The 72,089-nt window shown below is 38.1% G+C and overlaps 1 long non-coding RNA gene across 1 annotated transcript; it reads left to right on the top strand.

The window, feature by feature from the left end:
• The first annotated feature begins 52,148 nt into the window (after positions 1-52,148).
• On the top strand, positions 52,149-54,493 carry LOC132360342 (uncharacterized). The gene is made up of 2 exons (XR_009501079.1): positions 52,149-52,209; positions 54,182-54,493. It is a non-coding gene; the product is annotated as an uncharacterized LOC132360342 (long non-coding RNA).
• The last annotated feature ends 17,596 nt before the right edge of the window (positions 54,494-72,089 follow it).

Raw genomic sequence — 72,089 nt, 5'->3', positions numbered from 1 at the left:
CTCTTCCATGGGACCAACTCTGACCATTTATCTGCTTGATGTACCATCTCAATACTTTTTTCTCTTATTTCTGTTGCTGTCTGTTGATTCCCATTTTAAAACTGATCCCTTGGGAATGTGTCTTATTTAATTTTTTCTTTGTTCAGCTCCAACCTAGATTTCCCCTACTACAGAAAAAAAACCTAAACAAACAAAAACCAAACAACAACAAAAACACTAAAAGGTCTGCTATATTTTCTTACATAACATGCAAAACAATTAAAAAATTGTATATGTTTCAATCTTTCCATTTTAAGACCATAGCTTTGCCATGAGTGGAACCTCAAATTCTTGTCTTTATTTAGGTATTTAAGGTACAATTGGGACAGACTATTGCACTTCTTTTGAGGAGAATCCTGAAGGCAGGCCACAGGCCAGATGAGAATATGCTCTTTTGAAGAATAAGTAAAGCATTAGCTTGGCAAAAACTTTTCTTACATTGGAGGGCCTTATAATACAAACCTGGTTATTTAGGAATCCATAAGAGAATTTATAACATTAGATGATTTTATTCTATAAGCTTTAAGGTATAAGGAATGATGTTAATCAAAAAGTTAATTTATTGGTAGACAGATGTTAGGAGGCTTAGGGAAAGGATGAAATTGACTTTGTACGTTGTCAAGCTGATTATACAAACAAACTAGGAAGAAATGCTTGAGCTACTTCTTCTATTGGACATCCATTGCAGTGGTGTCCAAAGCACTTTTTAAAAATCAAAATATCCCTTTCCAATTGTCTCTGACTGAAGTCATCATATCATCACCATCAGTATTGTAAATGGTTGATAGCTGCTGCAATGTCATAAAAACTGCCATTTCCCTTCATGATTTTTCACATGAGATTCACGTATTGGAACCACTTCAGCTGTCATATGCCTCACTGGACGTGACATGTTATCAAACATAACCTGGTGATCAGGAGAAACTGGATGGGAAAGTTTACCGAAATTTAGATGGATCTAAAAACAACAATAACAAAAACAAACAAAAACAAAAGAGGTTATTCCTAAGGATTTCTAATACAAATTTTTGTTACTTCTGGGTTTTTACTGTCTGTGTAGAATATATGGCACACCTAGTCTCAGGTAGATGATTTTACTTCCCTCAACCTTACAGGGAAAAAATAAAAAACTGTGGTCTGGAATTTAAATGTTAGAATGTATTTCAGTCTAACAAAATGTGACAGGCTTAAGTAACTTCAATCTTTCTATTGTAGAGAATTATTTTCCTAATGTGTTATTGTGATTCTTTCCATTTATGAATCAGGTTGCATTTGAAAGACCTGAAACCTACAGAGGTTGATTTTCATGCTAATACTCTGTTTGTAATTTTGAGAATGGCCACTAGGTGGGAGCAGTGCTAACGAGGGTCGTTGAGGTATCAGATGAAACTAAGGGGAGTCTAGAGATTTTGTGACTTCCATGTACGAATATGGCTTCCATGTACAAAATAGAACTGTGTATGAAAGAACAATACAAATATACCATTAACCACTAATTACTAGTGTTTGTACATGAAATTAAAGAGAAATACAATTTGAGAAGGACAAAATGAAATAAAGCCATCTTGGTATGTAAATAGTGCCCAGTCAAACCACTTAAGGTGTCTTAGTTTCTAATCATTTAGCCCTGCCAAGCTTACAGTACCATTAGGGGTAACACTATAAAGATACTCAAGCACAAATGTTTTTACCCTGCTAATAAAAATACTCCCTTTTTAGGCATCTGTTGAGAAATTAAGAGGGATAAAAGAATCACATTCTAAGCCATAAAAAAGGTCCACCCTCCCCACCAAATTCCAAAAACTTTACATGGGTGGAAAAAATTTAAATCAATCTATCTAGAAAATTAAATCAGGAAACAATTATAAATATCATCTTTTAAAAAGCCAAAATTCAATACTGTTTATAAAAGTATTGGATGCTTCCAAAACTGTAGTAAAAAGCAAATTCATAGCATTATTAATAAGATAAAATGAAAGGAAATTAGGCAATCATTCAAATCAAGAAAGTAGATAAAACTATAATGATAAAGAAACAATATTAGTAAAGAGTAGAATCCATAAATAAATGTGTGACTAAATCTAAGAGGCTATTTTCATGAGGAAAGCAATTCCTGACATACCTCTAGAATTCTCCACAAGATAATAAAATAGATAGTACAAATAAACAAAATTAGAATTGATAAATGGTCTAACAACAAATATGAAGATAAAAATTATAAGGTCTTTCTCTAAAAATCTAAGTTAAACAAATTGAAGCACTCAGCACAATAAAAAATTTTCTTTTTCAGAAAATATAGAATACTGTTATTAATTTTAGATGAATAAATAACCTGGGTGTGCTAATATAAAAAAGCAGAAGCAAATACTTACACATTAAGAAAAAAAAGCTAGAAGACAGACAAATGGAATCAAACAATATTTATAGAATACAATATAGGGCTTACTCCAGGAATGCAAAAGGGATACATACAATCAATTTCAACTGCAATTATACTATAAAACTGGGACTACACATTTTAAATGACTGATAAGCCTATTCTTATAGACACCACATTTCATGTAGTTGCATGAGAATCAAAAATAAGACAAGGATATTAATGATGTTTTATGTATTATACAAAATGTGTTAAAATGAAGCAACTCAGAAATGAGAAATGCAGTTTTAATTTTTGCAGATAATAACTTTTAACCTACAAAACCGGAAGTAATTATTTAGAAATAATATTAAGATTGTTCATTAAGGTAGTGAATACCAAGGAAATAGATGTGAAACCCCTATATGTTTCCTACATATAAGCAATATACATTTGGAAATATAATGGAAACGTCTAATTCAGAGGAGAGAATTAATTGAAGGGCACACAAAGCCCTGAGTAAATGAGGAGCCATTTCCAAAAGAGAGATATGCTATTGCAGTTCCATGCTAATTTATTTACAGTTTTAGCAAAGTCATCAAATTCCCAGTGGTATTGTTTTCGCACATCTTTGTGTAACTATAAAGTTCACTGAATGAATGAAGAGCTTAAGTAACCCAACACACTGAGAAAAGAATAGCTAAGAAGGACTTGCCCTAGTAAATATTAATTTTTTAGAGTTGGCAGTGATTTGAAAAGGGGCATTGGTGTGAGAATCGATAGAGTAGATCAATGGAAAAGATGAAAATATCTCAACATAGGTCCTAATGCAGATGTATTCATTTAGCAAATGTTTAAGGTAGCATCACAAATTAGGGCAGGAAAAATATTTTTCAAATGATGGGATTGAAACAATTAGTGTTGTAAAAGATCACATCAGCATATCATAGCAACAACTCCGGAGGAGGGAGAGGGCCCCATGAAGTGGCATCAAGGTAAGAACACAGGACTGCCACACTTGAATTCATGGCTGAACAGTTCACACCAGTAATTGCCTCAGATGTTGCCAGGAGTCCTGGCTCCTGGTCACTGATGCATTCTGCATTCCCATCACCCCCACACTGTTTTGTGTATCACCTATACGGGCCTAGTCCACCACTCCACTTTTCCTCCCTCCAAAATTTTTCTCATCTTGTCCTCTTGATTTCCAGATCTGTGATCAGCAAGAACTCCCCTACACCTTCACATTCTCTAGGGTGTGGATCTACTAGAAGCCTGGCTATTACCAGAAGACACCTCTACACCTCTAACACTGCGGGTCTTCAATGAAAGCCATTTTTTGCTCGCAGTCTCATATTTCAGGGTCTGGAGATGGAGTATTTTCATTGCCCATTCCACAGAATTCCCCCTGTTCTTGGTTAAAAACCACAGCCTTTAAAAGCTGTACCATTCTGCAGGGTATCAGCTCTCATCCCCATGTGCTAGGCATTCATCCACTGCAGAATCTAGCTCTTAGTTTTACTTTTCATCTTTGATTCTGTTACCGTTTTTGGTGACGTACCATCTTCATGGATGACTCATCCAACATATGGTCACTTGTTTTCTTGACCTCCTCTTAGCAGGTGAATTTTACTTTTCCTCTGCTTCAACCTCACACTCCTGGGTTCCCACCCTGGACCTTTTCTGCTTCTGAAATCTTAATCTTCTTTGTACAGTACTCTGACCACACCTCATCTTCTCAGCTCACTTACTTGGAATCCAGTCACTGTAATTCCTGATCATACTGAGAAGTATTTTCTCTCTATCCTTCAGCCCCTTTCATGACTTCTATTCTTTCATTTTGCCATCCTGTTACCTACAGCCAACAGTTGAAAGTCACCAGAGAAAGTAGCACAGCTGAGCTGACAGATTTCACTTTAACTTAGTCACCTCCAAAGAGCAGCCAGATCTTTCTGGAAGTCCTGTTGGTGCGTTCCCTGGTAAGTTCATTTATCCTCTATTGGGGAAAATTTTTTTCATACCATTTCTTTCCTCCTCAAACCTCTGTCTTTGTCCCATCTTATCTACAATTCTAGCTATATTCTCTTCCCTCCTCTTCCCCATTTATTTTATTGGAAAGAAGAAAAACCAACCACTTGTGCTTTGGATTCCACCTCCCCTTGCCTTCTCAAGGTCTTTATTTTTTCATTTACATCCTTTCCTTTATCATCGATTTCCTCCTGGTTACTGAACCATATCTATTGGCATGTGAACATGTTGTGGTTTCTATCATTAAGAAAAAGTAAAACTTAAGCTTCTCTAGTGTCAGACACCCCTCTTTCCTCTGCACCCATTTACAGTGCAAATTCTCTACAGAAGGCTCTCCACTCACCAGCTCTGCTCCTCTCCTTCATCCACACTTCCACACACAAAAGAGGGTGGAATTTGTCCTCACTGCCTCATTGAAGTGGTTTTCAGAAACCCAAGTGAGCCCCATGCTGCCAAATTCAGTGGATTTCTCCATCTTTACTTTAGAGCATCATTTAAAATGTTCTACTCTCTTTTATTCCTGATTTTTCTTCTGTCTCACTGGCCATTCCTAATTTCTTTGCCCCTGAAACTTCTCTCCTAACTCAGGGCTCAGTCTTTGACTTTCTTTTCTCCTCCATTTTCACTTTCTTCTTGTTCCCTCACATCCAGTCCTATGACTTTAACTGCTGATGGGGTTCAAGACATGATGTTCCAAAATATGGCACCTTGCATATTGAATGTTTTAAGCTGACAGAATTTGAGAAATGGCAGGTTCAGGAAGGACTTTTTGACTTTCCCCTGAAGCAGGTCTTTAGACCCTCATGTGAGAGGTGCCTTCCCTATACTCAGAGGAAAGTAACATCCTTAACTCTGAAGAAGGGAAGTTTGGAGAGGAATCTGAAGGATCAGGCTTTGCTAAGTTCCCCCCAGTTTACTACACTTAGCTCATACTCTGTCCTATCACAGTTCCCATGAGTTTCCACTCTTCATCAAACTGAGCATAAGGACACTTAGGTTTAACTGCTTTTTCTGGTCTTCTTTTCCTTATGAAGGCTCCTGTGTCACATAAAACTTCTGTCAAATGTATTCATATGCTTTTCTCTTGTTAATCTGTCTTTTGTTATAGAGACCCAACCAAGAACCTAGAAGCATAAAAGGAAAAAGATACTTTTTCCTCCCCTACAGTACTTTATGCTAATGACTCCCAAGTTCACACCTCCAGCTCTGACTACCCCTCTGAACACCCATCTAAGGTATTAAACTACTTATTGACAGGATTCTGATAAGACTCTCTGCCACAACATGACCAAATGGGACTTACAATCCTCCCTATACTCAATGCAGTCCTTCTCCTAAGTTTTTTTCTACCTAGTCCATCCTATCTCAGTAAGAAGCAAGCATGTTCCCTTTTACTTGCATAGAAAACTTAACAGTTGTCCTACAGTTTTTCCTTTTTTTCAACTGTCCACTTCTGTCCATCACTGTCTCCTTGATGAATTAACCTAACCCATCTCCCCTCATCCTTCTACAAATCATGTCCACCCCAGAGTGAGAAGTTCAAAATTGTATACCATACCAGTCCATTATCCCTGTCAGAAACTTCTCAAGAGTTTGCCATAACCCTTGCAGTAAAATCAAAGCCCTTTATTATGACCTTCAAGGCCCATGATGTAGCACTCTTCTTCCTCTCCCAAACTCTGAAAACCTTGGAAACTTTTGTATGCATCAGGGCCCCTGCACATGCTATGCCTTCTGTTCTCTCAGCCTTCTGCATGCCCCACTCATTCTTATCAAGCACCCCTTTTCCAGAGAAGGCTTCCTTCCAGGATCTTCCTATCCTAGTATACTGTCAAACCCCACTCTCACCCCACCTCTGTGCTCTATTATATTTCTCCGGTATCGATTTGTTCTGATCACAATGTGAAATACTCTTCATTTCCTCTTCTGGGAATAAATACTATAGGAATAATCAGAGTTGTGGGAAAAGATTTATGTGCAGGGTTGCTTATGTCAGTGTTATTTTATTGTGACAAAAAATTAGAATCAACTTAAACATTTGGAGATAAGCATAAGGCTCAGTAAATTATAATACATCTTGAGGACAAAGCATTTGTACAAAGACATTAACATTGTGCTGTTCAAGAATGGTTGACTTACTGTTTTCAGTTTTTTGCAACCACAAAAAAAGGTACTCTGAACATCTATCTGTCATCTATCTATCTATCTATCATCTATCTATCTATCTATCTATCATTCATCTATCTACTTGCCTACCTACCTGTCCACCTATTGATATAAGATATAATGACTGGTGTTTTTATTTTGTAGGTTGGATTCACAAGAATGGAATTATTGTACCAAATAGTAGAGTTTTCAAAATTTGAATGGACCTTGGCAGAACACCTTCTTAAAGTATTTTAACCATTCATACTGTCTGTTTCACCCTAGTGTTGTCAGCTGATTGTTTTTGATCTCTTTATTTTTTGCTAGTCATTTATTGTAGAAATGGAATCTTATTGTTTAATGTACAGTTCTGTGACTAAGAGTGAACTTCAAAAAAACATCTCCTAATATCTCTTATTAACTTTTTTTCTGCATTCAGTGGCAGGGTCAGGAGGAGGGGGAGAGAGACTTCCAAACTGGCCCAATGACAACCTCACTAACTGAGGTTATTTACTCATCATTATTTTCATAATAGCTAAAATCTGCATAACAATTTTCTGTTTATAAAATACTTTCATATACATCATCAAATTTAATACAAGGTACAAACCATGTGGAAAATAGTCTGTAAAGCACAGAAGTAGCTCATTATGCATAAATATAAAATGCCTTTTACTGCACTGAAGATTGTCAAAAGAGTATGTGCTTTTACTCCCCACTGCTGTTTTTAATTCTGATTTGGGGGGAGCCTGGGAGTTGTATACATCAATACCTGTGTTTGTGGTCCTGTTCTATCTATCTTCCAACTTTCAGCACAGACTACCTTAAATGTATCATTCTTGATACCAAGTGCTATTTGGGGATGCATTTAAATTCTCTATTTGTGCCTCAAAGCTTGCAAAAAGTGGCAATTTCATGCCTACTTTAAGGCTCTGCTTTAAGATGTTGCCACTCTGGGGCTGTGTGGAGAAAGAAAGGGCAGCAGCCCAAACACACGGGACAGGCGAGCTTTATGCAACCAAGCTCTTGCTCACTATGGCACGGCCAACAACATCTCATGAAAAAAAAGACAGTGTGCCTGTCATTCCCACCAAATTACCAGGGCACAGTTTGGCATGCCAAGAGCCATCCATGAGGTCAAATTAAGAGAGGATCGCCTCTCTGGGTCTAGTGTGAAGAGAAAACGGCCTTCTGCAGACAAAACCTGCTTCTGAAAAGGCTCAGCGGGACACAACATCTGAAGGTATTTGCCACTCTCTTGATATTGAAAGTCAAATAACTCTTATTCAGGAGCAAAGCCCATCTTCTCTTTTTATGTCTTCAGTGCTTATTGACAAAAGCAAAGTTAGAATGGTAAAGAAGAATTGTTCTGCTGGGGCTTTTATGCAGAGAAGGCACAGGCTGTGCAGACAGGGCTCAGTGATCCACGCCTCTGGGGAGGGACGGTTGACACAGCAATAAAAAACAGACATTCAGAGAGGAAAGCGCATTGTACGTCTCACTTCCTCATCCTCTTTCTTGTGGGCACTCATAGGATGAGTGGAAATGTGGAAATGTCGCCATGATTTGGGGCCAAGACAATGTATGGTGGCTTCTCTTCCCCTTCCTACCCCACCATCTCAGATCTTAAAATAGGGGACACTATATAAAGTATAGGAAAGGCAAGTGATCTCTAGGGCCACCATGTTTACCAAGTCCAGGAGGGGCTATTTACACAGGCTACAATGCCAACGACATCCTCTGGAATTGTGCAAATTACTGAGTGACCTTTTTTTTTTTTTTTAGCATCATTTAATGTCAGTCAGAATTTTATTGATCATCCTCTTCTACTCCATAAGCATCCATCTTCTTTGGTAAGGATATGGAGAATTCCCCCAATCTCCCAGATAAGCCAACCCACAGTGAAGGAGAGACGCTTCATTTCAAACCATTATACATTCAATTCAGGATTCATCAGCCATGAGAACTTAATTTAGGGAAATCAGATCTCCACAATCCTATCTTGGAATATAGAAAAGTGTGAAGGTATGTGTAACACTTTGGAGAATTTTGGAACACACAATGTTGGACTATGGTGTGCCACATAGAAATAGCTTACACTTTCATGCCTGCACATCTTATCCAGTGAAATTTATCTTCTCTGCTAAGTAAGTTGTTCACTGGCTTTAAATAACTACTGAATTAAAAACAAAAATCTATAGGTCACCCTGGGTTGAGGCAGTCATTTGCATTGAGACTACAGAGAGGGGCCATGCTAAGATGAACTAGTTATGAACTAAACTCACAGGATCTCCATTGGTAAAAAGGATGAGTCAACCCTATACTACCTCTTCCTTGCAAAGGGAAGGTGACTGGCTGGTTTGATTTTTTTTTGTTTGTTTGTTTTGCACCATTAACTTTAATGCCTATTGATAATCTTGTGTCCCTGATTTCTTTTTTTTTATTTTTATTTTTTTGGCCTGATCTTTTAAAGGATGGTTTTAAGTTCCAATCACCAAAATGGATTACAAAATTACAGGCATTTTAACCAAGTGTGTCTTTGCCATTGATTATTCCATGTTTCCAGATTCATTTCTGATGCCTAAGGTTAATGCAATCTCAGTCAGATTATGTTGTGGGTTCTGCCCATCTGACTTGGGATCCTAGGTCTCACATGGGGACTGTAGACAACTTAAAATCTTTGAGCCACATAATGGGACTTCACTCAAGGCGTTGCTTTTTGAGATTTTCTCATTCCACACAGGAACACCTACATAGTCCCTGGTTCACTGTAGGTGTTTAGTGGAGAGCAGTTAAACCTAAACCTGCCTAACAACTAAGGAAGCAGGAGGAAACCAATATCTGGTGAGTGCAAAGAGCCTGGGGTCATGTACAATTAATTATTTCATAATCTTCTGTTTTTCTCAGTGCCCTTCAAACAATGCACCCACCCTCACTCTTCTAGTTGAAGTGATATCAAACCATTTTAGCTATTCCTTTTTTTTTTCCTCAAGGCTGCCTTTCCATAAGTACTTATTAAATACCTACTATGTTCTAGGTGTTTAAGGCAGTTGAAGGTGAAAGAGAAGTTTTAGAGCTGGGTTAGACTATGCCCTGAAGAATTCATATTAAATGGGTTAGCTCTGAATAAAAATATCACACATGTTGATGGAGCCCATGCTGCTGATGGGATGGCAGAGAGTCTCATATTCCTTGGGCCACATCCTTCTAGGAGGAAGCCAATGTTATCTTATTTATCTTGACATTGCCAGCACCTAGTATGGAGGTCTGAAAATCCAAGGGGAGTAACTGATGGACTGAATAAGTTCCCCGCAGCCACTGCCAGGCTTTCCCACAGTGCTGCACTCACACATACTCAAAAATGTCTCATTTCAATCAGTGTGAAGAGCTGTTTGTTTCCATTCTGTTCTTTAAAGAGGTTCTTTTATAAATGAAAAGCACTACAAAGCAAAAATTACAATGCAACACATACTAAAATGTGACTGAGATGGCAAAGATCTCAAACCCAACAACCGTAATTGAAAAGCAAGAGAGGTGGTTAAGAAAAATAATCAGGAGTCACAGAAGGGCCATCAGAGGGAGTTCTTAGAAAGCTTTCTGTGCCAGAGACCCTTCTAAGAAGCAATAGTCAGACCTACTTACCTACTCAGAAGGAAGCATGCTGATCTACACCCAACTCAAAACATGAGATGGATGTTTTCACAATGTAGTGAGAAATTCTTTTCTCTGGTCCAGTCTTTGATGGCATAGAAGGAACTTGCTGGCTGTTTGCTCTTATCCAGAGATGCTGCCAAGAAACACAATTGAACTTGAATTCCTATCCTGTGAGCATCAGCACCCCTGTGTCTTGTCTGTTGAGCAATGCCTGAGAGGGAAACCCTTGGAAATCATCAGGGCTGCCACTGTTGAGTGTTGAACTCATTACCCCTGAGTACCATTTGCCTTTCTCAGACAGGAGGAAGAAGAAATTTCTGTCCTGTAACTTTAAGTTCACTCAATATACCTCAAACACTGTGTTCTCCATCTCCTAATCAGCAAGTATTTGTTAACTTACTATCTGACCCCCATTGCATCAGACCCCAGAATCATATCATTATTTGAGCTGTCTTAATTTTGGAATGCCCCATATTTTTGTCATCTGAAACTTTATAAAAAACAATTATTGAATAATATTAGCCCAAGTACCAAGTACCCTTGGAAAGTGTTTTGCTGTTTATAGTGTGCATTCATATACATGGTCTTACTTGAGTTTCAACACATTTTGAGGCAGGTGGGGAGGGAATATTATGCTTATTTTATTGCTAAAGAAACAGTGGCTCAGAGAAGTTATTTGATTCACTCAACCAGAATTCCATGTCTAATAGGAATGGAGTTGGGACATATCTGACAATAATTTCCATTCAAACAAACTCCATTACATGCCAAATCAGTCCTTGTCCTGTAGGGATTCCGAGCTGAAAGAATTAACCAAAGTGGGAAATATGAATCTTGAATAGAATGTTTTTCAATCATCAACACGTACCGTTAAATTTTAATTTGTTTCCTAACATCTCCCTATAAAAGTTACCCAGATATTTCCTGATCCTTATTTCCAAAAATACCCTACAGCAAACAGATGAGCCAACCAACACGATGCTCCATACTGTTAATTATGTTCTCCTGGGGAATATTAAGAACTAAGCTTGGATGAAGCATTGAAAAGTGGGGGCTGACCCCCTGTTCCTCCTTGGGGCTGGGGGCAGGTTAACACTCGCCTCTGGCAGATGAAACAGGGCTCCCTGGCCCCCACAGAGCCTCCTAGCTACATTGGCCTTTGCTCTGTGAACCCTGCCCTCTTATTTACAATAGGACATTTCTAAAACAAAACCAACATTTGTGAAAGGTCAGCCGCCAAGAAGAGCAGAGAATATCAGTGAAAGTGACAGGAAGAAGATAAACAAACTGGAAAACATCTGTCTCAAATGTTTACCCAGGCAGGCCATTTTGGAAGAATGGCCTATGGGGCTAATTGCTAAGACGCTAGAAGGTGGTGTTCCTGCCCTCTCCTCCCTACCCCAGACGTTACGGGGACTTGTAGAGGCTGGATTACTTAGTGGCTGTTCCTATTTATGCTTCCGATTATTTGTATGTGCTGCTGTCTGGTGTTAACACATAGACTAGACTATGCTTGGAAAACATATTTAGCAGATGGTGAATTATAGTACTAATTCAAGGTGGTGAACTGGGGGTGGGGAAGGTGGGAGGAGAGGGCAGAAAAGGCATTGCTTTTTCTAACAACTCCTGGTGTGCTGCACAGCTATGTTTTTTAAAGGGCTGGGCATTACTGCACAATCACACAAGAACAGTGTATCTGGAAAGAACAGCGCCCAGACAGATGAGCTATCAAAGCCCAAAGCATGCTAGTTCCATGATCCTACCTCGGTCTCTTCCAATCTCTTTCTAACTGGTTTGAAGTACTCATTTTGTCCCATTGCAAGTGTCCTTGCCTTGGGGAGGGACACATCTGAAACCCCATCAACGTGGTACTGACAATACAAATCTCACAAACCTGAGCTAGGTTATCACTCAATTCATCAGTGACAGTTACAGAGAGCACAGGAACCAGCAATGCTTTAGGTGGCCGCTTATAGGAAGTATGTCAAGGGTGCCTGAGGGCCCAGAGACCCCTGAAGAGGATGTATGTGATTACTGATCCCATCTTGAGCTCCAGGGGAGATTATGATTTACTTGGATATTATTAGGTGAATCTTATGGCACCATCTATCATAAGAGACAAACTTCCTCTAGATTTACCATAAGGTTCTGGACTTTGTCTTTGAAATCAATATCATGAGATATTAATGTTTCTATATAGGTCAGTGCCAAAGAGTTGTGGTGCGGCACTACTAAAATTTATTAATTTATAATAGCAGTAAGGATAATTCCTGGAAATTTTTGCTCTTGCAAGAATAGCTGAAGGCCTTCCCCTCCTTAAAAATATGTGGCTTATTATAATAGTGATCTGCATATCCTGGGGGCTAAATCATTTTCCTCGAAATGAAGCAACTCCAACAATTAAATCTTGATAAAAAGTTGCCTATAACACTGGTAGGAATCCTTTCTCCTGTACCAAACTTATAAAAAAATTCTACTTAAAAACTGTTTGAATTGTGTAGATTTTGTGAAAGATCTTAATAATATTTTGTGCTGTTCCTCTTGGTTTTATTTAAAAAAATTTTTTTTTAATTTTCATGTATTTACATATACGTACATCTATAAATGAAAGTATAGTTATAAACATGCATGTATCATTTATAGATGTGATTTATATATATATATATATATGTATATATACACCTCTCTCTTTCACACCCACACCCACACCTACCCCTTCCACACACACCTATCCTCCCCACCCCCTCACACACACAGCCTTTCCTCTTATAAACTTTTCTTTTTTCTGTCAATTTTTTCTCCTATACTAACAACCTTGAGGATGTCTTAGGATTGATTTCTTTTTGTGTCCCTATTGCCAATACACCACTATTTTGTCAAGCATGTGTGTTATCATGAAGGAAGTACAGCAAAGAGTTAAAGAACATTTCGTTTGGGGTCCAGCTAACCTGGTTCAAATCCTGGTTCTGCTTTTATAGGCTCCATGAATTTAGATAAATCATCTGACTTTCCTGAGTCTCTCTTGGCTCAGACTCTGAATTGGTATGACAATACCTACTGTATAGATTTTTGCATCTGTGTTTATGTGCAAGATGCTGCAGAGAAGAGCACCTGAAGCTCAATAATAATAGCTATTGTAATTACCACTATAATTATAACTATAATTGATAAATCACATTAACTTTTTCTATTTATATTATCAATAATAATTATTGCTATCAGGAAGACAGAGTACATGGATCTATGGTTTGGAAACCTAGATTTTTTTCACTTATGGAAATGTTCTTATTTCTAAATGAGGAAATGGGTATAATAGCGCTCGAAAATCTCAAGTTCTTGTTCTTGCCCTGCATCTTCACAGTGTTGGGGTGAAGATAACTTTAGTTAAGGAAATAATATAGGTAAAGGTTCTTTATGAATTGTAACATGATCTCCAAATATTGGTTATCATTCTTGCTGCATCTCATTATCCTTGACATATAAGATAGGGTGGGTTTACTTTGGATCCCACCCAATAAGTTTTCAAATTTTATACACGCATTTAGATGTAGTACTCAAAGATCCTTCCAATATGGTCCAAGATAATTTTATGGTCATGGTCCCTCAGAGCAATGTTAGGATAAAATTTCAGTCTATAAAATAGTGTTAGAGTCCATAGCAATTAATACTTTCTGTTGACAGGATGAGTTTAAAAAAAAAAGCCACGTACATCAACATATGCCAGAGGTAACATCTTTACCAGGTTTTTTTTTTTTTTTTTTTTGCGGAGGGTGGGGGGAGGGGCTTCGTTTTTGTGCAGTTTTCAAGGGACTCATGCAATTCAGGCTCTACCTCTCACCAACTGATGATCCAAAGCAAACTGCATTAGCTTCAAAGCCCTCATTTCTTCCACTTAAGATAGTAGGGCTGGTGAGGGCTGTATTAAGTGATCATTTTTCTAAGATCTCTTATAGCTCTAAAACTGAATCATCTCCTGGAGAAAGAGATGAGTACTTATGTATATGGGATTGTATGTATGTGACATTTTTACATATTAAGTAGCTAGAAGGAAGCCTCTCATTTTGAGAGAGGAATTGAAAAAATATGATATACATTTGAAAAATTAAAATTAAGGTTAGATAATGCCAATTTTCCGAGCTTAAAAAAAAAACTCTTTGGCTAACACTATCATAACCAGATCCGATTCTTAAAATGCACAGACTCTGCTTTAAATCATGGTTCTCTTAATTAGGGTCATCGCTACAATGAAGGCTGATTTGGGTGTTCGTCTAATAAGAAAATGCCAGTTACGGTATATTATCAACCCCGATTTGCCAGGCATTGAATTTCCTGATATGGTCTGCTGGGAACCTTAAATGAACAAGAGCAATTATAAACCTAAAGTCTGCAGCCATTTGTTGGCATTATCTCAGGATAATTTCCCTGAAACAGTCATGATGAAATGCAAAGGTAGATAATTTAAAAATCCATTTAAAATAGTTGTGGTATAATTTAAGCTAAGGTCTTTCTCTATAGTGGACATTACAGCAAGACAGTGCATTTTGAAATGGATCCCTTACAAATGATCTTTTCTTAGCCGTCATTGCCATCAGAAGCACTTTAAACATGTTTAAATAATTTTCTTCACTGGGGCATGAGTAAAACAAAAAACATTGGTATTATTTGGTTTTTGTTTAAATGAAGAAAGGCATAAAAGCTCATCTTAACAGAAATCTGCCAATGGCTCATAATCACCCAAAAGAAAGAAAAAACTATGAAAAATTCAACAATTAAGAACACAACTACATTTTTCTCTCTTGGCTTTTGCACACTGTAAAACCCCACGTTCTTTAGGTAACTTGAGTAGCAAATTAAAATGTGAAGACATGGTTATTTTGTGGACATATAGGTATGATAACTGTGCAGAGGTAAAACTGATTTTACTTTTCATTTAATTTCCTTTCTATCAAATAACTTCTCCTCTGTCATATATGTCCCATGACAAATGGAAACATAATGAAAAAAAGTGTGCCTTACAATTAACTACTAAGTTAAACACATATCGGAATTATGACACCACATTCATGGGTGTTTCTTTCCATCTCTCTATCTCTATCCTTCTCTCTTTAATTTCTCCTCTTAACGTTCTCAAGCAGAGACTGAATATCAAGATTAAGGTTCAGTACTAGCCCAATTTTATCGTTGATCTCTCAAACCAGAAAATATGGGTTTATAGTGGAAGTCCTGACACAGGCTGGGCGCCAATAAACTACAAGATTGACCAATAAAGTACAGAAAGAGCCTATTACGAAGAACCATTACTACTCAGAGAACAGAGCAAAATTTATTTTGTTCTGAATCTTGCTAGAGATCTCTAACATAACACAGGCGATTTTAACCTGGCTTCGTGTTGAAGGGAAGCTTATTGCAGAGGAAAGCCCTGGACTCCTAGAGAGGGGGAGCTCTTCCTGTAATATCTCATGTGTGTCACATCAAAGTGGGAATGGACTCATCTCTGAAGGAAACTCACATTAGGACAATACAGAAAAGGCCATGGGTCATATCTATGACTGGTTTTAAAGAGAACCACTTGAGAGTTGGTTAATATACACATTATATTATATAGCGTCAGTGGTCTCCTGGCCTTCATCCTGGAAGTGACATAGATGTATTACTTTACAAGGGGTGCAATGGTCACCCCTCAGAGGCTTAATTTTAGCCTCTTCTCATTTCTTTAAGTTCCACGTTACCATCTCTCTCACAATATTTTGATCGCTTAGTAATGACAACTTGTTGATGATGATCACTTCATGTTACTCACAGTAAAATGGTGAATGGTGGTTGAAACTGCTGCCTTCCAGGCCCATGTTCTGACCCTTGAACTCATTCTTCTTCTGTATATCAGGTACTGGCTGAGTATAGAGCCATTGTTATTCACAGCACAATGTTCATGGTTTCTGGTGCTGAGCTCAGAGGCTCACTTTTTTAAGATGGGCTTTCAGAAAGATGGATGCAAACAATTTCAGTTTTGAGGACATGATACCTGGGTGACTACTTCCATCACTGTGAATCTCCTGCCTTCTTCAGACTATAGTGACTTTGACCCTGATTCAACCTTGGGATTTTTGCCTCTTGTTTTTACCCCAATGAGGGTTTCATTTCTCATTTGTTCTCTCAGAATTGAACATTGATTTTTTTTTTCCCCCCAAATTGTTCCCTGCCTTACCATTCAGTCTTGGCATCTAAACTCCTACCTTCCCTGGGTTATCACATTTACATTTCCGAACTGCCCCACAACCCCTATCACACACAAATCACACCAGCTCCATCTTGGCCAATGGTGATTTTGGGGATAGAATGAATCTGCTTTTTACCATAGGCTGAACAAACTGTGTATCTATATTAAAAGCAAACTCACAGACCAAGTGTCTAACATCATCACAAAATCAAACAACTCAGGCGAGTGTTTTATGCAAACGTACAAATTATATGCTAGGAAAGAACAAAAAGTAATATCAAGGAGTAAGAAGGAAACAGTAGTGAGTCAATAAATCCTGTACAAGATCTTTCTTCACTACTCTGTCATCTTTCTCTCAGCTTGTTTGTTATCACAGTAAATAATTAGAGGGAGAGCAATTCTGAGCCATTTTATGTGAACACTGTTAAAGGAAATAAAGGTAAAGCAGACAAACATAAAAACTACTAAGAAACCTTGAACAGAAATGGCTAATTATAGAGCTGCTATTAAAATGCATTTTTTCCCCTTCTTGAAAAAGAATTTTTGTTTGATAATTTACAGACCTACAGGGCCCATTACAGTCTCAGACTCTGAAGGTATTGATCCCTCTGTCTCTTGCTGCCACATTTGTTCTTTCTGGGTCTTCTTCCCCTGAGAGTTTTGCTGATTTCATAATTGAGGGGTGTAGTGAAGACCGGGGAAGTCACCAAAGATGACATGCTGTGTGAGGGACAGGCATAGTATCTGCCCGGGCTGTGGGAGGGGGGCTCTCCGTCATCCATGCAATTTTCCTGCTTGATTTTATTTATGTTTTTGGCGATGATTTTCACAAGAGTAAGAATCCTCATCAGGGTGTGGTTTAAAAAACAAAAGCACTCATGCAAAGTCTGCATAGTTAATCTGAACACATTCTCTATCACTGGAGATGTATATATCCTTTAAAACAAATGGTTCCATTTAACCTAGATCTCTTTGTGTTTCGTCATTTAAAAGCAATGGAGGGCAAACGATTTTTACAACCATGAACCCAATGTATAGCCCAGATGCTCTTGGGTTGGAGTGAGTATGATAATAATGAGACACTCCCCCATTCCATAAGGAGGTTTTCCTTTGAGCTGAGGCTTCCCTAAAAAGAGCATCATCTTGCCTCTTATTTAGGACCAAGGGTAGAGCTGAGAGGACTCTGCGAATTTTTCTTCTAGGCTGTGAATGGTGGGAGGCAGGCTTAGTTTGGAAGGCATCTTAGAAGTAAGATATGTGTCAGTCCATCTCAATGGAAAATGAGGTCTTGTCTGAATGGCATTTTGACTGGCAGCAGACAGCTTATTTAGCTCCTGATGACATCCAGAATTGTTCACAAACAAATAGCTCCCATGAATACTCTGACCAGTATGTGAACACTCACTGACCATCTTGTCTCAGGTAAGGTACACTCATGCAAACCAAAAGTCAAGGAAAAGATGCAGTAGGAAAAACATAGAACTTCTTATCATTTTATTCTCCTAAAAAATTGAGATTTTTTTTAAAAAGATCGTATTTTAATAGTAGGAGACATTTTAGCACTGAAGGGCGGTTTCAGATTGAATATAGAGTGAAATGATTTTGCTTTCAACTTCTGAATTGTAGATATCTTTCCTATGGATCTTGCACATAGTAGTCTTCAATAAATTCTTGCTTGATGATAAAATATTTTTTTGAAATAATATACTCTGGGAGTCAATAAAATGCGAAAAAAAAAGAGAAAGGATTTTGTATTAAATTTCTCTGCTTCTTTCAACTGTCCCAAACCTGCTGGAGAGAGCTGACAGAATGTGCTGGGAAATCAATGATGAGGACAGACTCTCATTCCTTTATGCGGTGGGATGAACAAAACAGGTGGTTGAGGAAGGAGGAAACAAGTGTTGGTTGCAGGAGAGCAAGGTCTGATCTGTTCTGACAATGAAAAGCCTCTTAATCTAGACAGAGGCACAGAAACTCCACAGTCTAACCGAAGGTAGCCCTTGAATGACAAGAATTTACAAAAGGCATAAACTCCTTTGTGGGCTCAGCCTCTCAGGGTGTCCCTTGCCATGCTGGTCCATGGAGGTGAGTAGACTGCCCATGTGACGATTTCATATGTTGCCTGCCTGTGTCACAAATGTAACCTTACCACTAGGGCCAGAGATTTATTTCTGACATCTGGCACAAGTCATAAAAACAAAACTTGAAAGGCAGCAAGTTGTGCTAAGCTGTCACTCAGACCCTATCTGTGTGCTGGGGTTCCTGCATCCTTGACTAACCAGCCTCCTTAGAAGGTCACCTGAATGTCTTTTTCTCTTTGGCAATGCTCATGGCTTGTCTCTTTCTTTTTCTTTTTTTGAGGCCAAAAGCCTGAACAATAATTTGATTCTTTAGGTTAGGCAGTACTTTAAATGGTCATTTCTGAAGTTTAGGTGGTTCATAACCTCTGTAATCACAAGGCTCCGCATTTGCCTTCCTGAAGCATCTAAGTGAACAGGCAGGAATCTGTCCTCATCCTCGGCCCCAGTCACCCTCCTTTCATCCTCCTCTCTCCCACACATGCCCTCACTCCTGCGCTACTCACCCACCAAGGCAGGTCTGGCCGTGGCAGCGAGAGGTCGACATCAAAGCACTTTCTCAGCCAGCGGCTTGCCTCTAATGCTGGCATAACAGAGAGAAACAGAGAGAGTGTGTGAGCTAGAGAGGGGGGGGTGGTGGGGGGCGCGGGCAAGAGAGAGAGCGGGTGAGAGAGAAGTACCAATCGTTTGAATGGCCTCTCACACAGAAGGAGCTCAAAGAATAGAACAAAACCTTCCATTTTCTCCCTCTTTGTAATAAGCCGAGGCAAAATGGGCCTGTGTGGGGCATAGCCGAGTTTGAACTACATTAGCACTCTTTCAGTTTACAAACAAGAGGCCTAATTTAGAAGAAAAATCTCTTATCTGATTATTTCTTTGTGTTCATCCATGTGGAAAAAATATCTGTTCAGAGAAGGTGGGGTGGGTATTGAAGGTGGCTTATTAGCTCTCAGGCTGAATCATGATTGTGAAGGGCAATTGGGACAACATTATTCATCTTTAATTTTCAGACTGAAAAAAATAAATAAATGAAGGATTGCTGGTTTTGAGCACTCACTGTATGAAAATATTCAGTAGATCTCCTTGTCACTCTCTCTAACCAGCTTCTTCACAAACAATGCAGTAAATCCTTGTAGTATGTGATCAAATGTCTCCTTTTTCTTAATTATGTATTATGGCAATATGAGGGAATGCAATTAGGGTCACTGATGGATAGAACACTCCAGAGAGTTTCTTGAACTCTTCTGGGTTAGCAAAACCGTCACAGATGCCAAGTCCCTGGGTCCTGACTGGCTGCAGTGCAGGCCAGGGGTGCTGTCATCAGATTTTGTAAGTGATCAGCTCAAATGCGTCAGAAGGACAGGGATGGGCGTGAGGCAGGAGATGGATGGGCCCTAGGCTGAACAGTTTCTCCCCTGTTGACAGAAACTCTGTAACAGCAGAAACTCCATGAAAGCAGGATGATGGAGGAGGCTGGGCCCTGCCCAGATAGAAGATAAGAGACTACATATTCCTTATTCTCAAAGTCAAGGAGACTTCCCAGACTACAAATGCGCAGAAAGCCTCCTTGGAGGTCAAAAAGGAAGGGGGAGCCACCTCATAGTAAGTGATGTAAACTACCCATAGCCCTTTTCACTGGAATCCATCTTGGCTAAGAGATGCACACACATACAGGAGAAGACCCTGAGATAAACCAAAAACAGACTCAGAACCAGGCAAAGCAAGATGATTGGTCAAAGGAAACCTGTAAGAAATGCCCCAAAAATGTGATTCAAACTGCCAAGAGGGTACGATTCTCTCTCTCTGAGCCCACCCATGTGTCTATCCACACATACTGTACTCTTTTTCCTCCTAATAAACACTTTACTTGCTTCACTACTTTCTGTCTCTATGTGGAAATTCATTTCTTCATAGCTGAAGGGCCAGGGCCTTGTCACTGGCCACTGGTGGTCCCTGGTGGTGGTCTGGTGGTTAGGATTTGGTGCTCTCACCGCCGTGGCCCGGGTTTGATTCCCAGTCAGGGGACCAAAATCTTGCTTCAAGCTGCTGCAGGCTGAGGCCACCTGAGATCAGGAGCTTCATGGAAAGGATAAAGGATGGTTATGTTTTGTTGTTGAATAATTCCACAAATCTCCATTTGGAAGGTTTATTGATTTCTCAAAAATGAAGGAGGGGAAGAAATGTAAGACAGATAAGACTGCATGGTAGGGAGAGAGCTGTCTTAGGATTATGTCTGAGTCTTTCTTAAATTAGGTGAGGTAGAACTCTGTTATGAAAGAACATCTCTTTTGCATTTTGGAGATAAAATATATTTTAGGGAGAGATAAGATTAGCCCAGATGTTGGTCTTAGAGTATGTCTAGTCTCATTTTAGACAGTCCTTTTGATTACTCTCCTACTGGCATTTTTTCCTAAATTCTTAGAAGCATTTCTTAAGTTGAGTACTCTGGGATCTTAGGAATGTGCTTGAACACTACACAAAACTACAGCTTTAGGAAAACAACAGGGGGATTTAACCATGTAGACCTGTGGTAGCCTGTTGTGTACAGGTAAGAATGAGAACTGAATAAGGATGCCAAGCTTGGAGAACATCTTCACTGGAGATCTAAATCTAGGGACAGTCCTATATCATTGATCCTCAACAGTTCAGATGTCTTCTTTCTTGAAGGCAGGAGGAATGCAAAAATATTTCATCTGACATGTGACCGCTGATTGATTGGTAGTGCTACTCAGAGTACAAGGTTGGATGGACTTCTGAGGTCATGTCTGGTCTCCGTGACAAAAATGTTGTGATAGATTATTGATATCTACTCTGTGTGTGCATTTTTGTGTGCCTGTAATTGGGTGTCATCTGGGATAGAGGTGTGCATGCTAGATTTTGCTATTACTGCACTGAATTATCTAAAGAATCCTTTCATTCCTTGAGATCCTGGATACCAGAGGGCTATGTTTTACCTCTATTTTGTGTTGTAATTGATAATAAGTCATCTTTCTTTTGGAGCATTAGTGTAGCAGACACTGTAGTCTTGTCTTCCTTAATTTACCTGTTAAGGGGGAAATCAGTTTTTGTCCCAGTTTTTGCAGGGAAGAGAATTCCTCTTGCTTAATATATGTCAGTGATAGGGATCTATTCCCCTGACAATGTTTTGGGAATAGGCATATGAAACAATTCTGATCAGGGAAGTCTCTTTCCTAAGTAACAATTTGTTAAGTTTTATTTGCTTTAAACAATGATTCAAAAGAAGAAGGCAATCTCTGGTCTTTGTTTTGTAAGAAGATGATGATTAGAGCAGTTCTCTTACTCTTAAAGAAAGGCACACTGGGAGAAGCTACCCTTTTCTGCCTCTGGCCATTGTTGTATGAGAATATGATGCTTGGACCTTCTCTAGTTTCTCATAACCACAAAGGAAGAAGCCCCAGTACAAATGCCAACACTCTGAAGTGCTAGAATGCTGATTTTGTTGAATGATTAGATTTTCTCTAGAAATAAAGTGCCCTTATTTTTTGAAATTTTATGCTTCTTTAATTTTTATGGGGTAATAAAACACATAACGAGAATGGATTTCACACAGAAACAAATCATATGTTTATAACATGTGAAGGCTAAATGATATGATGAAATAGTATATAAAAGATGGTTTTATCATAACAGTTTTTAACAGTTTAATGAGGCCTATATGGCAGACAATAAGCTCAACATATGAAAAGTTTAATTAGTTGATCAATTTTGACATGTGTATACACATGTAAATGCTGTTTTCAGTGTAAGGTCTTTCACATATAATTGTAATGATATTGTTTGGTAAATTTAAGTTTGTGCTTATTCGTTGCTAATGTATTTATAGATACGAATTTTTTGTATTAATCTTGTACCTTGCAACCTTTACAAACTCACTCATTAGGTCTTGTATTTTTTTTTCTAGTTTACATTGGATTTCTACACAGACAATTACATGAACCATGAATAAATCAAGTTTTGTTTTCTCCTTTCCAAACTGGATGGCTTTTATTTCTTTTTCTTGTCTTATTCAATTGGCTAGATCCCTCATATAACATAGAATAAAGATTGTGAGAGTAGACATGCTTGTCTTACTCCTGCTCTTGGGGGAAAAACTTTTAGTCTTTCACCAATAAATACGATGTTAGCTATAAGTTTTTGTAAACGTCCATTATCAGGTTGAGGAAGTTCCCTTCTATTTCTAGTTTGCTGAAAATTTTGATCTGAAATAGACTTTTCTAAATGCATATTTTTACATGTATTTAAATAATCATAATATTAATACTTTATCACATTATAATCACATAGTGGATCACACTGATTGATCTTTGAATGTAAAACTAACCTTGCTTTCCTATAATTAATCCCAATTCATCATGATGTGTTGTCATTTGTATAAATTGTTAGGTTCAATTTGTGAAAACATTATCTAGAATTTTTGCTACTTTATTCAAGAAGTATATTTATTCTTTTCTTATAATTTATTTGTCAGAATTTGATCAGTAAGTAATGCTGGCCTCATAAAATACACTGGAAAGAATTATCTCCTCTTCAATTTTATGGAAAAGCTTGTGAAGTATTAGTATTTTATCTTTCTTAAATATTTGGTGATATTCATCCATGAAGCCATTTACTCCAGGAATTTTCTTTGCAGAAAAGTTTTCAACTATAAATTTAATTTCTTCAACTGATATAAGGCCATTCTGAATATCTATTTCTTCTTAAATAAGCTTTGATAGTTTGTGTCTTTCAAGGACTTGACCAATTAATCTAGATTGTTCAATTTATTGATGTAATCTTGTTCATAACTTTTCCATATTATCTCTATAATACCTGCAGAATCTGAAATGATGCCAACTCTCACATTCCTGATATTTACAATTTATGTGCTCTCTCTTTTTCTCTGATGGTAAGGCTAGCTAGAATTTTATCAATTTTATCGATCTCTATAAGACCCAGGTTTGGTTTATTGATTGTCTCTATTATTTTATGCTATCTATTTTATCAGTTTCCACTTTGATCTTTATTATTTATTTCTTCCTAATTTTTTGTTAATTTGTTATTTTTCTACTTCTTTTTAAGGTGAAATCTGAGATCATTATTTTGATACCTTTCTTCTTTTTCTAATATGAGCTGCTAATTGCTATAAATTTTCCTGTAATTATTGCTTTAGAAACATCCAACAGATTTTGATATGTTGTGTCTTTGTTTTAATCCAGTTCAAAATACCTCCTCTTTGGCTTTTGATGGGTTATTTTTATATATGTTATTTCATTTACAAATCTTTGGGGATTACCCAAATGTCTTCTTGCAAGCAATTTCTATTTATTTATTTTATCTATCTATCTATCTATCTATCTATCGTGGTCAGAGACTATACTTTGTTGATTTGATCCTTAAAATTTTATCTACACTTGTTTTATGGCCTAGAACATATGTAAATATTGGTAAATATTCTGTGTGTACTTGAAATGAATGTGTATTCTACTGTTGCTGGGCAGAGTTTTTATAAGTGTCAATTAGGTCAAGTGTTTTGACACTGTTGTATATCTTCTATATACTTACTGATTTTCTGTCTAATTATTTTATCACTTATTAAAGAATGTTAATTAAGTCTCTAACTATAATTGGGGTTTTGAATATTTCTCCTTGCAGTTCTATCAATTTTTGATTTTTGTATTTTGAAGTCCTGTGTTGGATACATAAATACTTAGGATTATTATGCTGATGCATTGACCTATTTATCATCAGAAATTGTGTCTCTCTGTAGTAATATTTTTGCTGTGAAATCTACTTTATCTAATATGAAAATAGTCACTCAAGCTTTCTTCTGATTATTGTTGTAGAGAATGTGTTTCCCCATACTTTTTATTTTAGCCTATTTGTGTCATTATATTTTAAATTTATTTCTTGTTGGATCTTGCTATTTTATCCAAAATGATAATTTAAAGCTTTTCATTGGCTTTTTAAATTATTTACATTGAACATTTATTGATATGATCAGACTTATGTATATTTCTACTTTTTAACATGTCACATCTATTTTTTGTTCTCTTCCCCTCTTTTTCTGTATTCTTTGGGATTAAAGTCTTTTTATGATTTCTTTTTATCTCCATCATCAGTTTTTGTTTGTGGTTGCTTTAGGGTTTATAACATGCATTTTAGACTTATCTACCTTCAAATAATATCAAACTGGTTAGTATGCATCACAGGAACTTTGCTATATTACAGTCCCATTTCCCCTTTGCCTTTCTAATATTGTTGTATATTTTACTTCTACACTTGTTACCCCCCCAAGAGCATTATTTTTAAACAGTTATTTTCTTCCTATATATAAAAGTGATAATACAATCAAGTTCTTATTTAAATAAAATAGAAAAAGTCTTTTATAGTTTCCCAAGTAGTTGCTATTTCCAGTGCTTTTCATTAGTTTGTGTGGGTCCAAATTTCTCTCTGGTATCATTTTTTCTTCTGCCTGAACAATTTCTTTTAATATTTATTTTAACACAAATCTGCTTTTGCTAAATTTTTCAGCTTTTATATGTCTGAAAAAATCCTTTATTTTGTCTTCATTTATGAAAGATATTTTTGCTGTGTATATAAATCTAGGTTGACTATTTTATCCCCTTCAAAACTTTAAAGATATTTCTTCACTGTTCTTTGGCTTGAATTTTTTCAGACAAACCATGTCATTTATATCTTTGTTTCTCTGTAAGTAATCTGTCTTTTACCCTCTGGCTGCTTTTAAGATTTTCTCTTTTTTATTTCTTAAAGAAATTTGTTCATGATGTATTTTGGTATGATTTTAGTCCTATTTCTTGAACCTGGATTTCTTTGAACTTGAATCTGTGGGGATATAGTTTCATCAAATTTGGAAAATTTTCAGCTATTGTTTCTACAAATAATTTCCTGTCCCACCTTTCTTCCACTCATTCAGGGATTGCAACTACATGTACACTAAATCCAAGCTGTTTATAGTTGTCCTATACCTCACTGAAGTTCTGGTTACTATATTCAGTTTTTTAATTTTTGTGTTTTACCTTAGTTCACTAATCTTTTCTCCTTCAGTATCTAGTTTGTGGTTAAAATAATTCATTGGTTTTATCACCTTCACACTATATTTTTCCTTTCTAGAACTTCAAAATGTTTTTTATATCTCCATCTCTCAGTGTGATAAAGTTTCCCTTTACCTTCTTGAATATACAGAGTATAGTTATAATAACTTGTAATGTGTCCTTGACTACTGATTCTATAATCTCTGTCATTCCTGGATCTTTTTCTATTGATTTATTTATCTCCTCATATGGGTCATATTTTCCTGCTTCTATGCATACTTGGTAATTTTTTTATTGAATGCTAGATTCTGTGAAGTTTTCTTCATTCAGTTCTAGATAATTTTTATTTCTATAAATACCCTTGATCTTTGTAGGACAAATGACTCATTCAATATACCTGGGATTGTCCTAGTTTTAAAATTAAACATTCTTCATCCCAGGGATCTTTTCATTCAGGGCAAACTGTGATTGCTGCTCATCTTAGTCACTTGGAAAAACTTTAATGCTTTTGTGACTTGCTTTTAAGATTTATTAGATGGGTCCAGAGCACCATTTAATTTAGGGCTATGTTGCTCCACTACTGATGCAATACTGTTTTGAGTTGTCTGCCTGATTCCATTTGGATTGTGAAGTTTTCAATACTGGCAATGAGAGTACGATTTGTGTAAGTTCCAGGGGTTTTTCCTTTGGCTGATTTCAGTTGGTTCTTTTCCTGATCTTTGTTTCTTTGTTCACACACATGTGCTCAGAATTACTTAGCTGAAGACTTTAAGGGTAACCATTTGCTGTTCTCTGGAGTTCTCTCTCTGTGTAGTTCTTTCTTTTCTGGAACTCTGACATGTGACCTCCATCTATCTTGGCCTCCCTGGAAATCTAGTGTTGTCTGCTCATCTCAGGGAGACCACTAGGCTCTAACTGGGTTCCATTTCTCTACATTGCCCCCTGGAAAGTGTCTCCAGGCTGTAAACTAGGGACATCATAGGGCTCATTCCATTCTTTTTTTCTCTTTTAGAGAGCACCACCTAGCATGGTATTAAGGAAAGGAAGCTGATTAGTGCCAGAACACCTGGTTTGAAAACTCACCTTCACTTCATATGACCCAAGTCCCTTAATTAAGTCATTAACAACCCTGAGACTCAGACTCCTCATCTGTAGAATGAGGATAATAAGAAGGCAAAATGTTATCAAGTCAGAGGAAAATTCTGTATTTTTAAACTCTTTGTAAAATGTAAAGCTTTATGCAAATATAAATTGGTTCAATGATCATTTAGAGTTTTTCAATAAAAATAAAAAAAAATTACAGAAGCCTTTAATTCCCATGTGAAAGGTTAGACAGTGCAATCAAACACATTGGTATACAGCTTCAGCTCTCTTGTTTAAAAAATATTTTATTGTCAAAGATTTCATTTGACCACCACATCCATGATGTAGTCCATGATATCAAAGTTTTATATCTAGCAGTTTAAATGATTTTTTTAAATGATTACACAGTTGGCATTTGGAAGCAACAGGATTTTCCACTGTGATGTATAACCTTATTTAATACTTTATAGTGATGACAGAACAAAATTTTAAAGAAGAAAATTTGAAAATTAAATGACTGTTCTCTTCCACATATACCCATAGAGAAGATTCTGTAAATACATAATGAATAAAGGAATCTAAATGGCCATGTTTATTTTACAGCAGCTTCTAAATCTGTAAATCATCACACTATGCAAGTAAGGTTTATTATACGCACATTTAGTGATTCTTTGAGCGATTGCATTTTTCAAGTGACTATTTTAGGTAGACGTTGTGTATTGCTTATTCAGTAGCCATTCCCATCCTTCCTCTGTGGCAGAGATGTGACTTTGTTTGGATGTATACTCATCTTCCCTCTCACAAACTCAGTGCTAGATCCTGATTATAGTAAATCAATAATGACAGCATATTTGTAAAATTAATCCCTGTTGAGGCTTATAGCTGTAAATCAATGTCTTCCACCATTGCTATAAAAGGATTTCGTTATGTATGTATATTACAATGCATCAATATATTTTCTTATAAATGGTTATAATGATGATTATTATTATTTTATTTTTATTATTATTTAATGGTTATATATTAATGATTATTATTATTATTTTTTTTGCTATTATGACATTAATGTCATGGACATTCTTATACATGTCCCTTGGAGTCATGAACTTTATTTTTTCTTTCTTCAAATAAACAACTTTTGGCTTGTTTATCCTCTCTGCAATGTTGTAGTTTCCTAATTTGTTATTTTTTTCTATCTCAATTTTTAAACAAGAGATTATCCTGTTTGTCTGAATTTTCATTTGCTTTAAACATTTATATTTAAACATATGGTTTCTTCTTAATGTGAAAAGGATTTCCATGATCATTTGACAGTTTCATCCCTTAACTGGCACTTAAAAATGTAGTTTCCTTTATACTTTCTTTTTTTTTATTGAGGTATAATTGACATATAACCCTGTTTTACTTGTACAACATAAAAATTCTGTATTTGTATAAATTGCAAAATGATCACAATAAGTCTTGTTAGCATCTGTCACCATACATAGATACACAAATTTCTTCTTGTGATAAGAGTTTTTAAGATCTACTCTTTTAGCAACTTTCAGATATGCAGTACACTATTATTAACTGTAGTCACCATCTGTACATTACATCCCCATGATTTATTTATTTTATAATTGGAAGTTTGTACCTATTGACTCCCTTCACCCATTTTGCCCCACCTCCCACCCTGCCTCTGTCAAGCACCGATCTGCTCTCTGAACCTATGAAATCACTTGTTTTGCTTTGGTGTATTAGATTCCACATGCAAGTGAGATCACCCCGCATTTGTCTTTTGCAGTCCGACTCATTTCACTTAGCATAATGCCCTCAAGTTCCATTCATGTTGTTGCAAATGGCAAGATTCCATTCCTTTTTATGGCAGAAGAGTATTCCATTATTTATATCATATTTTCTTTATCTATTCATCCATAGATGGATACATAGGTTGTTTCCATATCTTGGTTATTGTAAATAGTGTTGCAATGAATAAGGGGGTGCATATATCTTTTTCAGTTAGTGTTTTTTTTTGTCTATATCCATTTGTATTCAACAATGTAAAGAAGAGGTCTTCCAGTGCAGTAAAAAAATATTAAAAAAAAAAAGAAAAAATAGGCATTATCATTTATCATGTAGGTTACACTGATCATTTTAATTTCATTTATTTATTTAATTTAACATCTTTATTGGAGGATAATTGCTTTACAATGGTGTGTTAATTTCTGCTTTATAACAAAGTGAATCAGCTATACATATACATATATCCCCATATCTCCTCCCTCTTGCGTCTCCCTCTCACCCTCCCTATCCCACCACTCTAGGTGGTCACAAAGCACCGAGCTGAACTCCCTATTCAGTGTGGCTGCTTCCCACTAGCTATCTATTTTACATTTGGTAGTATATATAAGTCCATGCCACTCTCTCACTTCGTCCCAGCTTACCTTCCCCTCTCCCTGTGTCCTCAAGTCCATTCTCTGCATCTGCGTCTTTCTTACTGTCCTGCCCCTAGGTACTTCATAATCTTTTTTTTTTTTTTTCTTTTAGATTCCAAATATATGTGTTAGTATACGGTATTTGTTTTTGTCTTTCTGACTTACTTCACTCTGTATGACAGACTCTAGGTCCATGCACCTCACTACAAATAACTCATTTCATTTCTTTTTATGGATGAGTAATATTTCATTGTATATATGTGCCACATCTTCTTTATCCATTGATCTGTCGATGGACACTTAGGCTGCTTCCATGTCTTGGCTATTGTAAATAGAGCTGCAATGAACATTGTGGTACATGTCTCTTTTTGAACTATGGTTTTCTTAGGGTATATGCCCAGTAGTGGGATTGCTGGGTCATATTGTAGGTCTATTTTTGGTTTCTTTAAGAACCTCCATACTGTTCTCCATAGTGGCTGTATCAATTTACATTCTGACCAACAGTGCAAGAGGGTTCCCTTTTCTCCACACCCTCTCCAGCATTTATTATTTGTAGATTTTTTGATGATGGCCATTCTGACTGGTGTGAGGTGATACCTCACTGTAGTTTTGATTTGCATTTCTCTAATGATTAGTGATGCTGAGCATTCTTTCATGTGTTTGTAGGCTATCTGTATATCTTTTTGCAGAAATGTCTATTTAGGTCTTCTGCCCATTTTTGGATTGGGTTGTTTGTTTTTTAGATATTGAGCTGCATGAGCTGCTTGTAAATTTTGGAGATTAATCCTTTGTCAGTTGCTTCATTTGCAAATATTTTCTCCCATTCTGAGGGTTGTCTTTTCATCTTGTTTATGGTTTCCTTTGCTGTGAAAAAGCTTTTAGGATTCATTAGGTCCCATTTGTTTATTTTTGTTTTAATTTCCATTTCTCCAGGTGGTGGGTCAAAAAGGATCTTGCTGTGACTTATGTCATAGAGTGTTCTGCCTATGTTTTCCTCAAAGAGTTTTATAGTGTTTGGCCTTACATTTAGGTCTTCAATCCATTTTGAGTTTATTTTTGTGTATGATGTTAGGGAGTGTTCTAATTTCATTCTTTTACATGTAGCTGTCCAGTCTTCCCAGCAGCACTTATTGAAGAGGCTGTCTTTTCTCCATTGTATATTCTTGCCTCCTGTATCAAAAATTAGGTGACCATGTGTGTGTGGGTTTATCTCTGGACTTTCTATACTTTTCCATTGATCTATATTTCTGCTTTTGTGCCAGTACCATACTCTCTTGATTACTGTAGCTTTGTAGTATAGTCTGAAGGCCAGGAGCCTGATTCCTTCAGCTCCGTTTTTCTTTCTCAAGATTGCTTTGTCTATTCGGGATCTTTTGTGTTTCCATACAAATAGTGAAATTTTTGTTCTAGTTCTGTGAAAAATGCCATTGATAGTTTGATAGGGAATGCATTGAATCTGTAGATTGCTTTGGGTACTATAGTCATTTTGACAATGTTGATTCTTCCAACCCAGGAACATGGTATATCTCTCCATCTGTTGGTATCATCTTTAATTTCTTTCATCAGTATCTTACAGTTTTCTGCATACAAGTCTTTTGTCCCCTTAGGTAGGTTTATTCCTAGGTATTTATTCTTTTTGTTGCAATGATAAATTGGAGTGTTTCCTTAAATTCTCTTTCAGATATTTCATCATTAGTGTATAGGAATGCAAGAGATTTCTGGGCATTAATTTTGTATCCTGCTACTTTACCAAATTCATTGATTAGCTCTAATAGTTTTCTGGTAGCGTCCTTAGGATTCTCTATGTATAGTATCATGTCATCTGCCAACAGTGACAGCTTTACTTCTTCTTTTCTGATTTGGATTCCTTTTATTTCTTTTTCTTCTCTGATTGCTGTGGCTAACACTTCCAAAACTATGTTGAATAATAGTGGTGAGAGTGGGCAACCTTGTCTTGTTCCTGATCTTAGAGGAAATGGTTTCAGATTTTCACCATTGAGAACGATGTTGGCTGTGGGTTTGTCATATATGGCCTTTATTATGTTGAGGTAACTTCCCTCTCTGCCTACTTTCTGGAGGGTTTTTATCATAAATGTGTGTTGAATTTTGTCAAAAGCTTTCTCTGCATCTGTTGAGATGATCATATGGTTTTTCTCCTTCAATTTGTTAATATATTGTATCACATTGATTGATTTGCATATATTGAAGAATCCTTGCATTCCTGGGATAAACCCCACTTGATCATGGAGTATGATCCTTTTAATGTGCTTTTGGATTCTGTTTCCTAGTATTTTGTTGAGGATTTTTGCATCTATGTTCATCAATGATATTGGCCTGTAGTTTTCTTTCTTTGTGACACCTTTGTCTGGTTTTGATATCAGGGTGGTTGTGGTCTCATAGAATGAGTTTGGGAGTGTTCCTCCCTCTGCTATATTTTGGAAAAGTTTGAGAAGGATATGTGTTAGCTCTTCTCTAAATGTTTGATAGAATTCGCCTGTGAAGGCATCTGGTCCTGGGCTTTAGTTTGTTGGAAGATTTTTAATCACAGTTTCAATTTCAGTGCTTGTGATTGGTGTGTTTATATTTTCTATTTCTTCCTGGTTCAGTCTCGGCAGGTTGTGCTTTTCCAAGATTTTGTCCATTTCTTCCAGGTTCTCCATTTTATTGGCATATAGTTGCTTGTAGTAATCTGTCATGATCCTTTGTATTTTTACAGTGTCAGTTGTTACTTCTCCTTTTTCATATCTAATTCTGTTGATTTGAGTCTTCTCCCTTTTTTTCTTGATGAGTCTGGCTAATGGTTTATCAATTTTGTTTATCTTCTCAAAGAACCAGCTTTTAGTTTGATTGATTTTTGCTATCGTTTCCTTCATTTCTTTTCAATTTACTTCTCATCTGATCTTTATGATTTCTTTCCTTCTGCTAAGTTTGGGGGTTTTTTGTTCTTTCTCTAATTGCTTTAGGTGTAAGGTCGGTTGTTTATTTGAGATGTTTCTTGAGGTACGATTGTATTGCTAATACATCCCTTTTAGAACTGTTTTTGTTGCATCTCATAAGTTTTTTTTGTGTCGTCATGTTTTCATTGTCATTTGTTTCTAAGCATTTTTTGATTTACTCTTTGATTTCTTCAGTGATCTCTTCGTTATTAAGTAGTGTATTGTTTAGCCTCCATATATTTGTATTTTTTACAGTGTTTTCCTGTAATTGATATCTAGTCTCATAGCCTTGTGGTCAGAAAAGATACTTGATATGATTTCAATTTTCTTAAATTTACCAAGACTTGATTTATTACCCAAGACATGATCTATCCTGGAGAATGTTCCATGAGCACTTGAGAAGAAAGTGTATTCTGTTGTTTTTGGATGGAATGTCCTATAAATATCAATTAAGTTCATCTTGCTTAATGTATCATTTAAAGCTTGTGTTTCCTTATTTATTTTCATTTTGGATGATCTGTCCATTGGTGAAAGTGGGCTGTTAAAGTCCCCTACTATGATTGTGTTACTGTCGATTTCCCCTTTTATGGCTGTTAGTATTTTCTTTATGTATTGAGGTGCTCATGTGTTGGGTGCATAAATATTTACAATTGTTCTATCTTCTTCTTGGATTGATCCCTTGATCAATATGTAGTGTCCTTGTTTGTCTCTCTTAATAGTTTTTATTTTAAAGTCTATTTTGTCTGATATGTGAATTGCTACTCCAGCTTTCCTTTGATTACCATTTGCATGGAATATCTTTTCCATCCCCTTACTTTCAGTCTGTATTTTTCCCAGGTCTGAAGTGGGTATCTTGTAGATAGCCTATATAAGGGTCTTGTTTTTGTATCCATTCAGCCAGTCTATGTCTTTTGGTTGGAGCATTTAATCCATTTACAGTTAAGGTAATTATCTATATGTATCTTCCTATTATCATTTTCTTAATTGCTTTGGGTTTGTTATTGTAGGTCTTTTCCTTCTCTTTTGTTTCCTGCCTAGAGAAGGTCCTTCAACATTTGTTGTAAAGCTGGTTTGGTGGTCCTGAAGTCTCTTTGCTTTTGCTTGTCTGTAAAGTTTGTAATTTCTCCATCGAATCTGAATGATATCCTTGCTGGATAGAGTAATCTTGGTTGTAAGTTTTTCCCTTTCATCACTTTAAATTTGTCCTGCCACGCCCTTCTGGCTTGCAGAGTTACTGCTGAAAGATCAGCTGTTTACCTTCTGGGGATTCCCTTGTGTGTTATTTGCTGTTTTCCCCTTGCTGCTTTTAATATTTTTTCTTTCTTATTAATTTTTGACAGTTTGATTAATATGTGTCTTGGCATGTTTCTCTTTGGATATTTCCTGTATGGGACTCTCTGTGCTTCCTGGACTTAATTAACTATTTCCTTTCCCGTATTAGGGAAGTTTTCAACTATAATCTCTTCAAATATTTTCTCAGTCCCTTTCTTTTTCTCTTGTTCTTCTGGGACCCCTATCATTCAAATGTTGGTGCGTTTAATGTTGTCCCAGTGGTCTCTGAGACTGTCCTCAATTCTTTTCATTCTTTTTTCTTTATTCTGTTCTGCAGCAGTTATTTCCACTATTTTATCTTCCGGGTAACTTATCCGTTCTTCTGCCTCAGCTATTTTGCTATTGATTCATTCTAGAGAATTTTTAATTTCATTTATTGTGTTGTTCATGATTTTTTTTTGCTCTTTAGTTCTTCTAGGTCCTTGTTAAATGTTTCTTTGTATATTCTCCATTCTATTTCCAAGATTTTAGATGATCTTTACTATCATTACTCTGAATTGTTTTTCAGGTAGACTGCTTATTTCCTCTTCATGTTCTGGTGGGTTTTTACCTTGCTCTTTCATCTGCTGTTTGTTTCTCTGTCTTCTCATTTTGCTTAACTTACTGTGTTTGGGGTTTCCTTTTCACAGGCTGCATGTTCGGAGTTCCTGTTATTTTTGGTGTCTGCCCCCAGTGGCTAAGTTTGGTTCAGTGTGTTGTGTAGGCTTCCTGGTGGAGGGGACTTGTGCCTGTTTTCTGGTGCATGAGGCTGAATCTTGTCTTTCTGGTGAGCAGGACCATGTCCAGTGGTGTGTTTTGGAGTGTCTGTGACCTTATTATGATTTTAGGCAGCCTCTCCACTAATGGGTGGGGTTATGTTCCTGTTTTCCTAGTTGTTTGGCATAAGGTGTTCAGCACTGTAGCTTACTGGTTGTTGAGTGGAGCTAGGTCTTAGCATTGAGATGGAGATCTCTGGGAGAGCTTTCGCCATTTGATATTACATGGAACCGGGAGGTCTCTCGTGGACCAATGTCCTGAACTCGGCTGTCCCACCTCAGAGGAAGAGGCCTGATACCCTGCTGGAGCTCCAAGACCCTGTCAGTCACACAGCCATCTCTGCAGGGCCCAGCAGATGCTCTGTCTGGTTAAAGGTCACCAATGATGAGATGAGATTTTTGTCTTCTCTGAAATGAACCCGAGGGTTTGTTGGAAATGAAGACGTGGCGATGCTTTATCCAGTTTCTAGCTGTAAGAAATAGTTAGCAAGAGAAGTCCCAGTCCAAGTTCGGCATGGACTGGGCTCCTGCAGAGAACCACTCGGAGGCATGGAGACAAGCAGGAGACTCTGACATGTAGTGCTAGGCGTGAGGGAAGAGCTGATTTTCCTACTCTTTGCAGAGGGATGCAGGCTGCCCCAACTGCTCTTCCCCTTCTCCTAATTTTATTTTTATATAGACTTACCTTGGAGATGTTACAGGTTCATATCCAGAACACAACAATGAAGTGAATATTGCAATAAAGCAAGTCACACAGTATTTTTCTTTTGGTCTCTCAGTGCATATAAAAGTTATGTTACAGTCTATTAGCCCTAAAACAACAACAACAACAAAATGTACATACAATAATTAAAAAATATTGTTAAAAAATGTTAACCATCACCTGAGCCTTTGGTGATCTGTAATCTTTTTTGCTGGTGGAGTGTCTTGCCTCAGTGTTGATGGCTGCTGACTGATCAGGGTGGTGGTTGCTTAAGGTCGGGATGGCTGTGGAAATTTCTTAAAATAGAACAACAATGAAGGGCTTCCCTGGTGGCGTAGTGGTTGAGAATCTGCCTGCCAATGCAAGGGACACGGGTTCGAGCCCTGGTCTGGGAAGATCCCACATGCCACGGAGTGGCTGGGCCCGTGAGCCACAATTACTGAGCCTGCGCGTCTGGAGCCTGTGCTCTGCAACAAGAGAGGTCACGATAGTGAGAGGCCCGCACACCGCAATGAAGAGTGGCCCCCACTTGCCACAACTAGAGAAAGCCCTCACACAGAAACGAAGACCCAACACAGACAAAATAAATAAATTAATTAATATTAAAAAGAAAACAACAACAACAACAACAATGAAGTTTGCCACATTGATTGACTCTTCCTTTCATGAATGATTTCTCTGTAGCACGAAATGCTGTTTGATAGTATTTTAGCCACAGTTGAACTTCTTTCAAAATTGTAGTCAATCCTCTCATACTCTGCCTCTGCTTTATCTACTAAGTTTACTTAATATTCTAAATCCTTTGTTGTCATGTCAACAATCTTCATAGCATCTTCTCCAGGATTAAATTCTATCTGAAGAAAACACTGTCTTTGCTCGTCTTAAGAAGCAACCCCTTCTGTTATAGTATTATTATGAGGTTGCAGCAATTCAGTCACATGTTCAAGCTCCACTTCCAATTCTAGTTCTTTGCTATTTCCACCATATCTGCAGTTTCTTCCTCCACTGAAGTCTTGAACACTTCAAAGTCATCCATGAGGTTTGGAATCAATTTCTTCCAAACTCCTGTTAATGTTGATATTTTATTATTTTCCCATGAATCATGATGTTCTTAATGGCGTCTAGAATGGAGAATCCTTTCCAGAAGGTTTTCAATTTATTTTGCCCTGATTAATCAGAGGAATCACTATCTATGAAAGCCATAGCCTTCCAAAATGTATTTTTTAAATAAGACTTAAAAGTCAAAATTGCTCCATGATACATGGGCTCAGAATGGATTTTGTGTTAGCAGACATGAAAACAACATTAATCTTTTTGTACATCTCCATCATATCTCTTGTGTGACCAGGTGCATTGTCAGTGAGCAGTAATATTTTGAAAGGAATCTTTTTTGCTGAGCAGCAGGTCTCAACAGTGGGCTTAAAATATTAGGTAAACTATGTTGTCAACAGCTATGCTGTCATCCAGGCTTTGTTGTTGCATTTATAGAGCATGGGCAGAGTAGATTCAGCATAATTCTAAAGAACCCTAGGATTTTCAGAATGGTAAATGAGCACTGACTTCAACTTAAAGTTACCAGCTACATTAGCCCCTATCAAGAGAGTCAGCCCATCCTTTGAAGATTTGAAGCCAGGTATTGACTTCTCCTCTCTAGCTATCAAAGTCCTAGATGGCATTTTCTTCCAATATAAGGTTAATCATCTTCACAGAAAATTGACTGTTTAGTGGAGCCACGTTCATTAATTATCATAGCTAGATCTTCTGGATAACTTGCTGCAGCTTCTACATCAGCACTTGTTGCTTCACCTTGTTCTTTTATGTTATAGAGACAGCTTCTTTCCAAAACCTCATGAACCAACATCTGAGAGCTTCAAACTTTTCTTCTGCAGCTTCCTCACCTCTCTAACCTTTCATAGAATTGAGGAGCGTTAGGGCCTTACTCTGGATAAGGCTTTGGCTTAAGGGAATGTTGTTTGATCTTCTGGCTTGATCTTCTATCCAGACTATTAAAACTTTCTCTATATTGGCAATAAGGCTGTTTCACTTTCTTATCATTCTTGTGTTTCAATTTCCTTCAAGAACTTTTCCTTGGCCTTCACAACTTGACATGCCTAGCTTTCAGCCTATCTCAGCTTTCAACATGCTTTCCTCACTAAGTTTAATAATTTCTAACTTTTGCTTTAAAGTGAGAGATGTACAACTCTTCATTTCATTTGAACACTGACATGCCATTGTAGGGTTATTAATTGGCCTAATTTCAATATTGTTTTGTCTCAGGGAATAGGGAGGCTGGAGGAGAGGGAGAGAGAGAAGGGGGAATGGCCAGTTGGTGAAGCAGTCAGAACACACACCGTGTTTATCGATGAAGTTCACTGTCTTATATGGTATGATTCCTGGCTTCCCCAAACAATGACAAGAGTAATATCAAAGTCATGGATCACAGATCACCATAATAAATATAATAATCGTGAAAAAGTTTGAAATATTGCAGGCATTACCAAAATGTGGCACAGAGCCACAAAGTGAGCAAATGCTGTTGGGAAAAAGGTACTGATAAATGTGCTTGATGCAGGGTTGCCACAAGCCTTCATTTGTAAAAAATGCAATATCTGTGAAGCACAATAAAGTGAAGCATAATAAAACAGGGTATGCCTGTATATTTTAGTCATTTTACAAATAATTTACAAATTTAAGAAAAATGATAATGAAAAACAAGTGTATTAGAAATTTTGGTAAGAATTTAACATAGCAAAAAAAATTTCATTCCAGATTTTCCTGGTTTTAAAAATATATAAATATATGAAAGTATATTTATAAACATAAATATTGTACTCTAACCATGCAATATTTTCAAATGCAACTAACTGTTCATCACTGTAAATAATCATCCAGCTTGTAAATACTAATTCCAGATTTCAAAACATCTCTAAAAATTCTAGCTTATTATTATTTCAGCTCCTTCTTCTTGTGTTGTCAAAATCAATACTTTTGAAAAATTTGAAGGCTCATCATTTTCTTGAAGAGAATTAACTATATTTTCTGCTCCATAATTGCAAAACGTTTTTAGATTTATAAACACAAATTAGAATAATCAATTTAATAAGTTAAAAAAATCTGTATCATTTATTTACTTGTAGTCATCTCTACAACCTACCTCCAGCGTGTCTCCATGTGATAACTATATTTTGGCAGCAAAAGATAGAGGCATTTGCTGCAAGTATCACTGACCAAAATAGGAGTGCCAGGTAAAAAGGACATATTTGGAAAGGGAGAAGAGAGAGGGTGATAAGATGTAATAATAAAAAGGATAGCTCACAAATTTTCTCTCTAATTTATATTTTTAAATGTTTTATGACAAGTCTACTATTCAAAGAGGTAAACTTGTTCTAAATTTTAAGCTTATTTTCCTACCAAAATAGAGTTAATTAATCTTATGGAAATCAATATTTATCATTTTTTCATTGTGTATATTTAGATACTTATTTGGTTTTCTTAGTTATTATTCATGATTTGGTTTCTTGTAGGTCAATAATCTTTGTAAGGAAGAAATATTATCTCATCCTCTTTTAATTTAAGGTGATTTTGTTGGAAAGAAGATTCACTAAAGCCTGCTCAGGTGGAGAGGTTTATGACAAGGGAAGATGAGTGGAACCTTGTGAAAATCCAAGAACTAGAATTATAACTGTTACAGAACTGAGCTTCTACCTTTTTCAGTGATTCCTGCAATAGTGCTGTGTAACAGTCCCAGTTGCTGTGGTTTAAAACAACATTTATTCCTTGCACTTAAGTCTGTCGGTCAGATGTAACTCCACTGGGTCAGTCTGGACTCTAGGCTACCAGAGGACTAAGGTATGTTCCTCTCACAGATTCCACTCTGGGACCCAAGTCTCAAGGTGATCATTGCAGCATAAGAGGCCAAGGGGTCAACATAAGCGTGTTTATGCCTTCTGCTACCATTATGTCTGCTGATAGTCCACTGGCCAAAGTAATTCACAAAGCCCATTATCACTGGGGTAGAAAAGAAGATTCCACACAAAGAGGGAGGGTACTGAAAGTTACATGGCAAAGAGTGTGAATATATGTTTACTGTTCATCAAAGTATTGGGACTCATAATCCAGTCTACTACAGTTTTCATGGAGGGTGATGTGAGATTTAAGGCTATTCTGAGGCTCTTTGCAAGGATTTTGTAGCCTTAATTTGAGAGAATTACCTAAGTCATTTAACCTATGGTCCTTCCTTCTTTGTTATCCTCTTGACAGCAGGATCATTGACTTTAGCTAGTAATATGACCCATTCCTCACCTGTTGTACTGAAACTCCAGGGAGTCCAAAATGGCCATGTGGCAGTATCAGCTTTCAGTTTAGAGGAACTATTATTTGATACCATGATGGAGGCATCTCATTTTTAGATTTAAAACTTTTAGATATGCAGAGTTAGTGTCTTTATCATAAGAGGCAACATCTTGAGTGTAAGTCATGTCTTGTAGCTGTGCATGGTGACAACTTTGCTCTCGTGTTTTTTATTTTGACTACGGGAGAAACATTGCTACCTATTGGTTATTTATTTGGATCATATGCTAATCTTATAGGACAAGCTTGCAAGTCAACAGTTGGATCTAGAGGCATTCCAATATTTTATTAGGGCAATGGCTTATGGATGATAAATGCATGGTGTGACCAGGAAATACAATTTCAACTTTCCTAGGCAAGTTTAGTAAGAAAATATTTTCAACACATTTAAAAAACTGCTTAGTTTCCTTCAATAATGCCCTTAACATTTCATCAGAATTAGGTAATTCACTAGAATCTGTGTTTGAGGCCCTGACCATGTGTTGGTTGTGTGACTTTATGTCACTTAAGTTTTCAGAAGGATACTATTCTCTTATTCACAAAATGGAAACAAACCTATTTGGCCTTTGCAGATTAAACTCATGCATTTATGTGCCAAAACACAGCTAAAAGTCCAGTAAGAAACTTTCTAGAAAGTTGGAAAAAGAAAATGGGAGAAGAGGTCAACTTGGAGAGGTCAAGAATTTTTTTTGTTTTTAATTTTAAAAACATTTTTATAAAATTATGTAAATGTAAGGTATACTACATGATGTTTTGCTATACATAGTTTGTATACAGTTATTTGTATATAGTTAAATAATGACTACAGTCAAGCAGATTAACATATCTATATTCTCACAGAGTTACCTGTTTTATTTTGTCTGTTTTGTTTTTGTGGTGAGAGCACCTGCAATCTACTGTCTTTTAGAAAATTAAGATGGCAAGTGAATGAGTAGAAACTGCTTCATAAGATTGATGAAACATGAAAACCAAGTGGTTTCCCAACAAAAGCAAACGCTTTGAGCTGTAGAAGGCCAGAAAATCTCAGGAACTGGAAGTTTCTTAAAATGTGAGATGAAAGAATAGTTGAAAGTCTGTATGGGGGTAGTTGAATACCCCAGGTACCTCCCCTAATAGGAAATAGGAGTTTTTCTCTCTGAAGGAACTGAATTAGAGGCCTGGGACTCTACCCTTGGCATAGCTGAGAGTGCAGGCTAGGTGGTGTGCTCAATACAAAGGAATTAAGCAGATGTCTTCATTGTAATCATGAGACCATGTGATGGAGTTTTGATGTTTTAACTTGACTAAACTGAACTCCTTTTCTAGTGTTTCTTGTTAGGGTGGGCTACAGGGACAGCTGGAGGACAGTTATGATGTAGCATGTACACACATTCTCCCAGTTATAAAATCAAACTGTAACCTAGGTGCTGCAGTGAAGATATTTTGAAGATGTAAATAAAGTCCCTAATCCATTGACTTTAAGTTAATCAAAAAAGATTTTGGTAGCTCTACCTAATTAAGGTAAACCCTTTCAAAGAGGCTTAGGACTTTATGGATGCAGAGACTCCAAACATCTGCTGTCTTTTCAATTGCTATCTTTGCCCTTGGATCTTCTTTCTAGACTGAAACATATAGACAAAAAATTCAACCTGTCCCCATAGGGTCCAGCCTGATTGTGATCTTCTCTTCCTGATTGCCTCATTTACGAACTTTGAACTTGCTTAGCCAGTTCCAACAATTGTGTAAGCCAATCCCTTGTAATAAATCTCTTTATATATGCATATGTAGATAGATATAGACCTATATCTATATCTGTATCCATATCTATATACCTATCTTAATCTATACATTTATATCTCTTACTGGTTCTGCTTCTTTGGTTAAACCATGACTTACACAAACCATAAGTATCCTTCTAACTTAGCTTCCAGGATGCCAACAGGAATACTTGGTACTGCCACTTGGATGAAGAAGGGTGTCTCCAACATAATTTCTTGTCCTCAGCTGTTCCACAACTGAGTCTTATCAGTCAACAACTCTCTTTCCCCATATATGTCTTTGATCAAAGTTTATTTCACATTGAATAGAAATGGACAGCCAAGAATCAGAAGACAATTGAGGAAATGGAGTGTGGGCAAGGATGTAGGGAAGAGAGTGATGGAAATGTTCTATATCTTCATTGTGGGTGGTCAAATGGTCATATGGGCACATATATTCATCAAAACTCAACCAATTGTATAGCTAAAGTTTTGCATTTCACTCTATATATTTTACCTTAATTTTTAAAAAATGTGAAAAAAGAAAAGTAGAAAAGAATTGATAAAAAGAAATAGACATTAAATCTAGGATATTCAATTGAACTAATAGAATTTCTAAAGAAAAGCAACTGAATAAAATTATAAATTAGGTGGTTTTTTAAGAAATGAAAGATAAAAATTCCCAGATTGAAATGGCTCCACTAAGAACCCAGAATAATGAATAAGAAAAGACCAGCATCCAGGCCCCATATTGTGATATTTCAGAACTTTAAGTATAAAACTTTTTAAAGCTCTCATAAAAAAGAACAGATTGCCTACAGAAAATAAATAATTTGGATGTCTTTGGCTCTATCAACAGAAAGACTGAAGAGAAAAAAGTGGACAAAAGTCTTCATGATTCTGGGTGAAAGTTTTTCAATTTAAGGTAAGGATAAACCATTAATGAATTGTGAGAGGAAAAAAAAAATAAATTTTAGCTTTAAAACGTCTCAAGGTGTAATTGTTCATGCTTCTTTCTCAGGAAGTTATCAGAGGATTTGCTCCACCCAAATCAGGACATAAGTCAGGAGAAGAAAAACATTAAACAAGGATCCAGTATATGGAGATGGACAGCAATTACCCAGATGACGGCTGTACTGTGGCCTGGAAAACTGTCCAATTTGGGACAAGAGGCCTAAGGGTTCAGAAGAAATATATGTTTTTAAAAAATGATGATACACTTACCTGATAATATATATCATTATATTGAGAGAAGTTCAGAATAAAATTATTTGATAGGTACATAGGAAACTAAGAAAAAATATCACTTTTATTAACTTAAGGGGGAAAATAATTAAAAGCAAGGAGTTGAGGAAAACAGAGAAATAAAGGAAATTTAGTACTTTCTGCCATAGCTGTAAATAATACTTAAGTGGTCACGGTAATATAAGCACTAGATATTGATTTAACCAAAATTGTTTTATAACTCCTGTAAGTATTTCTGTGTGTTGGGGGAGGGGGTTCAGTACTTGATTCTTGTCTTCCATCCTAGGAGTCAATATGTAATGTCTACAGCTGAACAGTTGAGAAATAGCAATGCAAAAATACCATCTATAAATATGGGGATAAATACCAGAAGCAGTCAATGAGAGAGCTGAAAATGCTTTATTCTCAGGGAGTAGGTCTTGGGGGTGAAGGGTCAAGGAACAGCTATTTTTCATCTTACTGAACTTTACAAAACTTTTATGCAAATAAATATCAGGTGAAAAGTAAAATAAGATAAAGAAATACTCAAGGGATTGCTCTAAAGATCAAACGTGATAACGTGGTATAACCTTGTTAAACCGTAATTCACTACATAAGTATTTGTTGCTATTACTGTTGTCGTAATTAGAAGCACACAATGGATAGATCACCCTCGTAGGAATCAAGATAACGTAGTTGTTGTCTTAGTCCTGCCATGAGCCACCTGTGAGACACAGATCAAGTCACTCATGCACTTAAAACATCAACTTATTCAACTATGAAGTAAAATAACAATGTCTGCCTGTCCACTCCATAGAGTTCTGTAAAGCTCAAGTGTATGTATATAAAAGTATTTCACTCACTGTAATTGGCTGTTCTTCTAAAGGACAATTATTATCATCTCCTAAGATTTGTCTCACTAGGTTGGATATGTGGGGAATTTTAAACTAACTTAGACTCATATTTTCCAAAGAGATTTACTTCTGCTTCCTGGGACTGGTTTTCTGGGAGATTTCATTCATTCATTCATTCATTTCCAGAGAACTAATGTAAGAGAGCAGAAGGTGCTCAAGTTGGTGGACCAGCCACCATTTCTTGACCTAACCCCTCCTGTCACCCTGGCTCCTTGATTAATGGGGGTTTACTCTTATTGTCTGTATCAAGCAGGAAAATAGGAACATAAATATTTAACCTTCAAAAAAGAGACTCATTTACTGGAAGTCTGACTGTATGAACCAGGGTTATAAATCTTTCTGAGGTATTTCAATATGCATAAGAGAATGAAACCACATGAATGACGGAGCTACCTTTAACCTTTGATTGTTTAAAAGCATAGTCTTATTTTTTCCTCTCTTAAAAAAAAGGGGGCCTCTGAACATATACACTATTGTCAGACATACATGATGAAATTTATCTTTTAAAGTGGCCCCTGCTTTTTTTTCCCCTGTGCACTGAAATTTATATCAAGTCTGTCAAGAAGCTGAAAGGAAATTATATTTTACAGCTGCCTATAGGTTTTGTTATGCTGAAAGAGAATCATTTCACTTTGCTCACAATAGATTGAAAGGCAAATTCTCATTCTTTGGCTGCCTGTCAATGAGAAGAGGGCAGAAGGGGGATATTCAGGACAAAGATGGGTGACAGAATCCTGGAGACCAAGGTCCATTGTGCTACTTATGTGTTCTTCCTGAGGGTTTACGTTTAATTAAAGGAATCTGTTAATCAGCAAAGATGAATTGAATTCCTTCTCTATGCACAATGTTGTCTTAGATGATAAGACAAAATTTAATTGAAGTAGATGTAGAGATTACAAAAAATGCTTACAGACCCAAACTTGGGAGTAAACAACAGCTGAAGCTGTAGGAAGGGGTATAGGGGTCTGAGGGTCTCTAATGAGCAGCTGGTTTTACATAATATTTTATTTAACTATTGTGATCTTCTGTTGCAGTCCTCATTCCACATATGAGAATATTGAAATTCAGAGTTTAACTTCCTCAAAGTCACTCAATTGGAAAGTGGCAGAGCCTAAAAGGAAACTTATTGTTCTTGACCTGAGTTTATTTTCCGCCTCTTGACTTTCATTTGGATTTATTTCAACAAACACAGATTTACTGAACATCTAGTATGAATCGGTCACAATGCCTGACCTCAGGATATTTATAGTATTTTTTATTAGAAGAGATATTTTTATTATCATCAAATACCTAATTTACTGTATTATATTTATTGATGGCTAGAATTAACTTCATATTCACCTTCATTCAAGCCCTGATTTGGAAGACAGTTTTCTATCCGGTGAAACATTTATTTGTTGTTCAAGTTTTAGTTTTCCTACTCTTTATCTTTCCTTCGTACTCCTCATCTTAACGTATGGTGCCATTTTACACCTGTTACTCAAAACACCATGCTAGGCATCGTCCCTGAGTCCTCCCTTTCCCTCATTCTCCAAATGCAATGCATTACCAAATCTCATTTGCACTGAAAGTACCCATGAGCTTCTCATCACCTCCTTACCTCTGCTTCCCCAGATCACTTTCCTCCTAGATTCCAGGGCAACATCCTTCCTGCTTCCATTTTGCCCTAACCAATCCATCTTCCACACAGAAGCTATGGCGATCATTTTTAAACATCAAGGATTCCCTGTTTTGAACTCTCCCAAGTTTTGTTTTGTTTCTGTTTGTTTGTTTTAAAACAATCTCCAAACTCTCTGCTATGGGCACAAGGTCCTGAATTGTCTGGCCCTTTCTGGTCTCTGCTGGTATACCACATCCCTTGCCCTTTGCCCATAAGGCTCTACCTGCCTATTCTGTGAGTGTGCCAGAGCCTTTTCCACACTTGGGCCAGTATACCTGATGTTCCCTCTGCTGGGAAGGCCCATCCCCCCCCAGCTCTGCTGAACGGCTGGATCCTTCTTATCCTTCAGGTCCTCGCTCAAATGCCAACTTCTCAAAAAGACCCTAATGTCTTATTTATTGCCCCCCCTATTACTCTGTGTCCCAACTTGTCTTCATAGCCCTAACAACAATCTGTAATTAACTTGATCATTTGATTATCATTGAAAGGCCCTGTCTGTTAGTTTTCTGTTGTAGTTCCAGCATGGAGAACAGTGCCTTGCACCAAGGAGTTACAGAATAAATTTCTATTAAGTGGATGCATGAGCCTGGTTGCTTTAAACATTGCAGCTGAGGAGAATCATGAACTTATGAACTCTCTTGGAACCTGACTCTATTCTTACCATTTATTCCTTTTTGATTTGACTTTCAGGCTTTGGACCTGCAGAGGTTGAGATTGGCTTCTGCTCTAAAAGAAAACGGAACAATCTGTCCAGTGTTCTCTTTCTAAGCCCCTGAAGTTGATGTTCTATTGTTCTGCTGTCATGCCACTTTCACACAGCAGACATGGCTTGATGCCTGTTTTGCATCAGGCAAAGGAGACGGACAGGGACACAGACATGAAGGTCCGTCTGCCTACAGGGTAGTGAACCAGGTAAGGGGGTGAACACGGAGACCAGGCCGCCTGGGAGAAAATAATAGTACTTACCTCATAGGGTTGTTTGAAAGATTTAATGAGCTTATATTTGTAACTTCTTAGTGCCTGGTGTAAAGTAACTGCTATATAAATGCCAAAATAAAATCAAAAATAAATTAAAATATTCCCTTCCTTCCAGAAGCTGATAGGTTTTTGTTTGCCTATCACTGCTTGGTTTCAAACTCCATCAAAAATCTTTGCTAACTCTTCTCACTTTTCTTGCTCCTTTCCTGGCGTATCTGTGGCCCCTGGGTCTCACTGCCTTAGTTTCTGGTCTGCTGATGGTTCTCTCCATTTTTCCTTTTGTTTTCTCTTTTTTCTAATTTGTTTATCAAACTAATAAACTGTATATCTCTTCAGATCAGAGACTGAAGTTGTCTCTGTTTCTTCAACACAAAGCACAGTGCCTCGCTCATGATAGATGTATGATGAACAAATGAATGAGAGAATAAAATGAATCATTGAATTATTCTAAGCTCAAACTGACACCTGGGCTCTGAGCTCGTGACCTGTCCAGACCTCACTTCCTGCCCAATCCTTTAAGACTTTCCTTCATGCTCTGATCTGGGATTTTTGCTCCGTCTCTTTACTGCTTTAACTGTACACAGTTTTGTGTTTTTTTGGTTGTTTTTTTGTTTTCCTAACACCATCACAGTCCTTCCTTATAGCTCATTTTGCTAAACTTTTATTTGAATTGATTTTTCTTTGTTACAAGAAACCCCTGCAGCTGAAATGGTACCGTCTGACTCCAACTTTCTTCTGGAATTTTTTCGGTTCCTCCGTGAACTTAATTGTCTTTTTGGTTTCTGAAAGCAGGAACAATATTTGAGAAGACTTGTTTTTTAATCAGTGGAGTTAACATGAAAGTTTGACCTCTAAACCAAACCTTTAAACACCCAACTTGACAATTTATTACTTTGGCAGTTATTGCTATTGGACCAGCCGTAGGAACAAGTAACTCATCTAAAACACATTGTTTGCCTTCTGTTGCTATTAAGACAGGTGCAAGGATACATAACATCAAGCAAGCGGTTCTTTGGGCAGACAGCAAAACAGGCAACCTGGAGTTACCGTCCACACCCCTCAGGATGACCTCCTGGTCATGCCTGATCAAACTAGCCATAAAAACTGGTCTTTTGGTGAAATACAGATCTTTTCTTGGAGATAGGAATGGTTGTGTACATTAATTCTACCTCTGTTCTCTTAGAGGTAACTATTCTCACCATTCAATTTGCAGAATCAAGTGCAGCCCAAACAGCAGAAGAACAAATGGAAGGAAAACTTAATTTAAAAAAAGTTGTTATTGTTGCATTGGTGTTTGTATGTACTAATTTGATTTCTGGTTAAACAGACAAAACTGTTTCTGTTTTATAAATGCACTTAAATAAGTCATGATACTGATAGGGCTATTCCAGCTCTAAGTGAGACTTCAAAGCTGAACTTAAACATTGAAAGTTGCCATTCCCTAAAGTCCTGATTAGATTGAAATGGGGTAAGTAGCTGATGGTTTCACATTTATTATTCTTCTGAGTGCATGAAGTGTTTGCAGGGTGAACGAGGGGCCACATTTCTCTTATTGTAAACTAAACGTGTCCTTTCAATATAATGGCTTTAAAAGAGAAATTGTACTGGTGGTAATTTGGCAGGGGGGATTAGAAATCATAAAAGTTGGAGGACAAAATGTATAGATTTGACTGATGGCAAAGATTCTTCCTGAGATCCTCATTACTCTCTTAATACACAACAAGATCATCTCCCTGTTTTCTAATTCATATTAACAATAACAACAGAAGTTTTGAGGGGTTACTAGAGGCAGGCCAACTGATAGCCTGGCAGTAAGAGCAGATTCAAATAAGAACAACAACATTTTTAAAAGTAACACTCGTAGAAAGGGAATTCTGTAGGGCCATTTAGTGTGGGGGTAAACTGTCTTCCTGGGGATGCTCCTATGGCTGCTTAATGCTAAATTTAATATTTAGTATAATGATTCCTAGAAGCAACCGCAATTATATCGATATGTGTTAATAAGGGATTTCACAGTTAGCAAGGGTTCCACCCCCAAATATTCAAAAATGGGTATGTGTGGCTGCTCAAAGTATTAAGTTTTAATCACCAGAAAATTTTCTCATTAGAAATATGTTATCCTCTAGTAATTCTACATAAGCATAGCAAAGAAATAATAATTAATAAAACTAATTAATAACCAACCTCCTTGAGAATTTACTCCCTTCCAGGCTCTGTTTGGAAGACTGTACATAATTGTCTCATGTAATTCTTACAATAACCCCTGAGGCACTAGTGTTTTTTTTCTTTTTTCTTTTTTCATGAGGACACTGAAGAACAGAGAGGGTAAGCATCTTGCCCAATATCACACAGTGAAGGTAGAACTCACATCTATATAAATGCTCATGCTATAAATTCTATACCATATCGTCTCTGAGGTCACAGAGCAGCCAGATTCCAAGGTTCCACTCTCTAAGTTCCAAGGGGGAAAAACATAAGTGGCATAAAAATATTAGTAATATGTAATTTTACTGAAAATCCAGAAAACAAAAATAAATATATTTTATGGAATTTTAGTGTAAACATACATCTTATTATTATATGGTACAATATAAAATCAGGCAAAATTTCGGCATCACAGTCAGCTTTCATAAATTAATGATTTAATGAAATAGCACTTTGAAACCAAGTGAATCAAATATTTTATATAAGAAAAGGAAATGGGAGACCAAACACTAGGAATCTTGTGGATGCATGCTTTACCTCTTCAAAGGTTTAAGAGGGAGGGGATATATGTATACATATAGCTGATTCACTTTGTTCTACAGCAGAAACTAACACAACATTGTAAAGCAATTATACTCCAATAAAAAAAAATAATGAAAAAAGAGTTAATATCAAGAGACCCTGGTTCAACACTTTTGGGGACCCACTACAGACAACAGGAAATTCACTTGTGAATACTAAGGACTAAAAAATTTAAGCCATATAAGCTCATGGGAGACACAAAAATGCCCTTGACATAGAGCAAAGAGTGGAGATTTGTGTAATATGCAAGATTTCCTGCCCCAAAGCCTTTGTCAAATAAAGGAAAAGAAGCACAAACCTTATTCCCATTCCTCTTCCTAATTCTTATCAAGTTCAAATTCTCCAGCATGGCTCCCAAGTGCCTGCCTGATCTGGCTTTGATCACCCATCATCCTCTTCCCTCCCTTTCATTTCAGATTCTTCAAAGCTCCAGAAATGCCCTGGGCACTGTTAGGACATGCCTAACAGACTAACCTCAATTTCAAGTTCCAGTGGCTACCTCCCCTGGAAAGCCTGCTTTGGTGTAGATGCCATGGTGAGATCCTCTGGGATGCTTTCCTCCCGTGGTGACACTTACCCACGTGACTGTGGCTGCTCTTTGAAGCGTGCCTCTGGTCCTACTCTTCCCAGGTTGTAAACTCCATGTTCACAGGGACAGCCCCAGTGCATAGCACATGAGAGACACTGAACAGGCTGTGTTTGAATGAATAAACAAATGTATGATTTAATTCTAATCTCCTGTTACTCTACAGAGGGTTCTGTTGATAAAGTTTGCTCCCCTATGTTACCTTGTTTACCATTACAAGGACACTGTGCCCCCTGAGATGGCAGCAGGGTGCCTGGGACTGTCAAGCCCACCTTTGCCACAGGTGATTCAACAAAGTAGGTTCTCCCCCTCCTAGTTTGTAAGTTTGTTTATCTGAGAGTTTTTCCAAAGAAATTTAAAATAAAATTACATTCTGTTGAGTGTTTGATGACGACCTTTAATAAAGAGAATCACATTTTATGAGCTGTCTGGAAACCCTGGGAGCTATGGCCCCATATGGACAAAGCTCTCCATTGCCAGCAAAGGCAGTTTCTGCCCATCCTCAGGCACCAGCACTAGAAAAGGTTCTACTGCCATTTGAATCCTTTTTACTGACAATCTCCCTTTACCACTTGGTTTTCAGGAAGCTTGATAGATATTTTTTTTGTTGTTAAATCATATTCCTAAGCTTGGAGCGTTGTGTTTCCCCTATTTATCATTCTGTCCTTGGTGTAAGTTTCTCCTCAAGGCCACTTTCACTCTTCCAACAGTCAGGCTCAAGTATATTTAAATCAAGACATGCAGGCATTATGGAGGCCCATTTACCTCCACTAATTAAAAGATGAGTGTCAGTGCTAACAGCTGGGCTCTGAGAACAGCATTGGAGCAACAATTACAGCAAAGGGCTCTTCACAATTCGGCACATTTCTTTTGCATCTTTCCCAGTAAAGCTTACAAAATAAGGCCCCAGCTCCTTATCATGGCATTAGAAATTGTCCACTTCTGGCCCCAAACTACCTTTTGGAAGTTTCATCTTTTTTAGTCCTGTGCACACACTGGATGCATGTGGGCCAGGCAGCTCTCCCCATCTGCAACTTGGTTCACATTTTTCCGACCTACCTGTTGAAATTATATTGACTCTTTTTTTTAATCGAAGTATAGTTGATTTACAATGTTGTGTTAGTTTCTGGTGTACAGCAAAGTGATTCAGTTATATATATATATACATACATATATGTATATTATATATATATATATATGCAGTTATATATATACATATATATTCTTTATCAGATTCTTTTCCATTATAGGTTGTTTACAAGGTATTGAATGTAGTTCCCTGTGCTATACAGTAGGACCTTGTTGAGCTATTTTATATATAGTAGTGTGTATCTATTAATCCCAAGCTCCTAAATTATTCCTTCCCCCCCCTTCCCTGTTGGTAACCACAAGTTTGTTTTCTATGTCTGTGAGTCTGGATGAACCTAGAGATTATCATACTAAGTAAGGAAGTCAGACAGAGAAAGACAAATATCATACGAGATCACTTATATGTGGAATCTAAAAACAAATGATACAAATGAACTTATTTACATTGACTCTTCTTTTATGTTTAAAAACATTTTTTTTTATTGGGGTATAGTTGTTTTACAATGTTGTGTTACTTTCTGCTGTACAGCAAAGTGAATCAGCTATATGTATACATATAGTCCCTCTTTTTTGGATTTCCTTCCCATATAGGTCACCATAGGGCATTGAATAGAGTTCCCTGTGCTATATAGGAGGTTCTCATTAGTTATCTATTTTATACATAGTAGTATATATATATGTCAATCCCTATCTCCCAATTCATCCCATCCCCCCTTCCCCCCTTGGTATCCATACATTTGTTCTCTACGTTTGTGTCTCTATTTCTGCTTTGCAAATGAGATCATCTATACCATTTTTCTAGATTCCACATATATACGTTAATATACGATATTTGTTTTTCTCTTTCTGACTTACTTCACTCTGTACGAAAGTTTCTAGGTCCATCCACGTCTCTACAAATGACTCTTAAAGTCCGCAAGCACAGCACCATGGCTTAGCTATTCAACTTAGATTTTAGAGTAATTCCTAGGAGGAGTGTTTGCTTTGAAGGGAATAGATGTTCCCATTGATAATCATTTGAGGAAGAAATTACTCCTGGCATGAGGACAAGGGACAAGAAGAGTTTAAGAGGTACTTCTCTTGGAATGGTGTCAAATTGGTCCAGACTTCAAGTTGTGAAGACACCCAGAGCCTTTCTGGAGGGATCTATCCTTGGAAAATTGGAGGGAGGTAAAAAGCAAGGCATGAGTCTTGCCCAGAAAATTCCTAACATCAGATCAGACTTTGGCAAATAGTTCAGAGAGCCTGGAACTATAATAATATAGAATAATTGCAGTCAGGTAAATGGCAGCTTTTGTTTGTAATTTGGAGAATAACAAAATAAACTCTTTGTTGAGGAAGAGATGTTGGAGATCCAAATTGACGTTGGAGCTTTAGTTGCATTTCAACTAGGAACCCAGCAGCTATTCTGGGCACTCCCAGATTATTGTAATTATTATTGTAGTTTGAGAACAAACCCTAGTTGGCCCCCAAGGCTCTCTGTGTCTGGAATAAACCATGTCACTGCTCTTGTGATCTCATTTAGAACAAGAGAATATGTCTTTGTCTTAACAATACTGTGAATCCCATATACTCTTGAAGACAGTTGGAAAGGAGAGGCAAGTGTGCAAAGGGGGTAAGGAACCTTCTGGAAGAGAAGAGAAAATATTTAGGCATCTTGCCCTTTTGAAGATCAACATTGACAGGATGGTGATACTCTATGTGAAATGCCAAAGGGCTCCCTCCTCCAAGTAGGAAGTCTAAAATGGGTGACTAAAACTCAATACCAAAACTGAACTGTTTGGGAAGATACTGCTTCTGGACACAGAATGTGGCTGAGGTTAGAATCCTCTCCTAACCAAGCCTCGGGGACTGTGCTTTGAGAATCATGGCTCTGCAATAAAAATAAAATCTACAATAGTGTCATTGTTTTTCCAGCCTTATGCTGGGCTGAATGGAGCTTAACACCAGGAGGGCCTCTATTCCCTACTCTACACCTGGAGAAGTTCCTGCAGGAGAGAGACTCATGGAACAACAATACACTAGAAGGAAAGACCTGCGGGAAGAGTGTTCTGAGGCAGGGGAAACAGCACACACTAAAACCCAATGAAGGGGTGAGTTTGGATCACAGGAGAAAATAGAGAAGTGGCAGGCCCAGGTATTTTCAATATATTTATGAGGCACATGCTGGCACACACACAACCAGTACTCATATCTTGATGCATTTTTTAAATGTTTTATTTTGAAAAACAATTGCAGAGTCACAAGCAGTTATAAGACACAACACAGAGAGATTCCATGTACCCTTCACCCAGTTTCCCCCAAGGGTTACAGCTGGCATAACTACAGTACAAGATCACAACCAGGATATTGACATAGATACAATCTACTACCAACAGAGTTGCCCAGTTTTAAACACACTCATTTGTGTGCATGTGTGTGCATTTGTGTGTGTTTACTTTAAAACAATTTTATTACCTGTGTAAATTACCTGTCAAGATTCAGAAGAGTTTTATCACATGAATCCCTCCCTCTACTGTTTTATGGTCACAGGCCCCTCTATCCCATCTACCCCCAATCTTGGCAACCACTAATCTGTTCTCTCTCTAATTTTGTCATTTCAACAATGTTCTATAAATGGAAATATCTGGTATGTAACTTTTTGGGATTGACTGTTTTCATTCAGCATAATTCCATTGTGATTCATCCAAGTTGTTGCACATATCAATAGTTTATTCCTTTTTTATTGCTGAGCAGTATTCCATTGTGTTGATTACTGCAGTTTATTTAACTTTTCACTCATTAATGGTTATTTAAGTTGTTTCTAGCTTTTGGTATTTATGAATAAATCTTCTATAAATATTCAGGTACAGCTATTTGTGTAACCTAAGTTTCTATTTCTCCAGTTCAATTGCTAAGTCATATGGTAAGTACATGTTTAGGTTTATGAAAAATTGCCAAACTCTTTTCTAGAGCATTTCCTGTCAGCAATGTGATGTTATCATTTTTAAAAATTTTATCCATTCTGGTAGTGTCTAATGATATCTCACTGTGGTTTTAATTTGCATTCTCCTAATGGCAAATGATATTAAACATCTTATCGTGCTTATTTGCCCTCTGTATATCCCTGTCAGTGAAATGTCTGTCTCTGACCTTGGCCTAGTTTCTAATTGGATTATTTTGCTTCTTACTGTTGAGTTTTTTTTTTTTTTTTTTTAATACATATACATGTATCTACTCTTTTTCAAATTCTTTTCCTATTTATGTTATTACAGAGTATTGAACAGAGTTACCTGTGCTATACAGTAGTGTCTTGTTGGTTATCCATTTAAAATATAGCAGTGTATACACGTCAATCCCAAATTCCCAATCTATTGGGACCTTATTGGATTGGTGTTATTAAAAGTTCTACTGCTGAGTAGCTGAGTAGTCTTAGGTATACAATTGCCTATTTGGTTGAGCTTTTTATTATTTCAACAGTAAAGTCACTAAAGAGCAGGTTTACATGGTTTCAGGCTGGATGACTGTGTGTTCAGAATGCCTGAGATGGGGCTGATCTTAGAAAGAGGCTCCATTAATTTATTTGAACACCCAGCTCATAGAACAAATGTGTGGATACTTAGCTCCCTATATTGGATACCTGGCCACTGGACAATGAGCTGGAGGCTGGAGATAGAATAACTGTATGGCTAATTCAAAAAGAAAAAAAACAAAACTCATCTGGACAATGGAATACCTTAGAAATATCGTACTATTTATTTTTTCTGTTTTCTAAAAGAAAAACACATGCACAGTTGTTACCTCGGATCAGAAGAACATGGGAGTTAGTGGTACGAAGCAGGACACTGTGGGGCTCTTGGGCACAGAAGCCTTTCTGTGTCCCCGGTTTCTTGTTTGTAGGGAATTGGTTTCAGCCTCCATGACCTTCCCTGAGTTCCAACGGGCAGGTTCAAACAGTTGCTAATCAGGGAAGGGAGGAGATGCAGAGACAAGAGAGGAACAGTCAAATGGTGATGCAGCCTTGGGGCAGGGTCCTTGTTCCACCTGAAAGGATATACATAGCAATATCTTTGAACTCTTCTGCAGAACTAAAACCCCCAACGAATGGAAGATGTTAACTAGTTGATGAAGCATTCTTCATTCCAGAGAGAAAGTCACAGCTTGATAACCTTGAGAACCACAGAAGCTCATCAGGAGACCACCTGAGGACAATTTAAAAGAATGCAGGCCCTGCACACACCCTGTTCCTTATCAGCAACCCCACCCTTGAAGCACTGCTATAAAACTCCTCACCAAATCCCCCCAAGTGGGGACACACAGTTTTTGAGGACGTGAGCCCACTGTGTCCCGCTTTGCCTGGCAAAGCAATAAAGCTATTCTTTTCTACTTTACCCAGAACTCTGTCTCTGAGATTTGATTCAGCACTGGTGAACAGAGCCCGAGTTTTCGGCATCATTAGAAAGTCAATAGTTATTGCAAACGAGGGCAAATTAACCATGCTAGTACTATGGAATACCAAGGCATCCTACTGGAATACTGGTCTTGATAATGCTGTATTGAAAGTGTGGTGTGGTCATCCTCATATTCTACACTACCAACTGAGAGGAAGCCAGCAATGGAGGCTGTGGTTCCTTGTGCTTCCTGCTAGAATACCCCCAGGAAGGATCATTGAGGAATAAGTTTGGAGGTCAAAAAAATATCCTCAGGGAGGGCAGATTAGGCTGCAAAAGAATGGATCTGGTGCTGGAAAGGGCATGTGATTAGGTTCTACTAGAAGGACTAAGAGTCATGCGAGGGACCCTCTCCCAGCACTTTCTAGGCCTGTGGCCCCTGATCTCATCGCCACACTCTGCTCCTGCTTTCCTTAACACGTCTTCTAACACTCCTCTGGAGTGTTCTCTGGGAAATACTTTTCATTAATGCATATTACAAAAGATGCTTAATTTTATTAATAACCTGGAAAATGGAAATTTAAATGAAAAATATAATACTTTGGAATGAGGAATGATCTTGAACAAGAACAGATGTGGCAGATTTGTTTCTAAAGTGTGCACCTTTGTTCTTTTTCAGATTGTAAGGTAGACTATAATTCTCGGGCACAACAAAGATATAAATTATAACTCAGTATTGTGATACTTAAAAATAGCACTGTACAATGGAATTGCAGCTGGTAGACTTCCTTTAGCAGGCTGCATGTGGATGAGGACCCATGTGGGTGTGCCCCATCCCCTAGATTTGTAGGCGTCCCCTCTGGCTTTGGGGCTGGAATGCCCTTCACTGCCTGGTGATAGAAGCGTAGACAGTCAGAGGTGGGAGACATTGACAATGCCCTCTAAGCTAACCTTCAAATGACTCATGAATTCTTTACATTATCCTTGGGAAAGAGAAAGCCAAAATTTGCTTGAAAAATCTTTGGAGAAATTTACTCAGTTCTCCCCAGTCCATTTATGCTTTCAATCTGTGCTTTTTTTTTCTTTTCCTTTTATTGAAGTAAAAATCACTGCCTTGTAACTTCTTGACAGAAGCTCTATGCTCCAGAGTATTCAGAAAAAGTTGAAACCCGTGTGCATATGACAGGCTTTTAAAAATGTGAAGGCAGTTCTCGTGTCTCCCTCCCCAAGCTTTTTCTTTTCTAGATGAAATAACTGCTTCTATTTAGTGAATGTGAGCTGTGCAAGGCACATGCTTGATATGTTACCCGAATTGTCTCCTGAATCCTGTCAAGAGCACTGCCTGGGAGAGGTCATTATTGACACTTCAAGATGAGGAAACTGAGGTTCAGAGAGCCTGTGGTCTCAGGTCCCCCAGCTGTGTTAAGGCTGAGACCAGAACCACCAACTACTTACTGCAGAGTTGATGTTGCCCTCATGCAGCTTGACCCCATGGCTAAATACCCTCAGTTCCTTTAACCTTCTCCTCATCTCCCAGACCCTATATTATCGTTATTCTCACCAACACCTCTGACAGTGGGCATTTCTTGTTTTCTCTGCCTTGCCTCTGGCTTCTGTGAGAATGATGGTCCCCACACTCAGCCAGAGGGTTACTTAGGAGCTGGCATTTGCATGTGTGACTCCATTGACCTTTACCACATTAGACTTAGACAGGGGTGGGAGCCTTACCCAGGCCAAATATAGTCATCATTTGGGATTTTTAAAATTAAAAAATATATATTGTAACTGGAAATTTGAGGTAAAAGACATCCATTTCTGATGATAGTAAATGTAAGACATAAAAAGTCAGAACTGCTGGCAACCACCTTATAGAGAATAAGAACAGTGATGACAAGTCAGAGGAGCAGAGGTATGAAAGAAAGAGGTGTGTGTGTGTGTGTGTGTGTGTGTGTGTGCGTGCGTGTGTGGAGAGAAAGAGAGACAGAGACAGAGACAGAGAAATCAACAGTGGTATTACCCGTGTTTCCTCCTAGTTCTTTCTCATGAAGCTCTATCCCACGGATGGTATATTCAACATTTGATTTTCACGAGCCAACCTCCTTAATACAGCTGTCATTGGGTTTTTCTTACTGATAAACATCAGAGTCCTAAGACCAAAGTAAGATATTATATGTGACAGACCCTAAAATGTGGAATTAGCAAAGTGCAGGTGGGGTGGGATGCAGTGAGAATCCTTCTGTTTCATGCTAGGAAGTTAGCTTTGTCTTCATTATGCCACAGCTCAGCAGTTGGTTCAACTATTGCCTGTAGTCTCTTGGGACTCAGACCATATGCCCATGAAGTCTGTAGCTTTAGGCAAGTTGGTATAAAAGTGTTGAGATATTGAGTTTGCCAGCTACTCCTTGCCTTCAATAAGGTGCCTTCAATAAGGTGCTACAAGATAGCTCCAGTGAAAGTGGCTTATTTGAAAGCAAGTAGGAAAGAACAAAACTGGTGTATGTACTCAAAAAGTATAATTTTCAAGATTTAAAAGAACATAACTTTCATTCAAGTACATTGTGACCATGTATCAAAGTTTTTTGCCTTCTAAGAAAGACATGAGAAAGTTTCTTTTTCTTTTCTTTTCTTTTGTTAACTACATATATAGCTAGCAAAAGAAAATCAAATGCTGGACACGATATTGCTAAAGTCAATGAACAATGGTTGATAGCAGTCAGGGCAATTAAGCTATAACCTTTTTAAAAAGGGTCATCTTTTTACTGGACAGAAAGCATTTTCATCATTATAAGACAGAAACTATTTGCATTGCTATCGAGCAATCATTTGCATTGCAGTTGGGCAAAAATCACTCATAGTTTATCAGTTTTCTACAATCAAACATCAGTCTTTAAAAGGTTGCAAAATATCTGAGGGCTAAGAAATAATAAATGGCCAGATGACCCTCAGATAAGCTTATTAGACAATTCCCTAAGTTGATAACAAAGATCACTCTCTCTTATTTGTTTGCTTTACTCACAAGTATTAGACGTTTTTGTTATCAAAACATAATATTTGTATGAAATGAAGCATGTCCTGTGTGTGTCTTTGTAGAAGATCAGCAAATTTTTGCCTTACCCTAATGCTACAGCACTGATTTGAAATCCTGGAATCTTTCATTTTGAATAGAGATATTCTAGAAGAACCAGAAGCATCACAGAAAATCAGATTCACCTTGTCCATACAAGTGCCTATTCCCATTTACCCTCTCCCTTACAGAGTCTCCTGGGGACTCTCATCAGCCTAGATCAGCTCTCTTTTGGGCAGCCTGGATTATTTTTTCTCTATTGTACCCCAAAGCAGAGTATCTAAGTCTGGGACTAAGAAACTGAAACTAAAGTGCAAAATCCATATTCAAAAAGTATGACAAAGCCACATGCAAATGCTGTTGATTGTTGGCAAGCTTAGGAAGGTCATCATTTTCAAACTGATACACAGAGGACTGAGTTTTCATCAGAAGGACTTTGACTGATTAATCCTGAAAGTGGTAGCACTCAAATTTTACCGCATATCAGAATCATTAGGGATCATGTTAAGAGGTCAATTGCTAAGCCCCACACCTAGAAATTTAGTAGGTACAGGTTAATGCCCACTAATTTACATTTTCATAATTTTTAATCTTCATGGATTCAGAGGCTTGTGGTCTGGGATACTACTTTAAACCATTCCTTAGGTCTATACTAGATACAAGTACTCACACCACTGTAAAGGCAACGCTAGGAGAGCACACACCTCACAGGAGGGCTCTCCCCATTCTCGCTTTGGTATCTGCCTAGTAAAGAAAGTGAATGAGGAACATATCACACTGGACAAAGGATGGGGAAGCCAGGTTGGCTGATGCAAGAATTCATTTCACTATTAAGAAAGTAAATCAACTAATGGGCATCCAGAGGCTTTTTTGACCATACCTTTTCTCTTTACACTCCTTATTGAAAGGAAATGACATATAGTATAACAGTGAACACAATTTGCTATTTCTACTTTTCTCTTTTGCTAAATGAGAATTTTACTGAAGTTGTTTCTTGTTTTTCCTTCACCATTGTACATCAAATATTCTGAGCTTAGTACATTTCAGATTTAGATCATCTATTTCAGATGTATAAAAGGCTATATGTAGATTGACTAAGATTAAACTGTACAAGGAATAGAAATACCTCTGAGAGAAAAGAGTGGGACTAGGAAATTGCTTCTGGATGAACTAGTTATTTTGCATTTAGATCATTCCTATTTGGAAAGGCTGGAGATAAATGCATTTGCTGTAGTACACAATATTAAGAAAAATTACCCAATACTTGAAAAGAAGGGAAATACTCTTGCATGTTACATTGAAGCCATGCTAGAGCAGTACAGGGCATTGTAAACAACATCATGTATATGAGAAGAAGTATACATGTTTACTAGGAGCCCAAGGGGTGGACTGTAGTAGAAATATTTTAACTTAATTACCTGATTAATTAGTTTATTTATGTTCTCATCTTCTTCAGGTACATTATCTCTTTCCTTCTGGGGATTGTACAACCCCCAATTCTAATGATGTGGTTCTCATTGTACGTATACAGGACTGTGCTTTTCTGTTACGGTACACCAATCCAGGGGACAGCGTTCAATTAAAGCTGCACAAAGAATCGCACAAAAAAAGTCTTCCCTAGGATTGTTTAAAAATAATATTTCAAAAAAAATCTTTTGAAATCAGGCAATCTCTCCTAGAGGTGAGAGTTATCAGATGTTCAACACAGGATTTGTTAGTTTCCTGGTAATCATTTGTGACAGAAAAAAAAATTGTTAGGAGGATCACATCTCGTTGCTTACACTTTGCTATTGAGACTATTTTTTAATTGCGAAAAGGACTCTGTCAAAGTGCAGTTAACAATTTAATTAAAGGGAATTAAAAGATGGAATGGGGCAATGATAACAGCATCAGCTTTGGGCCGGAGGGATGGGTGTGGCCCACGCATCTGTGGTGAGCTATTCCAGTGAACCTGGGCAAATCCCTTCAGCACTCTGGTCTCAGGGTCCTCATCTATATAGTAAGAAAGATTACTTAAGGGTTATCCTGAGGCTCAAGTTAACTGAGGAATGAGCTTCATGCTACAAATATAATGAATGAGAATATGAGGTGAACAGAGTGAGGGGAGCTATCCTCTGGCATGTTCCGTCACAGAATAATTCTTTATGACAACAGCTACCAGCTACTCACAGCATGAAACGTGCCAAGAGCCATACCATACACTTCATATATAATTGTTTATTTCATTTAATCTTACTCTCACTCTGTAACCTAGATCTTGTTATCCAAAATCGAAAGACAAATTATCTGAGGACTAGAGAATTTGAGTAGTCTGAGTGAAGTCCCACCTTAAAGTCCGTGCTTGGCAGTGACACCGAAAGCATGAGACATAAAAGGAGACATTGACAAATTGGACTCCTCATCAGAATTAAAAATCCCTGCTCCATGAAATACCCTGGGAAAAGGATGAAAAGACAAGCTACAGACTGGGAGAAAATATTTCCAAATCATGTATCCAACAAAAGACTTCTATTGAGAATACTTAAAGAATTCTCAAAACTCAACTATTGAAACAAATAATCCAATTAGAAAATGCACAATAGACATGTACAGACAATTCATGGAAAAAACATAAATATGGCAAATAGGTTGAGCAAAAGATGTTTAGTATCATTAGACATGAGGGAAATGCAAGTTCAAACTACAGTAAGATGATGCAACACATCTATCAGAAGAACTAAAATTAAGCAAAAAAAGATAACACCAAATGCTGGTGAAAGTATGGAGAAACTGCATCACTCATACATTGGGAATGTAAAATGGTACAGTCATTCTGAGAAAGAGTTTGTCAGTTTCTTCAAAAAAGTCAACATGTGCTCACCATACAACTCATCCACTGCACTTTGGGCATTTATCCCTGAAAGTGAAAACTTATATCACAAGAAAACCTATGCATGAATGCTCGTAGCAGCTTGATTAGTAATAGCTCAAACCTGCAAACAACTCAGATGTTCTTCAACAGTACATCTTATGTACCTGTGCCTGAGATAATATTTCATCAAGCTAGCACACACACACACACACACACTCAAGTAAGTGTATGTAAAACTAGTGAAATCAGAATATGGTCAGCTGTTTACTGATGTCGCTTTGTTGTATCAATTTCTTGGTCATGTTAGTTTACTATAATACATAAAATCTTACCAGTGGGGAAAAGTGGGTGAAGGGTACATGGAATCTCTTTACTATCACTGTATAACTGCATGCTGATATTCAAAACTCTTAAAAATAAGTCTACAATGTAGAGTAAACACTCTGTGTTCACATCTGGGACTCTGCTTATTTGGTGAGTGACACTGGGCATTTTACCTAAGCTTTCATGGCTACAGTTTCCTCATCTGGAAGATGGGAATAGCCCCAGTAGTATTTAAGTCACAGCAGTATTGATCAAGTGGTGGTAATATGTGTAAATAATTCAGTACAGTGCCTAGCACAGAGTCAGCAATCAATAAATTTATTATTAAAATAGTAAAAACGAGTGCCAAGATTTGAATGTGAATCTATTTAATGCAAAATTTTATTTTATTAATAGTTAAAATGATGGACATGCTGATTATTCTTTCCTCTAATTTCCTTTAAACATTATCCATATTGGGTGCCATCCCCCCAGAGATTCTAATTTAGTTGGCTTGGGATGAGTTCCCCAGCAATTGGCTTTTTGTTTGTTCTTTCCTTAATGCTTCCCAGATGATTCTAATGTGCAGCCTTGGCTAAGTCCCACTAAGTGTGCATAATGGTTATGTTTTTATTTTGTTGGTTTAAAAGTTTCAAGTTGAATTAGTCCCGAGTTTGGTGACATTGCCAGTTTTGTTTTCCCTGCTGTGGCTAAGGACACAGTTTCTCAGAGGAATACTCACCTAAATAATTGTAACCACCCCTGGATACATGTGGCTTTGATGATGGGGTCATTCCTAATCCATAGCTTACTCCTCAATCAGATAGAGGGAGCATTTTCCCAGGAGGATGTTGGCACACCTCAGGGAAGAATCAGCCACCAGAGCATCGACTCTCAGTTCTACTAAGACTGAGCAGACATGAATGAGAACATTGAGAGGAGAATTTCTCCCACAGTCACCTATGAAGGACAATTCAGGGCCTCTCTTATAGAGCAAATTATGCTTTTCCATTCATACTAGTCAAAGGCAGACAAAAGACATGGGAAATATTCTAATCAATACCACTTGGCTGCTTTCAGAAGAGAGATTTAAAAAGAAGAAATCCTCTGTTTTTCAGTTTTTTGATATTTTATGTATTCTAACAAAACAGAGGATAGTACTATGAATTAAAATCATTTTTTTTTGTTTTGCTTTCTTTTATTAAAAAAATGACATGGAATTAATATAAGGACAATCTAACTTATTTACTTATTTCATATAGAACCTCTTCATTCCCCATCTGCCCACCCTCACCCTGAACACACACACTGGGGACCTTCAAAGTAGGTGCCACAATCCTCTCCCAGCCCCCTCACTGTACGTGCAGACCATCCTCCTATGAAGAGCTGAAGTGTCCTCTCCAAACTTGAACCTGGATTGGCCCTCAGACTTGCTGTGGCCACATGGCCTGTGACAGCTCCAGGTCTATCCCTTAAGAAGTTTACAAGATTCTGACTTTGTTTTTATGGAATTGTTACCAAGGATGCTTGGGCACCCCTGCTGGAAAGAGGCCATGTGGAGAGGCCTTTGAGAGGAAGTACCATCTAGAGGGAGAGGCTGTGAGCAGGAGAGCCTAGTCTCACCCCAAGTCAGAACCAAAGCCCACATGGGTGTGGGAGGCCTGCTTGGTGACCTTACAGCCCAACCCAGCATCAGCTGACTGCCACCTCCTGAGGGGTTCCTGTGAATGGTGTGGGGAGCAGGACTGTCCAGACCAACCTCAGAAGCATGAGAAATAGGAAGTCATTCTGGTTTTATGCCACTGAGTTTCAAAGTTGTTTGTTACGCAGCCACAGATAACTGATAAACACATGCCATCTTCCTGATTTTAGGAAGAGCTGATGCAACTCGTCTGGGCCTCATGGTCACAAACATTTTGATCAATGCTCATTTGTACTCAGTGTCGAAGAATTCTATTATGTTTTTCTTAAGAAATATAGCTCTTGATGTTATCAACTTAAACACACAGGAACATATACCACCAACCACCAGCACTGCCCGCACCACCAGCACCACCACACACAATAATAACAAAAGTAGTGACTTGCTTTGAGTGTCCAGGTGGAGAGTGAGAATCAGTGATTATATTATAGAATCAGGGATGACTCGACTCAGAGATATAAATGTTGGTTTAAACTCTGGTTTACTGTGCCTGAGATGGGTAGTTCATAGGCTCCATGGCCTGGCTACTCAAGAATGGTTCCTCAACACAGATTACACATCTATTCCCTCAATACTCTTTTTTTTTTTTTTTTTTTTTGCTAAGTTATATTAATATATATTCATCAATAGATCAATTTGAAAAATGCTGAGTTCTGTTAATTACACTATAGACCTGTGGTAAAAACATGTTTGAAGAGAAGCAATGTGAAGAAAGGGAGAAAAACATTTCATAGTACAGATGAGATGCCACATAATACAAAGCTGAGAAAGAGCAAACTTATTTTGGGCTCCAAAATCGTTGGGATGTAGCCATGAAGTTAATACTCATGTTGCTGATGAAGGGTGTCAAACTGAACACTGTGGATTATTCTAGGCCATTAATAACCACAATCTGCTTGGAATAACCATGGCAACACCAGCAGCTAAGTACAGTACAATCACCCTGATTACCATAGAATTAGCACAAAACAAATGTTTATTCTTTTCCTAAACAGAAGTATTATTATGATGATAACAGTTTCCTATTTATCCCAGGTTTTCTCCTCATCACTCCTGCTCCAAACAATGGGAGGACACATCTTTGCCTGACATTTCTTTCTGATTTCTTTTCCCAAGAACCACGGAGGGTGCAGGGCTGGCCTTTCATTTCCCTTCCCCTCTTGCCTCAGTCTGATACACTAGAAACCATAACACACACATTGATCCATTGATCACTATCTGGACGCCAGGACCCATCCTGCTATGTGCCTTGAAGCTTCAGATTCAAATAACCAACCTGCATTGCTTGTTAATTGAAATCTCGTAAATTTTGATTTCTTTAGTAGTCACAGAGCACAGCCCCACGTGCTCCCAGCATATATGGTTCATGGGGAGGGAGATACATCCAAGCCCAGGGCGTGTTACCTGCCTCTGTCCACGCTTGCATGGTGGGCACCTGACAAAGACACAGCCAGCCCAGGTGTCATGCCGAGGGCCCGCCAGTGGAAGCTGAAGTCTAGTCACAGCGTCTCTGCTTGCTGGCCTTGTGAGCCCTGACGACAGCTGGCACTCGGCTGTCCCCAAAACCCCCTTTCACAGTACCCAGCATTGCACTTCCACAGTGATTGAAGCAATTAGCTGCCGAGCGGCTGATGTACCCCGCAGAGGGCTGGTGGCTCGTCTGACACATCTGGGCACTGAAAGTAATTGAAACAGCTGCTTCTGCCCATATGGCAGCAAAAGCTGGTCGTGCAGAGTCTGTTGCCTGGGCTGCACCAACCTCGGGCAAATTAGCCGTCATTAATCCCGGGATCTGACCAGCATATGCAGAGCCACTAATCAAGACAGCTGGGGGCAGCGGATGCTGAGAAGAAGAGTCCCTTTAAGATTTCTAAATGGCATCCCAGGTTAAAAAAAAAAAATTATAAAATAAACACACAAATCCAAATTACAGTCTTCCTCTTCCTGAGCTCTTTCACTCCCCGCTCCGCCCCCCACACCCGACGAGGATGATCTGTGTCAGCTGGTGTCTTCGGTTAGAGATTGCTAAAATTGCAGTACAACTTTCGGCAAGTGTAACACTTCTCAGTGCAAGCCTGGCATCCCGTTGATTATAAATAGCTTGGCGCGTGGCGAGTGAGAATGGTGTATTGCGCAGCCTTGGTGCTCTGGTTCTGAAGCCGAGGGAACCACAGTAATCATAGCCCTGATGGGAGAAAGCGAGCCGCACCTGACCCAGGCGGGAGAGCCCAGATGTTCTGCCTTCCCTCTGGCAGGCACGATGCTGACATTTGGAGGGATCGGGTTTCCATATCTGGACCTCAGAGGGCTGGGCCATCCTTGATAGGGAATTTATAGACTAGGGTTTGGCTGTTGCAAGTGGGCCTTGGTGACAGGTGAGAAGTCAGGTGCCACCTGGAAGGTAAAGGGGAGTTCTCTCATCCATGACACTGAGATTTATGACAGGACAGAGACTGTAGCTTCAGAAGACTGTTTTGCCTCAACTTCTGCATTGTGAGATGGGGCAGGCGGCTGTCTCATTTACACCCTACCAACGGGGTGGGTGTCATTATTCAGATGGCTTGTCATTATGCCTGACAACACCCCCATGTGTTAAAGAGGTGGTGCCAGAGCGTCTGGGCTGGGGTGGCGAGCAGATGTGTAATCCCAGAGGTGTGAGTGCACTGCGGGCTTTATGCACTGAGTGTGTCACTAACCCCTGAGGCCAGAGGGACAGTCCAGACATGAAGTTTCACTTCTTTGAGAAATTTCTTAGATTGGAATTAGAAAATAGAGGTGCTGTTACATTCATCCTCAGTTACCCTGGTTCCTGATTTCATCTCTGAATTCCACAGGGAAATACCTGCTCTGGGCCAGGAGCTCTTGTCTCCACTGTCCAGGTCACCTGCCTTCCTGGTGTGGGGAATGTTGACTCTTTCTCCTGATCGTTATTCACTTGTGCTGAGCCGTCTGCTGTGATAACTAGCATAAAACGAATAATAAATAACTCCTGCTGTATGAGACATTTACATAATTCTTCGTTTAAATAACTTAAACAGTTGACAGAATTTTTTTTCACAAATCTTGAGGTCATTGTGATGACCATTGTTTTCTGGGACTTTAGGGACTGAAGGGAGAGTAAAATCACCTCTCATAAATACAGCAAAATAGCAGTTTGTCCGAATGGCTGCTTTGAAAAACATGGTTAAATTGAAAGTAACAATTGAAAAATCGTTTCTGGTATATCTTGAAACCCATTGTAGTTATTACTGTGCAGGATTAATTTTTGTCTTAATGCAGACATCAATGGTCTTTTTTTACTTTTTCCCCCCCTCAGATGTTCCTTTAAGTAGATTCTTGAGGGCAATGGGTATGCTTTCCTCATTAATATATATGCTGTTCTCTTGCCCTCACTTCAGATTTATTCCATTTTGACTAAATTGCTTTATTGGCCACTTAAGTACTTACTACCATTTAAAAATAATATTTGTTGCAAAGTAACAATTGCTAATACTTATTAATTTATTTATCTGACAAACATTTATTAAGGACCTACTGTGTGCCAGATCCTTGTCCTCATGGAGCCTGCAATCTAGTGAGGGGTGATAAACGCAAAATACACAAATAAAATCCATACAGTGTGCCCAGTGTTGGTGAGGGATAGGGAGGAAAAAGCAAGGACGGGAAAAGGCACTTCTGGGGGTGTCAGGCAGGGTTGACATCTGAGCAAAGCCCTGAGGGAGGAAGGGCAGGAACATGCAGCTGTGACTAGGAGGTGTCTGTCTGCCAGTGGGCAGAGCAGGTGCAAAGGCCCTAAGACAGAACTTGTGCTTGGTGAGTTGGAGAACATTTGGTACCCAGGGTGACTGGAGGGCAGTAGGTGTCGAAGATAAATGAAGCTAGACACCAGCTAAAACTGTAAGGACAAACCTAAATCAGTAATATACCATGGCAATGGGGAAAAGGGGCCAGTATGAACGGAAGTCAACTTTGATTTGGACAGAGGTGACTGGGCATTTTAAAGGGAAATTGAGGGAGTAGGGAGGAGGTAAGTGGGGGCTCAGGAGAGTCAAGGATGGGAACAATTACAAAAAGTGGGAAGGGGTTGGTCCCTATAAAACCCATCTGGGTTTGCTAACTGACACTTATGGAAGTTAGGCTCCTAGCCTCCCATAGAGGCAGGGAGGCAGGGGCCCTCTCCTCAGGGGCTGGCTGGAACAGACAGTACGTTCTTCTGGCAGCCCTGAGTTTTCTCAGGCAGGCACTTTAAGGGGGCTAGGGTCATCTTAGGGAGGTGTGGCCTTGAGCTGTTAGAAGCAACGTTAGTGTTTGTTCAAGTCTTTATAGGCCAAAGTTGAGGCCTGGTTGAGAAAGGGCTCAGAGGATCTTGACTGGAGTTTGGTAAAGGAGAGAATCTTTGTTGGGTGTGGGGTGGGGAGTTGTAGGAGCTGAAGCAGGAAGAAGGGGGTGACGATGGATGGGGCATGCTGTAAAGTCTTTGTAGATGGAAAACAACTGGAGATTTGGGCAGTGAAGTGGACTGCTATGTTCATATATTTTAACCGAATGTGTTGACTGCTCTGAGAATTGTCTGAAAGGGACAAGGAAAGAAGTAGGAGACCAGTTAGGAGGTGACCAGGAGATGCTGTGGCTTAAATGGTCATGGTCATTTTGCAAGGGACGTGGGAGGGTTGAATCTGTGCCCATGTTGAAGGTTGAGCCAAAGGACAGGCTGAGGAAGCTGATGGAAGGGATTAAAGAGAGTCGAGCATCCCTTCCAGAGTCAGCCAAGGTTACTGAATCCTTGCTCTGTGCCAGACTCTGTCTCAAGCACTTTGTATGCATTATCTCGCTCATTTAATCATCAAACAGGACCATGAGCTGGGTGTAAGGATCTCCCCATGCTACAGAGTCAAAGTAACTTGCCAAGGTCATGTCAGAGAATCAGTGACAGAGCCAGGGTGGGAGGGAACCTGGGACTGTGTGATTTCAGTGCCCTAGAATTTCATCACTGCTCTCCTTTAAAGAGCCAAGGGGAATATAAAACGGAGAGCTCGTTCTTAATTTGGCTTGGCTTTTTCAGCCATTCGCTTCCGTGTTTTAGCTTCGGCTTCCTGATTGGTGGGAACAGGGAAGGAATGATTCTGATATTATGCTTCAGTTTGTAGACCTTTTATTCCAAAGATGCTTCTATTTAAAAATAACAAAACATGCCTTGCCTCAGTGGTTCTTTATTCCTTCATCAAACTGGGATCCCAATCCCCCAGTAAATTATCTATTTTTCTCTATTTCCCCTGTTGACTATGCCGTGCCCTCCCATTTCCTTAAATTTTCTTTTTCATGGGATAAAAGTCCTGACCTAATACTGATAGAATGACTTCATCATGAGATCAATGTTTCCAAACATTATCTAGATAGGAACTGCTAGGACTCAGCTCACTGAAATTTATTTTCTTCCTGTGACTGTATACCCACACTGAGCTTAGCTGATGTCGTTTAGAGTTACATTTCAAAATTCCTCAGATGTTTTTAAATGGGGGATTCACCTCTTCAGACTCTTACTTGACAGCAGCTAGTAAGTTAAAAGTCCATGTTCTGGAGTTAAATTGTCTGCAGTTGAATCCTTGCTCTGCAATTCTTAGTTGTGTGATATTGGGTGAGTTCCTTTACTTCTCTGTGCTTATGTGTCCTCTTTTATAAAATGGTGATGAATAATATTGATATTAGAGAGTAGTTGTGAAGATTAAATGAGTTAATATGTGTAAAGTCCTTAGAACTTGAGCCTAATAAATGCTTAAGAAATGGTAGCGGTTTTAAAACAATAATAATATTATATTATTATTCATCACTGTCATTACCATTACCGTCATATAACACAACTGTGGCTAAAATGCACCTCACAGTGTTGGGGTTGATTAAAGACACTCAACTTGGAGATCAGTTAAATTGGTGTTGCCCACCTCAACAGTTTAGATGTGTTTTTCATCCAGATACAGGTACACCCTTTGCATATACATCTTGGAAAATTACTAAAAACATATGCTTTTAAATTATGGGCTTACAAACAATTCAGAGACCATGAGTAATTGTGATTTAGAGTTAATTACTGTTAGTTCTGACTAACAGCATCGGAAGGGCTTATGAAGGACTTTCCTATACCCAGCCCTAACATTTACGTGCCCAGGGAAAGAGCACAACTGGAGACCACATAATGAAATATGAGGGAAGGGGTCAGGGTGCACAACCTTAAAAGAATGACATAGCCATTGAGGATATGACATAAACTGGTTAGAACCAACTAGGTTCAAGATGGCAGAAGATTCGACTTTCAGTAGAGCTTAAACCTCATTATACACTCTTTGTAATACATTAGCATGCTAAATGACACACTCACAGATGACATGACAGTTCTGAGGCTGACCATAAAAGGCCAAAAACTGGGTGGTGGCCCAGTTCCTTGAGATCCCCTCCCCTTCCCCTGAAATAGTTGGAATAATACTCCCACTTATTAGCCTATGAAATTACCGAGCCCATTAAAAACTAACCACCCCATATTATGGGGCCACTCTCACTTTCCAAGCTGACCCCACGCCCTGGGGCCACTCTTGCCTTTCGAGATGGGCCGCATCCTGTCTATGGAATGTGTATCTCTCTAAATAAATCCACTACTTACCTATCACTTTGTCTCTCACTGAATTATTTCTGCAACGAGACATAAAGAACCTGGGCTTCAGTTAAGTCCTGACACCAGATGAGAATTTCAATTAAAAGGCAGTCCCAACATGAGCTTTGGCTGGGTTCAAATCCCATCTGAGTTGTGCAGTTTCAATACCATACATTAAAATATTTAAAAGATAAGACACCCTGGATGTGAACCCCATGTCAGAGGACAATTACGTCCTCCTGGACTCTAGGCGGGATACAGGATCATTGGCATTGCACTTCATGCTTCCTTTTTGCTCTGTAGGCTAACAGAGCACTTGCCTTCTGTCCCTGAAACCAGAATGACCTTGGATGGCAGGTCCATAACAATAAGTACTTCATGGAGCAAGGAAACAGTGTAATGGTTTCATGCTGCTATTGTGGTAGGATCCCTTGTATTAATAGGTCCACACAGCTCACCATCATACCCTGAGACACAAAACTAATAAAAGAGAGCATCTTCCTGCAGATTCCAGAGGAGTCTTACCTACTTGACTTTTCTAGAAATAAACTACAAATGGCCTTTGGGAAAAACAATGTAGGGCTCTCCTCAACCCACACACTGGGCTTTCTCCTTCCTTCATCCCTAACTTTAGGCTCCTAGAATGGAACTTTTCAAGAATGAGGGAGAGAAAGACAGAGAAGTGTAATAGTATGGGACAAAGGCAGACTTGAAAATTCTCATCACCCTTCACAGGTCTAATACTTCTTTTGTCCTTCCATATCTCAATGATGGGCAACATTTTCACTGAAAAATTTGCTTCCCTGTTCCATCTCCAGGATAGACTTAAGTTTTCCTCCCTTGGCATTAGTTCATTCTGCGGAGAGATTTAATTAAGTTGTAATTACAAAAGAGGCAAGAACTAACTGCCCCTTTACATACAACACACTCTACAGATTCTAAGAGTGAAGAAACACCTAATACTGTAAATGAGAGAGATGGACTCAGTTGTTGACTGAAAAAAAAAAAAAAAAAAGCACAATGTGAGAGTTGTAAGTTGAATTTTATTTGGAACAAAATGAGGACTATAGCCCAGGAGACAGCATTTCAGGTAGCTTTGAGAAACTGCCCTAGAGAGGTAGGGGGTAAGGGCAGTATATATGTGATTTTGGTGAAGGGGAGTAAATGCAGTCAAGCACATACTTTTTGCAGAAGGTTCCCACTAGTCTCATGAAGGTTACTGTTAGTCATGGGGAGCAGACATAACCATGAAAGATTTTAGTGCTTTTCTAGATATGAGGAGATGCAAGAATTGGGCTCATAAAATCTTTTCCTGAAAATATCTAACTATCTGAAGGCCTGTTCTGCCAGTTTTTCCCAGAGGACAGAGTGCCTCATTCCTGCTCTCCACCCTGAACTCCTTTCAGGGGATGTTGAAGGTCAGCAGTCACAGCAGCTTGTGATTTAATCCTCATAGAGGTAGATGGCAAATGCCAACCTTTAGTTGGCATAGTTAACACACCCCATCCCATTGGCCAAGAGTAGCTTCGTTTCAACCATTTCTTTAATATCTTTGTGGATAAAACCTCTTTACCAGCCAGCCTGGAGGGCAGGAAATAACATTCAGTGCAACATAATTTGCTTCCTGTGTGGTGTGTGTACGTGTGTGGGCACGTGTGTATGTTTGTGTGTGTGTGTGTATGTGTGCGCGTGTGAAAGAGAGAGAGAGAGAGGGAAAGAGAGAAAGAGAGAGAGAGATAATAAATCCCCTCTGTTCATTATAAGAATTTTTATGGTGGGCTGGAAGATGGGATTGGAGGTGGTTTACAAGTAGTGATATTTTATTAAACTAAAAGTTTAATACTTGAGAAAAATGAATGAGAACCTCAACATTGCTAAAGAGGCTGGCACATGAGATTTTTTCCTCTCTGTTTTTCAGCTAATATCTCTGGCTCTTATTCTTTCATAGCATTGTGATAAGTAGGAGTAGGAAATCAATTCATAGGATAAAAAGACACAGTCCAGTTATTTCCTCTTTTCCTTATTTGCATCTCCCTTCTATTGTGGTCCCTGTGAAAGGTGATCTTTATGGACACTTAAAAGAGGAGAGTCAGCATCCCAATCACAAAGAATCTGATGCACAGCAATGTATTCAGTATTATTTTGCAAATTTCCTCTATGAAAGCTGATAAGTAAGCAGTAGAGTTGGAAAATGAAATCCTCTATTCACTTCAGATTCAAACTTTGTCTCAACCGCTGGCAAAACATAATCAATCTTTTAATTACTCAGTGATGAAATCCCAATAAAGATCATATGCTTTGGCAATAAATTTCTTCACTTATTTCCAAGTGTATTTTCACAGCCTAATGACAAGAACTCTTGCAGACATTTTTTCTTAATAGAAAGTACTCACATTTTCATTGATAAAAAAATTTTAAGCCCACATATAGGAAACAGTGTTTAAAAAAAATGCAGTGAGTATACTCAGGACTAGAATTCTCTGAAATATGATGTGTACTTATACAATTTTCTCATGTTTCAGGTCAGATCTGTATTGTTTCTGTCCACAGGCTGGTGCGAAACATATAGAATAAAAGGTAAGATACACTGTGATCGTTTTATGTTTATTTTATTTTTCTAGTGATGTTACTGAACATAAGTAACATTCCTATGCCCAATGCACAATGAGGCCAAACAAATGGAAACGTCAGAGTTTGCAGCAGAGAAAGTTTTACTGCAGGGCCAAGCAAAAAGAATGGGTGGCTTGGGCTCAGTAACCCTGAATTCTCGGATGGTTTTCAGGGAGAAGTTTTTTCAATTTTTTTCTTCTTTTTAAAATTAATTAATTAATTTATTTATTTTTGGCTGTGTTGGGTCTTCGTTTCTGTGTGAGGGCTTTCTCTAGTTGTGGCAAGCGGGAGCCACTCTTCATCGCGGTGCGCGGGCCTCTCTTGTTGCAGAGCACAGGCTCCAGACGCGCAGGCTCAGTAGTTGTGGCTCACAGGCCTAGTTGCTCCATGGCATGTGGGATCTTCCCAGACCAGGGCTCGGACCCGTGTC

This window comes from Balaenoptera ricei, chromosome 2 (genome assembly GCF_028023285.1).
Source record: "Balaenoptera ricei isolate mBalRic1 chromosome 2, mBalRic1.hap2, whole genome shotgun sequence".
Classification (NCBI taxonomy): Eukaryota; Metazoa; Chordata; class Mammalia; order Artiodactyla; family Balaenopteridae; genus Balaenoptera; species Balaenoptera ricei.
The sequence above is the reverse complement of the archived record's forward strand: the minus strand, read 5'-3'. Positions and strand labels throughout refer to the sequence as shown.